Source organism: Zeus faber, assembly GCF_960531495.2.
Source record: "Zeus faber genome assembly, chromosome: 15".
NCBI lineage: Eukaryota > Metazoa > Chordata > Actinopteri > Zeiformes > Zeidae > Zeus > Zeus faber.
Window position 1 is genome coordinate 2692781 of NC_137194.1, and position 72089 is coordinate 2764869.

At 44.0% G+C, this 72089-nt stretch overlaps 2 protein-coding genes across 2 annotated transcripts in view; both read left to right on the top strand.

The window, feature by feature from the left end:
* Positions 1 to 6587, top strand: part of LOC307240650 (IQ motif and SEC7 domain-containing protein 1-like) — a gene marked incomplete at both ends in the record, with an annotated part of 30450 nt that extends 23863 nt beyond the window's left edge. The window contains 4 exons of the mRNA XM_080014489.1: positions 1838 to 1999; positions 2679 to 2864; positions 3922 to 3971; positions 5313 to 6587. Coding sequence (XP_079870615.1) covers positions 1838 to 1999; positions 2679 to 2864; positions 3922 to 3971; positions 5313 to 6587 — 1673 coding nt within the window. The remainder of the gene's footprint in view (positions 1 to 1837; positions 2000 to 2678; positions 2865 to 3921; positions 3972 to 5312) is intronic.
* A 7859-nt stretch (positions 6588 to 14446) lies between these two features.
* Positions 14447 to 23666, top strand: LOC307241680 (ER membrane protein complex subunit 3). The gene is made up of 9 exons (XM_080015876.1): positions 14447 to 14499; positions 18838 to 19009; positions 19436 to 19493; positions 19682 to 19775; positions 20169 to 20273; positions 20359 to 20440; positions 20681 to 20760; positions 21033 to 21115; positions 22837 to 23666. The coding sequence occupies exons 2-9, from the start codon at positions 18855 to 18857 to the stop codon at positions 22963 to 22965; spliced, it is 786 nt and encodes a 261-aa protein (XP_079872002.1). The 5' UTR covers positions 14447 to 14499; positions 18838 to 18854; the 3' UTR covers positions 22966 to 23666.
* Positions 23667 to 72089: the final 48423 nt, after the last annotated feature.

A 72089-nucleotide genomic window follows, 5' to 3' on the forward strand; every position in this document is an offset into this window, starting at 1 on the left:
CTCTGCGTCGCTGTCAGAGAACTGACTATCATCGCGCATGATGAAGTCCAGTACGTGCTGCTTACACTGACTTGGATCTATCGCACTGGTCAGATTAAGGTCTGAGATATGATTTAGATCTTCCTCCACCCGCTTCTCTTCATCCATAACAACACGGAGATTAAAGTTTTCACAGAAAAGTGAAACCGGATCCTCGTATTGTCTACGGAAGTGACGTCAGCATTACTTCTTCGGTGGTATACGTTGGTATACGCCCCCTCAACAATAACGTCTCCATATGTGTTAAAGAAGTAATATTTTAAGGGTGAACTCTATTAAAACACTTTCACATTGTGACTTGACATCACATGGAAAATGGAGGAATGATCTTCACCTGGACAATCACTTTAAAGCAAACCATCGATCGCCGTTTGCGCTGTTTCCCCATGTCATCCACGGTTAAACATTTATCTACCATTTATAAATCAAACTCGGTTTTCAAAATACGTTACGAAAAAACACAAAGGAACCTGAATCTGGAAAAATCTCATTTTCCTTTTTGAAAGGTTTTTTATACTTATTTGGCTGCTCCTGGCCATTTTAGAAATGCGTGACAATGCGGGTTTTTCTGCGGTGGGTCACATTTACTTTTCCACAGGGATCATTGAGATCAGACAAGAGCAAAACAAGAGCAAATTGCACCCAGCGGCAAAACTTTATGGGCGTGTTTGCTCTGTCATGTCATTAGTGAATGGGACGCTGAGACGGTACAGATTGGGGACGCAACTGATGAGCAATTCATGTTGCTATTAATGACCACAATCCATTCTTTGTTGAATTTGCGTCTCAGAGCGTTGCCACAGTAACGCTGAGTTCTGCTGCTGTAGTGAAACATACAAAATAAAGTAAATGCTTTGCTGAAATATTATATAATATAATGTGTCATGTAAAATACTATAATATTGTATTATATGATATTATATTAAATGATATATAATATCATGTAATATTTAATGTAAAATAATATATTATATTATGTAATATTAATATAATATATAATCATATACTGTATACTGTATAATATAATACATAATAGAAATTATAACATAGAATATTGCATTATACAATGTTAAATAATGAAACAATATAATATAATATATAACTGATATGCTATGATATATGATATAATGTAAAATAATAATAATTAATAAGTAAATTAATTAACAACTGAACTATTAGACATGTTATTGTCAGCAGCTGCTGTTGGGAGTCAAAACGGTTTTGGCAGAACGAGCTGACGGCAGATTGTCTCACATGACTCACACACACACACACACACACACACACACACACACACACACACACACACACACACACACACACACACACACACACACACACACACACACACACACACACACACACACACACACACACTCACATGAACAGACACCAGCAGTGGGTGAGAGAAAGGGTGGACGTATGTGGCTGTGTGTGTGTGTGTGTCATATAAATCCTCACGATTTCCTTTCATAATCTACTAATTATCTAACATTTGGTTTTAAACACTAATCGTGGATTATCGATTGTACACCAATAATCGTGATTATTGGTGTAAAAAAACAGTTTCTCCAGTTTGACACTAAAAGTTGAATCAGTTATTAATCACTCAAGATCATTACAGTGCTGAAATATAAATATCTATTATTATTATTATTATTATTATTATTATTATTATTATACAACAATGAACTCATGCTTCTGACCTCCCTCGTTCTGGTTCTGACCCGCCTTTTTATGGTTCTAACCTGCCTGGTTATGGTTCTGACCGGTCTGGTCCTGGTTCTGACCCACCCAGACTACCCCCACGGGATCCGCCTGACCTCATCTAACCCCGGAGGGGAGCGGAAGGTTCTGATCATCTTCACGGCTCCCAGCCAGCAGGACCGGACCCGTTTCACCTCGGACCTGAGGGAGAGCATCGCCGAGGTCCAGGAGATGGAGAAGTACCGTGTGGAGTGTGAGTCCTTGTCGCCATGGCAACCATTATGACAACCACCATAAAAACCACCTTGACAACTACCATAACAATCACCATAGAAACCACCATAAAAACCACCGTAGCAACCTCTCTGACAATAACCATTATAATTTCCATGACAACCACCATAACAACCACCATAATAACCACCCTGACAACTACCATAACAACCACCATAGCAACCGCCATAACAACCACCATAGCAACCTCCATGCCAACCACCATAATGACCTCCATGACAACCACCAGAACAACCACTTTAACAACCACCATAACAACCACCCTGACAACAATCATAACAACCACCACAGCAACCACCATAACAATCACCATGACAACCACCCTGACAACCATCATAACAACCACCATAGCAACCGCCATAACAACCATCCTGACAACCACCATGACAACCACCCTGACAACCACCATAGCAACCACCATAACAACCACCCTGACAACAATCATAATAACCACCACAGCAACCACCATAGCAACCACCATAACAACCGCCCTGACAACAATCATAACAACCACCACAGCAACCACCATAACAACCACCATAGCAACCGCCATAACAACCACCCTGACAACCACCATGACAACCACCACATACCGTTCGTTGGTTGGTTGCTCTATTTCCCTCCCTCCCTCTCTCCAGCCGAGTTAGAGAAGCAGAAGGGGGTGATGCGTCCCCCTGTCCTGCCGGCAGGGGGCGGTGTTGCAGTGAAGGGGGAGGCGGTGAACGGCATTGTGGGAAGACCGAGTCTGGACGACACATACGCTGCCGTGGACGGACTGAAGCGCACAGCGCTGAGCTCCTCCCTCAGAGACCTGTCCGACACAGGTACACACTCTGTACTACACACACACACACACACACACACACACAGGTACACACTCTGTACTACACACACACACACACACACACACACACACACACACAGGTACACACTCTGTACTACACACACACACACACACACACACACACACACACACACACACACACACACACACACACAGGTACACACTCTGTACTACACACACACACACACACACACACACACACACACACACACACACACACACACACACACAGGTACACACTCTGTACTACACACACACACACACACACACACACACACACACACACACACACAAAGGTACACACTCTGTACTACACACACACACACGCACACACACACGCACACACACACAGGTACACACTCTGTACTACACACACACACAGACACACACACACACACAAACAGATACCACTCTGTACTACACACTACAGACAAACACAAACACAGGTACACACTCTGAACTACACGCCACACACACTACACACACAGACACAGGTACACACTCTGTACTACACACTACACACAAACACAAACACAGGTACACACTCTGAACTACACGCCACACACACTACACACACAGACACAGGTACACACTGTATTACACACTACACACAGACACAGGTACACACTCTGTTTTACACACAAACACAAACACAGGTACACCCTCTGTACTACACACACACACACACACACAGGTATACACTGTACTACACACTACACACAGACACAGGTACACACTCTGTACTACATACTACACACACAAGAAAGACATTAATATACTGACGTCATAACACAGTAATAATGCATTATTAACGCATTATAATATAGTATTACTATGTAATTACACAGTAATCAAGAGTTGATAACATGGTTACTTTTACTTACTAACTACTTGTATTTCGATATGAATGCGAACAAAAGTATTTACAGGAACGATTTCCCGAATCCATTCAAAACCTGAGCAGTTTGAAAATGAAGTTTTCCATTTGTCGTTCTCTGTTCACTGCTGTGACCTTTGACGCCTGCCTCCCTCTGCAGGAAAGCGAGGTCGTAGGAACAGCGTGGGTTCACTGGACAGTACCATCGAGGTGGGTTTGGGGGAGTTGTGGAAGCATGTTCCGCCGTCACCTCTGAAAACACCTACAATAACACAACACAACAGCCACAGCATGCCCCAAAAAGCCCTGTGGAATACTGGATTCTGATTGGTCAATGCATAGCGTCATCAGCGCTCAGTTATTTATGAACGAGTGCTCATCTGTCAATAATGACCGTTGCCGCGGGAAAACGCTCCTCCTCCTGGTTCCACATCCCTCGTACTACTACTACTAGTAGTAGTAGTAGTAGTACTACTAGCTAGTGGCGCCGTCTGGTGGTGCTAAATAAAAACTACAACGGAAAACTGGAAGAGATGAACGAGGACGTCATGATGAAAATCCCCAACGTCCCATTCAGTGCCACATTTCACATTTCATTTAAATGTCCAGTTTATCATTAACAACAGTAAATTGGATTGACGTGTGTCGTTTGCAACTGTTAAACTGCTCATACTAGTCTTGAAATAACCTGTGATGAGCCAAGCAGGAAGCCTTAGGAAGAGCTGCATCGAAGTTTGGAGCTTGTCCTGAGACAGAACAGAGTCGTTTAGTGACGTTCGCTTGGAGTAGAAATGTCCGCGTGTCTGTGACATGACGCAGTCAAACCGCTCAATGAAGGTGCTTTAACCCCAGTTCAAGACAGGCCAGTCATGTCAGTTTTTACTCTGCACGTCAGTCGTTTTGGGTGTTACGGATGTTTTTCCAGGTCAAGAATGACGTTGACAAGTTACAATTCTTCTGTGCAAAACAATCGCCAAAATATGGGGACTTGGAGGAGGGGAGGAGCCACAAGCAAACATCTGCTGTCGTTCCACACTGCACCTAAATGACCAGAAGTTGTTGGCGCTCTGCAGGTGTTGGGGCTGGGATGTTTACTTTGGTAGTTTGGTAAAATCACCAACCTGAGATGGAAACGGGGGATGTGCTCTGGGATCCTCCACCCAGACACCAGCCGCAGAGACTCGGATGTTGCTTCATGTGCCTCCTCCCGCTGCAGCACGGTTGGGACTCCCAACCGCCGGTGTGAACACAGAATAACAGTTTGCTTGGCGGGCACCCGGGGACGCTAACACACGGGCTGCCGTTGCGCTGTGGCGCCTTCCGTCTGTCCCGTTGTCGTTGGACTGACTCTCTTTCTCTTTTCTTTTCACACCCTTTCTCTCACTCCCCCTCCCCTTCCACCCACCCAATAACCTTGAACCTCATCTTTCACTTCACGTTTTCCTCCCTCTCTCTCTCCACACCCTTTCTCTTCCTGTTACAAATTTTCCATCCCTTTCTCTCTCTCTCTCTCTGTCTCTCTCTCTCTCTCATCCCTTCCTCTGCTCTCAGGGTTCCATTATTAGCAGTCCCCGCTCCCACCAGCCGTGCCCCCATCCTGCCGGAGGTCTCCCCTACAGCTCCATGATGGACCCTCCATCTCCCGCAGCCTACCGGCCGCATCGCCCTCCTCAGAGCCCCGGTACAGGGGTGGGCGGTGGGCCGGGGCTCTGTCACAACCAGGCGGGAGGCTCCAGTGGCGTGAGCGGAGCTGGGGGAGTCGCAGGAGGTGGGGTGAACTTCCTGGGGAACTTCTTTGGCAGCCGGAGGGGGAAGGTTCCTGGTCCCCTGATGATGATGTCATCGACTCCGCCGGGCCCCCCCAGTCCCCTTATGATCGCGTCCCCGCCCCACTACCCCGCCCCCCCGCCGCCCGTCGCCACGCCCTCCTCCCCCTCGGCCAACCACGGACCAGCCGATTCAGCCGGAGGGGCTGGGCCGTCCAAGCTGCAGGCACTGCACGCTCAGTACTGCCACGGGAGCAGTGGAGGCGGGGTTACTGGGCAGCAGGCTCCGCCTCCGCCGTATCATCACCACCACCGCTACCAGCTCCAGAACCTTCCGCAGCATACCGGCCTCTCGCACAGGGTTTCCGTCTCACGGCGCCAAGGGCAGGGTACGGGATACGCTGCCTGTCTCAGCCAGCAGGGCGCAGGGCCACACGCTTCCTGTCACAGTCAGCAAGGGGCGGGGCCACACGCTTCCTGTCTCAGCCAGCAGGCAGCAGGGCCACACGCTTCCTGTCACAGCCAGCAGGGGGCGGGGCACAGCCAGCAGGGGGCGGGGCCACACGCTCGCTACAGCGGCCTGGGCTCTGGGTTCAGCACCCCCCCCCCTCTTTCGCCACATTCCCCCCTGGCCCCGCCTACACCGCACGCACTCTACCACACTCACAGTGGGGGCGGCGCTCGGCCGGTGGGCGGGGCCAAGCTGCCGCTGACCGTCTCGCACTCGCAGCCCCACCCCCTTGCCCACATGCACGCCCACACGCACTCCCACTCCCCGATAAGCCCCTCCCCCTCGCCCTCACCCTCGCCCCACTTCCTGTTCTCCGCGCCGCCCCCGCCACTGACCCCGTCGGCGCGACTCGTCACCCAGACCCCCCCCCCGCCGCAAGGCTTCGTCCCCCAGTATCCGCCGCTCTCCGCCATCCCCCCGCCCCCGCCGCACTCGCCCTTACCTCCCCCAGCCTCCTCCCCCCACCCGGGGCCCGGCGGCGGGGCCTCGGGGCAGGGAGGGGGCGGGCCCAAGTCCAAGCCCGTCAGCCGCATCAGCACGGTGGTGTGAGCAGGCAGGGGGTGGTGCGGCACCCCCACCCAGGGGGGGTGGTGCGGCGGAGCAGGAAAGGGGGGGTCGTGGTGAGGAGGGGGGGGTGGAACTCAGGGAGGAGGAACCTACTGAGTCTGTGCTACTTCCACATCCACTTCCCCCGCAGGTAGATGGACAACCGGACAGACGTACTGATGGAAGAATGACGGACCAATAATAAGAGAGACAGACAGACAGACAGACAGCCCTGAGAGACACTGAGGGAGCTGTTGGTTTCAGTACATCGACATGTTAAGCCTCCTGGCGTCACAACGTAGTTTCCTTCGCCCCTTCAACCCTTCAACCCTCCCTTCAACCCTTCCTTCAACCCTTCAACCCTCCCTTCAACCCTTCCTTCAACCATTCAACCCTCCCTTCAACCCTTCCTTCAACCCTTCAACCCTTCCTTCAACCCTTCAACCCTTCCTTCAACCATTCAACCCTCCCTTCAACCCTTCCTTCAACCCTTCAACCCTTCCTTCAACCCTTCAACCCTTCCTTCAACCATTCAACCCTCCCTTCAACCCTTCCTTCAACCCTTCAACCCTTCCTTCAACCCTCCCTTCAACCCTTCCTTCAACTCTTCCTTCAACCCTTCCTTCAACCCTTCAACCCTTCCTTCAACCCTCCCTTCAACCCTTCCTTCAACCCTTCGACCCTTCCTTCAACCCTTCAACCCTTCCTTTAAACCTTCGACCCTTCCTTCAACCCTTCAACCCTTCAACCCTCCCTTCAACCCTTCCTTCAACCATTCAACCCTCCCTTCAACCCTTCCTTCAACCATTCAACCCTTCCTTCAACCCTTCCTTCAACCCTTCAACCCTTCCTTCAAACCTTCAACCCTCCCTTCAACCCTTCCTTCAACCCTTCGACCCCTCCTTCGACCCTTCCTTCAACCCTTCAACCCTCCCTTCAACCCTCCCTTCGACCCTTCGACCCTCCCTTCGACCCTTCGACCCTCCCTTCAACCCTCCCTTCAACCCTTCGACCCTCCCTTCAACCCTTCCTTCAACCCTTCGACCCTTCCTTCAACTCTTCCTTCTAAGCTCCTTGGTTTATGGGATGGCGATGGAGCTAGCTGCTAGCAGGACGACAGGATGTCTCTACAGTTCCCCCATCTTGTTTGTATGAACTTGGCTCAAGGACCAGGCGTCGGTCCATGAGTGGACTTGGTTTATGGTTCAAGGTTCAAGGTTTAGGGACCAGATGCAAGGGGATCAGTGCCTGACGAGTCTCTACTTAACGATAGTTTTAGATGCTAATGCATCTAGCGTGTATGTACACTTTGTATGGTGTCCTTGAAGGGACAATCCGTGTTTTGTTCTGTTTAGAAGGATGTGACCTTTGAAATACATCAGGAATGCGGCCGTTATCTGACAGTATTGTTTTGATTTAAAGCTTTGATCCAACGTCACTTTGGCCGTGAGAGTTTGAAGGTTTCTCCTTTCTGTTTGGTTCCATGTTTTTGAACATTCATGTCACAACTTTAACAAAAATAATACAAGTTTATTTACTTCATATTTTTCCACGAGGTCAAACCGTTTACATCTTTTTACAAGTGTCACCGTCGGGTTGAAAAGCTCATTTCATGAATCTGGAAATGCTGTACGGCCACTTTGGGTCCAGAGAATGAAAACAGGGTATCGGGTGTTTGAATTGATGCTAAAATTTTACACTTTATTTGATAAAATATTGATGAGAAGGGACATTTATTTCATAATTTATAAAAACGTTGTGAGTCCCAGCCCCTCTACTTTACCTTAAATAACACTATTATAGCTGAAATATAAGCCTGTAGTTGTCACAATATATAATACATGTTGACGTTCCTACATGTTGTATATGAAATATTTGGCTGTGTGTTTGTACCCTTGGTGTTACTACTGGATGGTGCCAAACAAAGTGCATGCTGGGATATCTAGACCTCCTGGTCCACGCAGAGAGCGTGACGTTCTGGGGAGTATCGATTTTAGGTCTCTGTCAAACCTTTTGATCAAAACCACTCGCCAAACGATCCAAACCAGGCCACATTTGGCTGATTTTAACTTTGGATAAAGTGGCCTTTCTGTGGCGTATTTATCCCAGAATGCACCAGTCACTACCACCATTTTGTCTGACAACTATATGCTCATGATGGGACTTCAAAGTGATGGTTTGTTAACCAGAGGAGGAACTTACCAGCCAGTCAAACCATTGACGCCATATTAGTGTTTGGAGAAGACACAGATGGTCTTCAGAGTAATCTTTATAATTCTAATATCGCATCATATCCGATTTGGATGATCATCAACAACAATGGAAAGGGAATCCGCTCCAGACTTGAAGGTGGTGTGATGGGTCCAAATGAGCAGGAGAGAGTAAACGGGAGAACCCTGCGACAGGTTGCTTCTCAATGGAAGGTTCCTCTGCTGAGATCTTCTCTCAATTGACTTCTGCTTCCGTCTGGGATGCAGGACCCTCTGGAAACCTCTGGGATAGAACTCCTCCACCTCCCCCCTTGGTACTTCCTTCTCAGTGACCTCATCCTTCCAAGCCGCTACTAGATCTGGACCAGACTCCAGGGGCGGGATCGTACTCTCAGTACACCGTTTGCCAGCCGCATTCACTGCTCTACCAGCCCTGTGACCAACCTGTGGAGGTGTTTGGACACCTGACGCTCCAGATGTCCTGCAGCCAGAGGCCTCCTCCAACAGGTCCAAGCCGCTCCGTCCGAGCTGCTGAGAGTTTTCCAATCAGAGTTCAGCTCCGTGATGTGAAGGACGTAGCTGGAGATGCTACGTCACCTGTTCAGTAGATTCTCTGTTTGGCGGGTCTGGCCTCGGCCCAGGGTCTGCTCGGAAGCGGCCCCCGAGGCCTCCTGGCTGGTTTTTGTGGCTCCATGATCGAAAGTCGTCCCCCAAACGGATCCGCTGAGAACATCTGCTTGTCGGATGTTTCTTGGAGTTTTTCGGCAGGGTTGGAAAATCTGCGTTCAGGAAGTGAAATTCCACTCCAGGATTGAGAGTCACTTAGAGCCAACTACGGCTGCAGCAAAAACATGGAAACAGGATTTTTACTTTCTGAACCTGGAGTTTTCCACCTCCGGTTTCTCCGGACCTTCCTTGGGTTCCATGGAGACCTCGCCTGAGTTGCCATGGAGACCTTGTACTTTTTCCAGTGTGTTACTGATATTACTATCAATATTGTCGTGTGACGGCTTCTATTAACATTACTACGTACTTTACAGCCTGTTTTGTATTGTTACTTTGCAGTTTTCATTAATTTTTCTCTATGTTGCTCGAGTTTGAATTGATTTCTATTCTTTGGGATTCCGGGGGATTTTGCATCGGAAAAAAGTAACAAAGACGTAACACGTTTGGGAATTTTAAACAGTGTTTTAAAGACAGAAAAATGGGACTTTCTTTTACTAACGACGTGTTTCTAATATTTTTTGATATGACCGAATAATGACACGCACCTGCGCATGCATGCACGCATGAGCTGCACACTCCCAACAGAGACTTGTAAAGTTTATTTTGTTGATAAAGTTTTGTGGTTTTGCACACAAAAGGTGATTGAGGATGTTCAGTGCCTCGAGGACCCCGCCCCCCCAACACACACACATACACACACACACACACACACACATACACACACACGCACACACACGCACACACACGCACACACAGTCCTGCTGTGAACGTACGATATGTTATTTACGTATTTCCTTCCTCTCTGCCCAACTATGAAAATAGTGTTTGCACACATTATTTTAAATATCCTTACATTTCCTCAAACACACTCGTACACAAATTACACCCCCACCCACCCAAACCTAACCCTAACACACACGCACACATATACACACACACACAGACCCAAACACACACACACACACACAGACCCAAACACACACACACACACACACACACCTGACCCTGACCCATTGCCTTTTATCCCCAATCTAAACTACCTAAACACACTTCAAACAACAAAGAGCTCCTCAGAGTGGGCATGAGGAACCTTCCCCCCTCTAGAAGGTCTTCACAGGCTCCACCCGGCTCCGCCCGCATCCAGCAGCTCCGCCCTCGCTGTCCCGTATCAGTTTGCATGTGGTGTTATTGCAGTGTTATTACAGTATCTGCACTGAATGAAGCTGTACTATAGACATGAATGTACATAACCATCCTCCTGTGTGGACTCGGAGGGACCGGGGTCCGTGGATGGTTTGCATTTAGCAAACTGTCATGACACAGGGTTATATAAAGATGTGTATCTGTACATAATAACCCCTGGAGCCCGACCCGGGTCCTTCCTGAAGCTACAACAGTAATTTGGTGTTCCTGCTCCTCGGTGGCAGCGGAGTTCCTGTGAATACTGTAGAGAAAACCGACTGAACTAGTCTGTGTAAAACTGTACCGGTACCGTGTCAATACATGTCAAAAGAGACCACATTATTTTATCAATTATGTATGAAAATGATTTAGCTGTGTATATATATATTAAAAAATATATTACTTGTACTTTTTTTGCTTTTGAAAATGCAGAGATATGGAATAAGTGGAAAATATTCATTGCTCTTATGATATAAAAATCTGTTCATGTTATTGAAACGAAATGTCTTGTTTCTCTCTCTGATGTAGTAAGAAATATTACAATACATAATTATCATAATAATAATAATAATAAATATAGCTGCAGGCAGCAATACATGGGGTTCCCATGGAACGCAGCCCAGTCCGTGCTGTCGCTCCTCTTTACATCAGTGTTACTTCTAAAATGAATTACAACGCTTCAAGTTTTACAACCTTGCCGTGTGGGGGATGCACGTTCGGCTACTTCCAGTCAAATTAAGTCGGTTTTTCACTCATTCCTGCTCCCAATGGGGATGGATTTAGATTAAACTTGAACCACAAGTTGTCGGAGCAGTTCTGGTTTAAACGACACCTCAACCGTGTACGTAGCTGGAGCAGTTGTTCTGTTCCTGACAGTTATAGACCCAAAATCAGAATAAAATTAATAATAATTCGAACAATAACAATAAAAATATAGCTGCAGGCAGCAATGCAAGAACCCGGTTTAGTCATTGGGGTGTGGGGATGGGGGGGTTTGAGCAGCCGCACCTGTCCTGGGTCTAGGTAATTGGGCCCAGGATCAGGGTGGCTGTACACCTGTTGCTCGTTAGACCAATCAACGAGCAACAGCTAAAACCCCCATCCCCACTCACACACTCAGGAGAGGAGCCCTTGTCATGACTTGTGTCCATCTGCTCCGGACTTGTTACACCACGCCCACGCTCTACAATAAACAGGTGTGTTTTCGGGTGCATTGTCTTTGTCTGAGGCCCCTTGGGTGTGGCAGGTGGAACTGCTACAGTTGTGTTAGGTATGTATTACAGTTTTCTGTTTCTGTTCTGTGAAATGCACCACAAGTTACACTTTTCTGGAAGCAAGCAGGTCTACACGGCACAACTCGTTCCAACGTTCTTCAACTTCCGGTAAATTCTCAACAGTTTTTCATTAATTCCTGCGACAAATGTAGATCGTGTGAAAACTTGCACCAGAAGATGTCTGAAACGCCTTGGTTCCAACGAGACCTTCACCATCTCTGTGGGTTCCGTGATTGTCCTGTTCCAGACACTATCTATCTATCTATCTATCTATCTATCTATCTATCTATCTATCTATCTATCTATCTATCTATCTGTTTATCTATCTATCTATCTATCTATCTATCTATCTATCTATCTATCTATCTATCTATCTATCTGTTTATCGATCTGTCTGTGTGTCTGTCTATCAGTCTATCTGTCTGTCTGTCTGTCCATCTGTCCATCTGTCTATCTATCTGTCTGTGTGTGTGTCTGTCTGGAGGCTTACGAGGGGAAGCAAAGTGACGTCATTTCATTGGCCACGCCTTCCTGTGGATTACAATTCAGAGAGGTTACGTTTCCATGAAATCCCAAAAACGTTGACGTCTTTCTGTGACTAAATACAACTTCACGGCTTCTAGTTTTCCGACGCGTTCCTAGTAGATGAAGGCATCATTCATTCTCACAGTCGGGTGGAGACTCGGCTCCACGTGGTGATGACTTTCTGTGGATTCATGTTTTTAAGTAATGAGGACTAAAACGCTGCTTCTAACTCAGGGTTATATCTAAATGAAATGTCTTCATTTAGAAAAAGACCAAAGAGATTAAATATCAATCCAACATCCCACACACATCAACCAGGTCAGAAGGTACATGAACACACACACACACACACACACACACACACACACACACACATACACACACACACACACACACACACACACACACACACTAGTTTGTAATCTCTAATCTACAGGGTGACAGAGACTACACTGTACACTGCACCCGGTGCAAATGGACATTCAGAACCAGAACCTGCACATTTATCGTAAAAAATATGATGTCTTAAAGCGTCTGAATGTAAATTTCATTTATAGTAAATAATAAGATGATGTCATAAAGGGTCTCAATTTAAATCTCATCTCAATCCTTTTGCTTTGAACGTTGGCATCTCGGTGACGCAGAAACATTTGGCTTCTTTAAATCGAATGTCGTCAGTTTTTCACTCATTTTGCTCTATATGTGGATTGATTTGGATGAAAGTTGAACCACGAGATGTTTGCGGCGTCCCGGTTCTAACGAGACCCCAACTATGTTCGTGTCTTGTTCTGTTCTGACAGTTTAAGCTTGACAAATTCAGAGGAGATTAATTTATATTTCGTATGTATTGAAGTTTTCCAAGCCTCCGTAAATCAACACAAAAGAAAGGGACGGTTCCTTGAAAGGTTCTTAGAACTTCCTGCAGTGCGGAAACGTCTTCTGTGTCCGACTGCAGTTTTTGGAGTTTTGTAAAACGCAGCACGAGTTACAGTTTTCCAAGTTTCCCTTAAACGCAGCGTCGGCTCAAGATGTCTTGTTAATGTTTTGCAGGCCACAGGGCGCAGGTCGCTGGATGTCAATCAGTTGCAAGAGACAAAGCTTGGACTTATATAAATTTGGATGATGATGTCACAAACCGCCCCGCCCCTCAACCAAATTAAATCGTCTCAACGTTTTTATACTTACAGTAAATTTTACGACCGTTTTTCACTTATTTTTTCCCCAACTGCACATTGATATTGATCAAACTCAGGCAACAAGATGTCTGAAACGTCCCTGTTCCAACTAGACCTCAACCTTATATTATATTATATTTTATTATATTATATTATATTATATTATATTATATTATATTATATTATATTATACTATATTATTTAAAATTATATTATGTTATATTATTTTTCTTCCTTTTCCTCGGGCTACTCCCGTTAGGGGTCACCACAGCGGATCATCTGCCTCCAACACCTTGTGTTCTGCGCATCCTCCTCCCTGACACCACCCGCCTGCATGTCCTCCCTCAGCACCTCCATCAAGCGTCTCTTTGGCTTCCTCTTTTCCTCTTGCCTGGCAGCTCCACCCTCAGCCTCCTTCTCCCAATGTAACTCTCATCTTTCCTCCACACGTGTCGAAACCATCTCAGTCTGGCCTCTCACTTCTCCACCAAACTGTCCAACCTGAGCTGCTCCTCTAACGTCCTCCTTCTTCATCCTGTTCGTCCTTGTCCCTCCCAATGAAAACCTCCACATCCTCAACTCTGCCACCTCCACCTCATCCACCTGCCTTTTAGTCGGCGCCATTATATTATATTATATTGTATTTTATTTAATCGAATTATATTATATTAAATTATATTATATTATATTATATTGTATTATATTATATTATATTATATTATATTATATTATATTATATTATATTATATTATATTAAGCGGAAGCGGAAGTGCTTCCTGTGTCAGAGCGTGTTTGCTGTTGGTTCCTAAACTTTGTTCGTGTGGTAAGTTGTGTTTTATTCAACATGTTACGATGTAACTACGAACTACAGTCAGAACAACAGTCGGAACTGCTGTTCCTTTCCGTGTGACGGAGTTTGGAACGCTGTGTTAGCCTGGTTAGCATGCTAGTCTGGTTAGCCCGGAGCTCTGGTTTGCCTTGTGAGCCTGGTTAGCATGCTAGCCCGGTTAGCCCGGAGCCCTGGTTAAGCTGTTGAGCCATGTTAGCATGCTAGCCCGGTTAGCCTATGTGAGGGGTGACTCTCAGGCGGCTGCTCTCACAATGAATTCAAGTTGAAATGTGTCGTTAGTTTGAGTTGTTTGGAAGGCCCGTGGTGGGATTCAGGCGCCACGGCAGCTGGGAACAGTGCGGGACAGGGATAAGAATATAAATGGCGAAAAAAAATGCAGTATTTATTTTAATTAAATAATAATAATAATAATATATGTACGGTAAACATACTATATCCACAGAGTTAATATTGAGTAGTACTATGCATACTCGTAGTACTATGCATACTGGTAGTACTATGCATACTGGTCGTACTACGCATATTCGTAGTTCTATGCATACTGGTAGTTATGTGCATTTTAGTAGTAATAAGCATATTTGTAGTGCTATGCATACTGGTAGTACTGCTGTATGTATACTAATAGTGCTATGTATACTAGTAACTACTGTATGTAAGTAAGTAAACTACAGTAAATAATTACAGGTTGTAGCAGCATTATAGTAACACAGTATTACAGACAGTGGTACTGAGTACAGCAGCAGTAGTCTGATACTCAAGAGTGTAGTTAATGTAGTATAGTATACTATACATTATACCATACATTATAACTTATATATATATATAGTTATTATTGTTATTATTATTGTTATTATTATTATAGTTGTTGTTGTTATTATTAATATTGTTGTTGTTGGTATTATTATTGTTATTGTTATTATTTATATTATTGTTGTTGTTTACATTTACATTTACATTTAGTCATTTATCAGACGCTTTTTTCCAAAGCGACTTACAAGGGAGAATAACATTCAAGCTACATTGCGACAGAGACATTAGTGTAACAACAACATTAGTGTAACAATAAATACTGCTAGGTAGTGCTAAGTAATTGTAAGTTAGGACAGGAGGTACTCACTGAAGAGCTGGGTCTTCAAGTGCTTCTTAAAGACAGAGAGGGAGGTCCCTGCTCTGGTCGTTATTGGCAGCTCGTTCCACCAACATGGAACTACAAATGAGAATAACCTGGATTGCCGTGGCTGTATGGCCGGCAGAGCCAGGCCACGCTCATTTGATGAGCGCAGCATCGGGGGGGGCAACATGTGCTCTTACAAGGGCATTTAAGTAGGTGGGAGCATTCCCAGCAATCACTCTGTAGGCCAGCATGAGAGACTTGAACTTGATGCGGGCAGCTACAGGTAACCAAGCGGCTACAGGTAACCAAGCGGCTACAGATAACCAAGCGGCTACAGGTAACCAGTGGAGCTCGATGAGCAGCGGAGTGACATGTGCCCTCTTTGGCTGGTTGAACACCAGTCGCACCGCCGCATTCTGTATCATCTGCAGTGGCTTCACCGCACAGGCCTCAAGCCTGTTAAGAGGGCGTTGCAGTAGTCGAGACGGGACATCACCAAGGTTTGTACCAGCAGTTGAGTGGCATATTGGGTCAGGTACGGCCTGACTTTTCGGATGTTGAATAGTGCGAAGCGGCAGGACGGGGAGACGGCGGCAACATGGTCCGAGAATGTCAGTTGGTCATCAATAATGACACCTAGATTCCTTGCAGCCTTGGTAGGAACAAGAGATAGAGAGTCAATTTTAATATCAATGTTGTGATAAATACCTTGTTTGGCCGGGAGGACCAGCAGTTCTGTTTTCGCCATGTTTAGTTGAAGATGATAATCCTTCATCCATGTGGATATGTCAGCGAGACAATCCGAGATCCACGTCGAGACAGTGGGGTCGTCGGGCGGGAAGGACAGATAGAGATGAGTATCATCCGCATAGCAGTGATATGAAAAGCCATGCGAGCGGATGATGGGGCCCAGTGAGGTGGTGTATATGGCAAAGAGGAGGGGTCCCAGCACCGAGCCTTGGGGCACCCCTGTGGTGAGGTTGTGAGGCACAGACCTTGCCATATCACCCTGAACGAGCGCCCAGTGAGGTAAGATTCGAACCAGGAAAGTGCACTGCCAGATATGCCCACACTTGAGAGTATGGGCAGGAGTATGCTGTGATTGACAGTGTCAAAAGCAGCTGATAAGTCAAGCAGAATGAGAACCGAGGATTTGGCAGCAGCTCCAGCAGTTTTTACGGCCTCTGTCACAGACAACAGGGCTGTTTTGGTGGAGTGACCACTTTTGAAGCCAGATTGAAGTGTATCGAGAAGGTTGTTTCTTGACAGGTATTCTGTAACCTGTCTAGAGACCGCCCTCTCTAAGGTTTTGGAAAGGAATGGGAGGAGAGAGACCGGCCGATAGTTTTCTACTTGATTGGGATCGAGTGAGGGTTTTTTGAGCAGTGGTGCGACCCGAGCCACTTTGAAAGGAGAGGGGAAAGTGCCGAAAGTTAGGGAAGAATTAATCATATGTGTGATTGCCGGGGTGATAGTCGGTGATATGGCTTGAAGGAGGTTAGATGGGATCGGATCTAGCGGACAGGTAGTAGGACGGCTACATGTAAGTAGTTTTGATACCTCACTTTCAGCGAGGGGGGTGAAACCAGGGAACGATGAGCCTAGGGCTGGAGAAGACAGGTTGTGAGTAAGTTGCTTAGTGAATTGGCTGCTGATGGCTGCCACTTTGTTAGTAAAAAAGGAGGCAAGGCAGTCAGCAGTGAGGTTAGTAGCTGGGGGAGGTGGCGGAGGGTAAAGCAGAGACTTGAAGGTGGCAAATAACTTACGTGTGTCTGTGGCACCGTTGATCCTATCGTTGAAGAAGGCCTTCTTAGCAGTAGTGATGCTGGAGAAGGAGGAGGACAGCAGTGTCTGGTAGCTTGCAAGATCTTCAATTGTTTTGGATTTGTGCCATTTCCTCTCGCTGCTCTGAGGTCATTGCGCGTTGTCCGGAGGGTGTCAGTCAGCCATGGGTGCGACTGGGTTGATTGAGCAGGTCTGGTGGATAGTGGACACAGGCTCCAGACATGAGCTCAAGGTGGAGGAGAGAGAATCAGTGGCATCATTAACCTGCAGAGAGGAGAAAGTGCCGTGGGGCGGAAGAGAAGAGGAGAGCACAGAGGAGAAGTGGGTGGGAGACAGGCTGCGGAGATTGCTGCGGATAGTAACCATGGGTGGGGAGGTGGGGGGTTGTTTTGGTAGCTGGACATTGAAGTGGATGAAGAAGTGGTCTGAGAGATGAAGACGGGTGACCCTTGGGTTGTCCGTGGTGCAGGTCCGAGCAAGAATGAGATCAAGCTCTTTGCCAGCCTTGTGAGTCGGTGGAGTCGGGACCTGTCTTAGGTCGAATGAGCGAACCAAAGACAGGAAGTCAACCGAGCTCGCACCGTCCAAGTGGATGTTCATGTCTCCGAGGACGAGCATGGGACACTCATGCTCAGGAATTGATGACAGCGGGGTGTCAAGCTCATGTAGGAAGTCACCTAGTTGTCCTGGTGGACGGTAGATGACGACCACATAGCCTTTCACCGGAGCAGTCACCAAGACGGCGTTATATTCAAAGGAGGCAAAGTTGTTTAAAGGCAGCAGTGTGTTAAATTTCCATGTGTTGGAAATTAGCAGGCCAGTCCCACCACCACGGCCAGATGGTCTGGATGTGTGGGAGAATGTGTAGTTTGTGGAAAGTGCAGCCGGGGTTGCGCTATCTTCCGGTTTAATCCATGTCTCAGTGAGAGCAAGGAGCTCCAAGGAGAGGTGGTTGGCATGACCAGAAATGAAGTCTGCCTTGTTAACTGCAGATCGACAATTCCACAAGCAAACAGAGAAGGAGGTCTTTGCAGAAGATGTTTGCTGCAGGGACCTGAGGTTACCCGGATTGCATCGGCATATGGTATAACGAGGCTTTTTGGGTGACCTTGAAGTTGTAGAGATGCGGTAGTAGCGCATTTTGTATGGAGTGAGAAAAAGAAGGCAGGTTTGCCTTGTTCGGTGGACGTGCAGAGGTAGACGTGCGTCTTTACACAGAGCGACTACAAATGGGCCAACGCTTGAAGCTACGCTTCAAGGGCAGGACCATAAATAGGTGATAGAATACAGCTGCTCATGTGATTAGGGTTGCACCTGGCTAAGAGCACGCCCACATAAGAGACGTGTTGGTATTATTATTGTTATTATTTAATTTTTTTTGTTCTTATTATTGCTCTCTCTCCCTTCCTCAGCGTCTGACTTCTCTGTCATGGCGGGTCCTGAGCTCCTCCTGGATTCCAGCATCCGGATGTGGGTGGTGCTTCCCATCGTCTTCATCACCTTCTTCGTAGGAATCATCCGTCACTACGTCACGCAGCTGCTGCACAGCGACAAGAAGCTGCAGCTGGAGCAGGTGTCCGACAGGTGAGCCCCCCCGCTGTACAGCTCTTCCACCCGTTACTCCGTTATAAATTAAGTGGATTGGAAAGTGGATATTTTTTCTGAAATGCAGTAAAGTTTCTGAAGGTCATTGTACTTAAGTACATTCAGTAAATACACACACACACTTTACAAGTACTTTCCACCGCTGGACCGAATGTATTTATTTTTCACACTTTCTGACTTTTCAAAACACTGATTCCACTTCATGAAGCTGTTTTTAATCTTTTCTTCTCACTTCTTTCCTGTTGAATTTCTCATCCAGTTGCAATCTGCAGTTCTAAGATTTCTTTTATACAACCCCAGGACAAACAGCATTTCACTGCCGGTTTCCTGTGTGTTCTGACTGACTGACTGTTTCACCATCTGACCTGGGATGGTTGTCGTGGTAACAGTGTCTCTGCTCTCCAGTCAGGTTCTACTGAGGAGCAGAATCCTGAGAGAGAACGGAAAATACATCCCACGACAGGTGAGACAACTGTCTGTCTTATCTGCCTGACCGTTTACCTGTCTGACTGTTTGTCTGTTTACCTGTCTGCGTGTTTACATATTTGTTTTACTGTCTGGCTGTTTACCTGTCTGACTGTCTGTCTGGCTGTTTACCTGTTTGTCTGGCTGTTTACCTCTGTCTGACTGTTTGTCTGGCTGTTTCCTCAGTCCTTTGCGATGAGGAAACAGTATTTCAACGACACAGAAACTGGATTCTTCAAGAAGGTGAAGAGGAAGGTGGTTCCAAAGAACCCCATGACAGGTGTGTGTGTGTGTGTGTGTGTGTGTGTGTGTGTGTGTGTGTGTGTGTGTGTGTGTGTGTGTGTGTGTGTGTGTGTGTGTGTGTGTGTGTGTGTGTGTGTGTGTGTGTGTGTGTGTGAAATAAAACATGAAATAAAACAAAACATGAATTGGGAACCTCTGGAATGTAAAACAGTGTAAAATGAAGCTTTTTGATTCATATTTGAATGTTTGGTAAAAAGTACGTTGTAAAGCAGCACTGCATTCTGGGTGATGGTCCCCCTCTATGGTGTGTGTGTGTGTGTGTGTGTGTGTGTGTGTGTGTGTGTGTGTGTGTGTGTGTGTGTGTGTGTGTGTGTGTGTGTGTGTGTGTGTGTGTGTGTGTGTGTGTGTGTGTGTGTGTGTGTGTGTGCAGACACCAGCATGCTGACTGACATGATGAAGGGGAACCTGACCAATGTTCTACCGATGATTCTGATTGGAGGATGGATCAACTGGGCCTTCTCCGGATTCGTCATCAGTATGTCATTAAACTGCAGAATCAGTCTGTAGTGTGTGTACAGTCTGTAGTGTGTGTACGGTCAGTAGTAATGCCCTCTCTCCAGCTAAGGTTCCCTTCCCGCTCACACTGAGGTTTAAACCGATGCTGCAGAGAGGAATCGAGCTGCTTTCACTGGACGCTTCCTGGTAACACATACACATTCACACACACACACTTTCCCAGTAACATTTGTTATTTTCATCCACAGTTTACAGCTGCTTTAGCTAATTCATCGCAGCTGTGGCGGACCCTGCCACCAACCATGGAAACCGCATATAGAGCAGCACACGCACAATGCCAACACACTGAATGTCTGTTTCTTATAAAGTACCAGATAAACAAAGGACGACATGTGACGGATTACCACTTTAATGTGTGTTGACCAGGGTGAGCTCGGCCTCCTGGTACTTCCTCAACGTGTTTGGACTGAGGAGCATGTACACTCTGATCCTGGGACAGGACAACGGTCAGTAGCACCTGCAGCACCGCTGGACGGGTTGATTGGTTGATTGGCTGGTTGATTGATTGGCTGGCTGGCTGGCTGGCTGGCTGGTTCACTTTGGATGATACGATTGAATTCTATTGTTTCGATTTCTGATTGATTTGAAAAGCTGTTGATTTTCAATGTGGTACTGAAGTCAGCAACAACTTCCCTCTGAAAGGAAACCACCACAGTCGCTCATGAGTTGAAGTTCACTTTTACAACTCCATCAGTTTATTATTTCTATTTGTTTTCAGCCGCCGACCAGTCGCGTGTCATGCAGGACCAGATGACGGGCGCTGCCATGGCGATGCCCCCCGACCCCAACAAGGCCTTCAAGGTCAGAGGTCATATAGGACAAACACCTCCCACTGTTCAGACTGTTCCTAGAACCAGAACATTTCTAGTAGACACGTCTCTTCCAATAGGAATATTATACAGTTGAATGTATAGTCATGGTCTAAGGTTTTGAAGGTGATGACTAAATGATGAATAAATACAATAATAAATATATTTGCAGGCAGCAATACACGGGGTCCTTTCAGTCGTGTTAGGTATGTATTACAGTTTTCCGAGGTTCCGTGTTTTACCAATTACCATCGCTCCTGGATGATTCAGTGCGGACACAAAAGAAAAGGTTGCTTCCTCCAAAGGTTCTTAGAACTTCCTGTGGTGTGAAAACATCTCCTTTGAACATTTTTAGTTTTCAGGGTTTTGTGAAACGCAGCACGAGTTACAGTTTTTCCAGTTTCCTTAGAACGCAGCGCCGGCTCAAGCTGTCTGTCTGCGCGGGTTGTCTGCGAACGCTTTGCAGTCCGCAGGGCGCAAGTCGCCGGAGGGGGATGAGTTCCGAGAGACGAAGCTTGGACTTATAGAACTGGGGATGATGATGATGATGTCACAAAGCGCCCCGCCCCTCAAACTTGTCAGGTTGCACCAACGTTCTTCTACTTCCAATAAAGTAACCTTCACGGTTCTGCTGTTGTTGCGTTCAAGATACTTTTAGCTCGAAAAATAAATTCGATTAAATAAAAAATAAACGCTGAGCAATAACAATAATGTAATTGTCACAAAAATATTTGGCCTGTCAATCAATTGAAATATTGAATTGCAATGAATCAGACATTTTTCATATGTTCAAAATGTAGCTTCAAAGGATATATTTCAATATTCTTATCAACATGGCAGTGGACAAACGTTTGCTTTTTGTATGTTAATTGAAAATAAATGAACCCAAAGCAATGATAACTATTGTCCAGAAACCCAAGGTGCTGTGTTTAGCATAAAATAATTTGCTCAAATCATAACAAGGAAAACGCAAGTCCGGTATCTTTTTTTTGTCCTTATTTTTCACTTTTAACTTTTTCTCCAACACACATTGTGTGGATCTCTTTCCATCCTATGGAAATCGTTCTTATCTGCAAGACGGTGCCAAACCTCATTTATTCAAGGGAACAGCAGCTCTCACTGCCCGGGGCCCAAACGTTCACCCCGTGGCGGAGGAGCGTCCCAGTGCGCTCCCACCGTATGAATCAATAAATCCATGTAAGCGTCTGGAGTGTTGCCGTGTTACCGTGGAGCAGTAAACGACGCTGCCTGTAGATCTTGTGGATCCTCACCTGGGCAGCTAGCTCCTCCGTCTTGTTGGCCAGCGAGCGCACGTTCCCCATCGCTACCGACAGAAGCTTGGGTGTGTAACTCCACCGTTTTGCCGTTAGCTTAGCCTTAGCTTAGCGTCAGCTGTGCAGCCATGGAGGGGGAGTCGCCCTCTTCATTCACATCGGGTGGTGCAACCCAGGACATCTGCAGTCGGGAGGTGGAGCTGCTGGCGGTCGGCGCAGGTAGTTGTTGCATTGTTGTTTGTTTACATCCCTCCACGGGCGCGTGCAGAGACGCCGTGGGACGTCATCCACTCCACTGTCGCTAGGCTACAAACACAACACGTGTCGGTGCCATCTTCACTACAGGTGGAGCAAACGTTCAAAATAACACAGCTTGCTTTGACATTTGATATATTAGTAATATATATACTGTGTGTGTGTGTGTGTGTCCTCCCTCCAGAGTGAGTGGGAGGCCCTGGAGATCGTGGAACACAAGTGGGCGCTGGAGAACGTGGAGGAGGAGCTGATGTCCAGAGACCTGAACTTGGGAGCGGCCTTCAGCCAGGAGCTCCGCTCGGCCATGTTCTAGAAGACAGGAGAAGCCCGACCCAGAGGACTCGAGAACCTGAGGGCTCTGGAACGCCCAAGGTCCCGACCATCGTAGAACCTTCCAACTTCTAGAACCTCTCACATCCACAGACCATCAGACATGAATCCGGAACACTGCCGACCCAAAAAGGTTCTGGACCTTCCCGGATCCAGGAAACTCCAGAACCATCCTGTTCTAGAAATCCCGGTTCCAAAAGCCGTAGAGCTTCTAAAACCTCAGGATCCAGAAGAACGTAGAACCTGAAGGATCTACAGACCCTGCCCCCTCAGATCCAGAAGGAGCCTGGACACTCGTGGTTCCGACAGCAGAGTTCCATGCTGTTCAAGGACAGGAGCTGGAGGTTCTGGAGGTTCTGAGGCGCTGCCTTCTGCTCCTTTTGTTTGGTCTAGAACAAATTGTCCCGTTCTACGGTGCTCATTATTCAGATCCTTTCACCCGTGATTGATTTGATTTGTTTGTTTGATTTGTTTGGTTGATTTAGTCTTGTTGTTCACTTTAGTGTGTTGTGCGTTCTCACTGGAACCCTCTGATGGTTCTAAGCCTCCAGGAACCGACTGAAAAACATGAGCAGAGCTGCAGGGTCGTCACTTCCTGTTGTTCATTTCCTGTAAAAAATAATATATTTATTGTTGGAAACATCGGCCGAGAGATTAAATCTATAAAGTGTCAAATGATTTAGATCCTGCTGCTTGATCAATCGTTTCAGCCACAACCTCACATACACTGTTTACACCTCATATACAGTTTACACCATTTCTACACCTCATGTACACCATTTACACCATGTTTACACCTCATGCACACTGTTGACACCATGTTAAAACCTCATATACACTGTTTACACCATGTTTACACCTCATGTACAATATTTACACCATGTGTACACCTCATATACACTGTTTACACCATGTTTACACCTCATGTACAATATTTACACCATGTTTACACCTCATATACACTGTTTACACCATGTGTACACCCAATGTACAATATTTACACCATGTTTACACCTCATACACTGTTTACACCTCATATACACTGTTCACACCATGTTTACACCTAATGTACACTGTTTACACCTTGTTTACACCTCAAAATATGAAAAATATTTAACATGTAAAATATATAACTATATAATATATATAACAATGTGAAAGTATATAACAATATGAAAAATATTTCATAGTATGAAAAATATATAACAATATAAATGATATTGAAAAATGTGAAAAATATATAACAATGTAATAATCATAACTGGGATTTCACTGCGCCTTTCGCGAACCCAAGGACACATTACAACGGAAAAACAAACAAGGCAGCGTAGATAATGAAACAAGACGGGGTAGAAAATCGAAAAAAGATAACAGAAAAAGAAAGCAAAAAAGTGTCGGTGGCAGTAAGGCCTCGTTGAAGAGGCAGGTTTTTAGCAGGTTCTTGAAGGTGGCAGGATGGAGCGTTCCAGAGGGTGGGGGCTGCCACACTGAAGGCCCTGTCCCCGAAAGTTCGAAGCCTCGTGCGGGGGGTGGAGAGCAGAGCCGTGTCCGAGGTTTAAAGTAGGGTTTTATAGGAGATACGGTATTTGACAGGGAGCCAGTGGAGAGGGTGGGGGTGATGTGCTGCCAGGGCTTGGTGCGGGTGAGAACTCTGGCAGCAGAGTTTTGAACGTACTGGAGCCTGGACAGGACTCCATTGCAGTGGTCCAGACGGGAGGTGATGAAAGCGAATGTTTCAGCCACGGACTCTGACAGTGATGGGCAGAGTCTGGAGATGTTCTTGAGGTGGAAGAAGGCAGATTTCGTTATGGATTTGATGTGAGTGGAATGAAAGGCATGAATCAAAGATAAAACCTAGGTTGCGTACTTCGGGGGATGGGAAGATGGAGCAGCCATCAACAACCAAGTCGAGATCTCCAACCTTCCTGAGCAGCGCCTTGGGAGCCACAACCATGAGTTCAGTTTTGTTATTGTTGAGTTTGAGCAGGTTTGAAGACATCCAGACTTTGATGTCGTGGAGGCAGTTCAGAAGAGACTGAGGGGAGAGGCGGGAGGATGGTTTTGTGCTGAAGTAAAGCTGGGTGTCATCTGCGTAGGTATGGAAGCACAGACCGTGGTGGCGTATGATCTGACCAAGGGGGAGCATGTAAATGGTGAAGAGGAGGGGCCCAAGCACGGAGCCTTGAGGCACGATTTGGTCAACTGGGCCAGGGGAGGAGCAGGAGTCTCCGATAGAGACAAACTGCTTCCTGTTGGTGAGGTAGGATTGGAATCAGGAGAGTGCTGTACCGGAGAGGCCAAGGTAGCCAGATAGACAGTGGAGCAGGATATACAGTGGGGCAAAAAAGTATTTAGTCAGCCACCAATTGTGCAAGTTCTCCCACTTAAAAAGATGAGAGGGGCCTGTAATTTTCATCATAGGTATACCTCAACAATGAGAGACAGAATGGGGGGAAAGAATCCAGGAAATCACATTGTAGGATTTTTAATGAATTAATTGGTAAATTCATCGGTTAAATAAGTATTTGGTCACCTACAAACAAGAAAGATTTCTGGCTTTCACAGACCTGTAACTTTTTCTTGAAGAGGCTCCTCTGTCCTCCACTCGTTACCTGTATTAATGGCACCTGTTTGAACTCGTTATCAGTATAAAAGACACCTGTCCACAACCTCAAACAGTCACACTCCAAACTCCACTATGGCCAAGACCAAGGAGCTGTCAAAGGACACTAGAAAAAAAATTATAGACCTGCACCAGGCTGGGAAGACTGAATCTGCATAGGTAAGCAGCTTGTTGTGAAGAAATCAACTGTAGGAGCAATTATTAGAAAATGGAAGACATACAAGACCACTGATAAACTCCCTCGATCTGGGGCTCCACGCAAGATCTCACCCCGTGGGGTCAAAATGATCACAAGAACGGTGAGCAAACATCCCAGAACCACACGGGGGGACCTAGTGAATGACCTGCAGAGAGCTGGGACCAAAGTAACAAAGGCTACCATCAGTAACACACTACGCCGCCAGGGACTCAAATCCTGCAGTGCCAGACGTGTCCCCCTGCTTAAGCCACTACATGTCCAGGCCCGTCTGAAGTTTGCTAGAGAGCATTTGGATGATCCAGAAGAGGATTGGGAGAATGTCATATGTTCAGATGAAACCAAAATATAACTTTTTGGTGAGAACTCAACTTGTCGTGTTTGGAGGAGAAAGAAAGCTGAGTTGCATCCAAAGAACACCATACCTACTGTGAAGCATGGGGGTGGAAACATCATGCTTTGGGGCTGTTTTTCTGCCAAGGGACCAGGACGACTGATCCGTGTAAAGGAAAGAATGAATGGGGCCATGTATCGTGAGATTTTGAGTGAAAACCTCCTTCCATCAGCAAGGGCATTGAAGATGAAACGTGGCTGGGTCTTTCAGCATGACAATGATCCCAAACACACCGCCTGGGCAACGAAGGAGTGGCTTCGTAACAAGCATTTCAAGGTCCTGGAGTGGCCTAGCCAGTCTCCAGATCTCAACCCCATAGAAAATCTTTGGAGGGAGTTGAAAGTCCGTGTTGCCCAGCGACAGCCCCAAAACATCACCGCTCTAGAGGAGATCTGCATGGAGGAATGGGCCAAAATACCAGCAACAGTGTGTGAAAACCTTGTGAAGACTTACAGAAAACGTTTGACCTCTGTCATTGCAAACAAAGGGTATATAACAAAGTATTGAGATGAACTTTTGTTATTGACCAAATACTTATTTCCACCATAATTCGCAAATAAATTCTTTAAAAATCAGACAATGTGATTTTTTGGATTTTTTTTTTCTCATTTTGTCTCTCATAGTTGAGGTGAACCTATGATGAAAATAACAGGCCTCTCTCATCTTTTTAAGTGGGAGAACTTGCGCAATTGGTGGCTGACTAAATACTTTTTTGCCCCACTGTATGTGGGAGACTGTCAAAGGCAGCTGAGAGGTCAAGGTGGATGAGGATACTGATGTAGCCTGCATCAGCAGCAATGAGGAGGTCGTTAGTGATTTTAATGAGGGCGATCTGTGCTGTGGTGGGTTCTGAATCTGGATTGAAGGGGTTCGTGAAGCTCATGTTTATGTGCTCATGTGCTGTTGGAGTTGGGCAGCAGCTGCTCGTTCCAGGATTTTGCTTAGGAACGGAAGGTTGGAGATCGGGAAGTAGTGATTGAGGTTGTTCGGGTCGAGACCAGGCGTCTTTATGATTGGTGTGATTGAGGCCATTATGAAGCTGGTGGGAACCGTGCCGGATTACAAGGAGGCGTTAATGATGCCACCAAGACAGGGGAGAGGGAGGGAAGGCATGCCTTGACCAGGGCTGTGGGCATGGGGTCCAGAGAGCAGGTGGATGCCTTGGCCTTGGTGACCAGCATAATAATTTGTGGTGCATCCACAGGGGAGAAGGAGGAAAGACAGCACTGGGGTGGGCGGGCAGCTGGGGCAACACCCTGTGATTGGGGTGTGTGGGAGGGCAGGCGATTGGAGATGCTGGTATATGGTGTCCACTTTGGCATGAAAAACTCCTTGAACATGGAGCAGCGGTCAGAGGGGTCGGGGGATTGAGTGGGATCAGGGGGGCGGAGCAGCCGGTTCATGGTGGAGAAAAGCATTCCGGGGTGGCTTTGCTGATTGCCAATAAGGGTTGAGTAGTATTGGATCTTCGTTCTGGAGAGAGCTTCTTTGTAGGAGATCACATGCTGTTTTAAGGCGTCAAGGTGGACAGTGAAGCCTGACAGCCGCTGACCTTCATGGTGGAGAGTTCAGAGGTGTACCGGGGGCAGGGCAAGTGAAGGAGACAGTCCGGGTTTGAGCATTTACATTACATTTACATTTAGTCATTTAGCAGACGCTTTTATCCAAAGCGACTTACAAGGGAGAATAACATTCAAGCTACATTGCGACAGAGACATTAGTGTAACAACAACATTAGTGTAACAATAAATACTGCAAGGTGGTGCTAAGTAATTTTAGGTTAGGACAGGAGGTACTCACTGAAGAGCTGGGTCTTCAAGTGCTTCTTAAAGACAGAGAGGGAGGTCCCTGCTCTGGTCATTTTTGGCAGCTCGTTCCACCAACGTGGAACTACAAATGAGAATAACCTGGATTGCCGTGGCTGTATGGCCGGCAGAGCCAGGCGACGCTCATTTGACGAGCGCAGCATCCGGGTGGCAACATGTGCTCTTACAAGAGCATTTAAGTAGGTGGGAGCATTTCCAGCAATCAGTCTGTAGGCCAGCATAAGAGACTTGAACTTGATGCGGGCGGCTACAGGTAACCAGTGGAGCTCGATGAGCAGCGGAGTGACATGTGCCCTCTTTGGCTGGTTGAACACCAGTTGCGCCGCCGCATTCTGTATCATCTGTAGTGCCTTCACCGCACAGGCCGGCAAGCCTGTTAAGAGGGCGTTGCAGTAGTCGAGACGGGACATCACCAAGGTTTGTACCAGCAGTTGAGTGGCATATTGGGTCAGGTACGGCCTGACTTTTCGGATGTTGAATAGTGCGAAGCGGCAGGACGGGGAGACGGCGGCAACATGGTCCGAGAATGTCAGTTGGTCATCAATAATGACACCAAGATTCCTTGCAGCCTTGGTAGGAACAAGAGATAGAGAGTCAATTTTAATATAAATGTTGTGATAAATACCTTGTTTGGCCGGGAAGACCAGCAGTTCCGTTTTCGCCAGATTTAGTTGAAGATGATAATCCTTCATCCATGTGGATATGTCAGCGAGACAATCCGAGATCCGCGTCGAGACAGTGGGGTCGTCGGGTGGGAAGGACAGATAGAGTTGAGCATCATCCGCATAGCAGTGATATGAAAAGCCATGTGAGCTGATGTGAGCAGGGAAAGAGAACTGAGGCTAAGGGAGAGGGCAGACTTGTAGTGGGCAACCAGGCTAGGGCCAGGTGGGTCGCAAGGGTATTGATCAGGGCTGGTGTACTCAATGACTTGAGGTTCCTGAACATGATGGTGCGTTTAACGGATTGCTTGGACAGGGGGACAGGAACAGTGAACAGGACAGCATGGTGGACAGAAACAACCAGATCAGTGCACTGAAGATGGGAAGGAGAGGTGCCAGTAGTGCACACCAGATCAAGTGTTGGCCTTGGGCGTGGGTGGGACCTTGAACGTGCTGTGTGAGGTTAAAACAGTCCAACTGGAAGGTGAGGCAGGCGAGTTGGGAGGGACGAGCCTGTCAACACAGACCAGCGGCTGCAGAACAGAATGCACACATGATTTGCTGTGATGACGTTGCCTCCACTGATTCGACATTATGGAAGGAATAGTTTGATCTAAGGAAACAGACTTAGAGCGAGCAGCCCTGTGGACATAGCGAGGGCGGCGCAGAAGTCCGATGGATTTTATGTTGGCGAGGCAGTTTGGAGTGGAGTGACAGGGGAGATTCATGAGTTCCAATGCAGAGTATTTGAAGAGCACCATCTCCGCAACAGGTGAGCGCCTATCTCAGCTAGCAATACTAGCGGCGGTAGCGGCGCTGGCTAGCATGAAGGGCTAGCGGCGAGATGACATTCTGGGAGCTGACAAAGTGGCAAGCCTCTCATCCAGTTTCAGCAGAAAAACAGTAGAATTAGTAGCCTCAGGTAGTTGCAGCATTGTGCCGAAAGAGAAGTAGCGATGGCCAGAAAGTCCGGGGAGCGGCGCAAGCTAGCAGGGAGGGCTAGCAGCGAGACGACAGGGCTGGGAGCTGACAAGCTGGCAAGCCACAGATCCAGTTTCAGCGGGGAAAACAGTAAAATGAATAGTCTCAGGTAGTTACAGAAGTAGCGATGAAGAAGAAAAAGAGGCTTCTGGCTGACGTAAAACAGGTATCTTTATTGTTCACTTGCTTATATTAATGCCATTTCAATGGCATGATTTTACTTGTCCATCGTTTTAATGTCAGTCAAATTCAAACTGAAATTTACCACATGTATAACAGGGCATCACCCAGAATGCTTTGCACACCTAGACTACCATAATCAAAACCAGCCATTGAAACATTTAGGGCATTTGTTTTCCATCCTCACATTTTTCAACATCGGTGTGATATGGTATGACCGTGTTCCATCATATTGTTCTATCAATTTGAATGCTATAAAAGATGTTTTTCCCAAACATCAGAGTAGACATGAATGGCTGATGCTCCATATTTCATTTTGTGCAGAGGCAATATCATAGTCCATGAAGTCCTATCCTATTTACCAGACGTGCTTAAACCAGCTAAGCCATAGTACTGGTTGATGTGGACGAAATGCTTTAGCAATTGTTAAAGACAAAAGGGATCACTTTCAATTATCAGCTCCTTTGATATAGTAGCCTTGCTTTAACAGGGTTCATTTGGGAGACAGTTTGTATTTTCTTTTAATGGGGCCAAGCAGATGCCTCTAACATGCTCTTTTGTTTGGTGCAGCAAGCAGTGAGCAATTCTCATCAAACTTAGGTCGGGTTAGCTGCACTCTGCTGAAGTTGCCTGTAAGGAACATTGATCTCTTTGACTCACAATTGAGAATTCTGTGAGCTCCAGAGGAAGGCATGGATTTGTGGTAAGCAGGGCCCAGTATGTGACAACAAATAGCTGGGCAGTTGGCCCTGTTGTTAAAGGACATGGACGCCCAATGTGGGGCTTGAACCCACGACCCTGAGATTAAAAGTCTCATGCTCTACCATCTGAGCTAACCGGGCAGCTGACTGTGCAATTTTGGCCATCAGAAATTGAAAGCAACCAAAAAAAGAAGGCCTTCTGACTAACATAAAACAGATATCTTTATTGTTCACTTGCTTATATTAATGCCATTTTAATGGCATGATTTTTACTTGTTTTTATATTGTTCTATAAATTTGAATGCTATAAAAAATGTTTACCCCAAAGAGAAATGAGGAGAGCACAATGTGCAGGTCAGACAAACATCAGAGTAGACATGAACGGCCACATAATTCATTTTTTGCACAGGCAAATCCTAGTGAGACAAGTGAGAAATCTGTGAGCTTCAGAGGAAGGCATGGATTTGTGTTGAGCAGGGGCCACTGGGTGACAGCAAGTAGCTGGGCAGTTGGCCCTGCTGGTAAAGGAGATGGACGCCCAATGTGGGGCTCGAACCCACGACCCTGAGATTAAGAGTCTCATGCTCTACCGACTGAGCTAACCGGGCAGGTAGCTGTCTATTTTTGGCCATCCAAAATTGAAAGCAACCAAAGAAATAAAGGCTTCTGACTGACGTAAAACAGATATCTTTATTGTTCACTTGCTTATATTAATGCCATTTTAATGGCATGATTTTTACTTGTACATAGTTTTAATTTGATAACATGGCACGGGATGCAGAGTAAGCAGTCAAGTTCAAACTGAAATTTACCACATGTATAACAGGGCATCACCCAGAATGCTTTGCACACCTTGACTACCATAATCGTAACCAACCATTGAAACATTTTGCAAATTTGTTTTCCATCCTCACATTAATCTACATCGGTGTGATATGGTGTGACCGTGTTCCATCATATTGTTCTATAAATTTGAATGCTATAAAAGATGTTTTTCCCAAACAGAAATGAGGAGAGCACAATCTGTAGGTCAGCCAAACATCAGAGTAGACATGAGCGGCCTCATAATTCATTTTTGCACAGCCAAATCCATGCCTCACAATTGAGAATTCTGTGAGCTCCAGAGGTAGGCATGGATTTGTGTTGAGCAGGGGCCAGTATGTGACAAGAAGTCGCTGGGCAGTTGGCCCTGCTGGTAAAGGAGATGGACGCCCAATGTGGGGCTTGGCCCGTTGTGTCAGCCAAACATCAGAGAAGACATGAACGGCTGACAACATAGTACTGGTTGATGTGGATGAATTGTTAAAGACAATTACGACCACTTTCAATTATCAGCTCGTTTGAAATAGTAGCCTTGCTTTAACCTGCTTATTTTGGGAGACACAGTTTGTATTTTTTTTTAATGAGGCCAAGCAAATGTCTCTAAGGTGTTGTTTTGTTTGGTGAAGCAGGCAATGAGCTTATCAAGGAAATAATTGCCATTTTCTCATCAAACTTGGGGAGGGTTAGCTGCACTCTGCTGAAATTGCCTGAAAGGAACATTGATCTCTTTGCCTCACAATGGAGAATTCTGTGAGCTCCAGAGGAAGGCATGGATTTGTGTTGAGCAGGGGCCACTGGGTGACAGCAAGTAGCTGGGCAATTGGCCCTGCTGGTAAAGAGGATGGACGCCCTATGTGGGGCTCGAACCCACGACCCTGAGATTAAGAGTCTCATGCTCTACCGACTGAGCTAACCAGGCAGGTATCTGTCTATTTTTGGGCATCCAAAATTGAAAGCAACCAAAGAAATAGAGGCTTCTGGCTGACGTAAAACAGGTATCTTTATTGTTCACTTGCTTATATTAATGCCATTTCAATGGCATGATTTTACTTGTCCATCGTTTTAATGTCAGTCAAATTCAAACTGAAATTTACCACATGTATAACAGGGCATCACCCAGAATGCTTTGCACACCTAGACTACCATAATCAAAACCAGCCATTGAAACATTTAGGGCATTTGTTTTCCATCCTCACATTTTTCAACATCGGTGTGATATGGTATGACCGTGTTCCATCATATTGTTCTATCAATTTGAATGCTATAAAAGATGTTTTTCCCAAACATCAGAGTAGACATGAATGGCTGATGCTCCATATTTCATTTTGTGCAGAGGCAATATCATAGTCCATGAAGTCCTATCCTATTTACCAGACGTGCTTAAACCAGCTAAGCCATAGTACTGGTTGATGTGGACGAAATGCTTTAGCAATTGTTAAAGACAAAAGGGATCACTTTCAATTATCAGCTCCTTTGATATAGTAGCCTTGCTTTAACAGGGTTCATTTGGGAGACAGTTTGTATTTTCTTTTAATGGGGCCAAGCAGATGCCTCTAACATGCTCTTTTGTTTGGTGCAGCAAGCAGTGAGCAATTCTCATCAAACTTAGGTCGGGTTAGCTGCACTCTGCTGAAGTTGCCTGTAAGGAACATTGATCTCTTTGACTCACAATTGAGAATTCTGTGAGCTCCAGAGGAAGGCATGGATTTGTGGTAAGCAGGGCCCAGTATGTGACAACAAATAGCTGGGCAGTTGGCCCTGTTGTTAAAGGACATGGACGCCCAATGTGGGGCTTGAACCCACGACCCTGAGATTAAAAGTCTCATGCTCTACCATCTGAGCTAACCGGGCAGCTGACTGTGCAATTTTGGCCATCAGAAATTGAAAGCAACCAAAAAAAGAAGGCCTTCTGACTAACATAAAACAGATATCTTTATTGTTCACTTGCTTATATTAATGCCATTTTAATGGCATGATTTTTACTTGTTTTTATATTGTTCTATAAATTTGAATGCTATAAAAAATGTTTACCCCAAAGAGAAATGAGGAGAGCACAATGTGCAGGTCAGACAAACATCAGAGTAGACATGAACGGCCACATAATTCATTTTTTGCACAGGCAAATCCTAGTGAGACAAGTGAGAAATCTGTGAGCTTCAGAGGAAGGCATGGATTTGTGTTGAGCAGGGGCCACTGGGTGACAGCAAGTAGCTGGGCAGTTGGCCCTGCTGGTAAAGGAGATGGACGCCCAATGTGGGGCTCGAACCCACGACCCTGAGATTAAGAGTCTCATGCTCTACCGACTGAGCTAACCGGGCAGGTAGCTGTCTATTTTTGGCCATCCAAAATTGAAAGCAACCAAAGAAATAAAGGCTTCTGACTGACGTAAAACAGATATCTTTATTGTTCACTTGCTTATATTAATGCCATTTTAATGGCATGATTTTTACTTGTACATAGTTTTAATTTGATAACATGGCACGGGATGCAGAGTAAGCAGTCAAGTTCAAACTGAAATTTACCACATGTATAACAGGGCATCACCCAGAATGCTTTGCACACCTTGACTACCATAATCGTAACCAACCATTGAAACATTTTGCAAATTTGTTTTCCATCCTCACATTAATCTACATCGGTGTGATATGGTGTGACCGTGTTCCATCATATTGTTCTATAAATTTGAATGCTATAAAAGATGTTTTTCCCAAACAGAAATGAGGAGAGCACAATCTGTAGGTCAGCCAAACATCAGAGTAGACATGAGCGGCCTCATAATTCATTTTTGCACAGCCAAATCCATGCCTCACAATTGAGAATTCTGTGAGCTCCAGAGGTAGGCATGGATTTGTGTTGAGCAGGGGCCAGTATGTGACAAGAAGTCGCTGGGCAGTTGGCCCTGCTGGTAAAGGAGATGGACGCCCAATGTGGGGCTTGGCCCGTTGTGTCAGCCAAACATCAGAGAAGACATGAACGGCTGACAACATAGTACTGGTTGATGTGGATGAATTGTTAAAGACAATTACGACCACTTTCAATTATCAGCTCGTTTGAAATAGTAGCCTTGCTTTAACCTGCTTATTTTGGGAGACACAGTTTGTATTTTTTTTTAATGAGGCCAAGCAAATGTCTCTAAGGTGTTGTTTTGTTTGGTGAAGCAGGCAATGAGCTTATCAAGGAAATAATTGCCATTTTCTCATCAAACTTGGGGAGGGTTAGCTGCACTCTGCTGAAATTGCCTGAAAGGAACATTGATCTCTTTGCCTCACAATGGAGAATTCTGTGAGCTCCAGAGGAAGGCATGGATTTGTGTTGAGCAGGGGCCACTGGGTGACAGCAAGTAGCTGGGCAATTGGCCCTGCTGGTAAAGAGGATGGACGCCCTATGTGGGGCTCGAACCCACGACCCTGAGATTAAGAGTCTCATGCTCTACCGACTGAGCTAACCAGGCAGGTATCTGTCTATTTTTGGGCATCCAAAATTGAAAGCAACCAAAGAAATAGAGGCTTCTGGCTGACGTAAAACAGGTATCTTTATTGTTCACTTGCTTATATTAATGCCATTTCAATGGCATGATTTTACTTGTCCATCGTTTTAATGTCAGTCAAATTCAAACTGAAATTTACCACATGTATAACAGGGCATCACCCAGAATGCTTTGCACACCTAGACTACCATAATCAAAACCAGCCATTGAAACATTTAGGGCATTTGTTTTCCATCCTCACATTTTTCAACATCGGTGTGATATGGTATGACCGTGTTCCATCATATTGTTCTATCAATTTGAATGCTATAAAAGATGTTTTTCCCAAACATCAGAGTAGACATGAATGGCTGATGCTCCATATTTCATTTTGTGCAGAGGCAATATCATAGTCCATGAAGTCCTATCCTATTTACCAGACGTGCTTAAACCAGCTAAGCCATAGTACTGGTTGATGTGGACGAAATGCTTTAGCAATTGTTAAAGACAAAAGGGATCACTTTCAATTATCAGCTCCTTTGATATAGTAGCCTTGCTTTAACAGGGTTCATTTGGGAGACAGTTTGTATTTTCTTTTAATGGGGCCAAGCAGATGCCTCTAACATGCTCTTTTGTTTGGTGCAGCAAGCAGTGAGCAATTCTCATCAAACTTAGGTCGGGTTAGCTGCACTCTGCTGAAGTTGCCTGTAAGGAACATTGATCTCTTTGACTCACAATTGAGAATTCTGTGAGCTCCAGAGGAAGGCATGGATTTGTGGTAAGCAGGGCCCAGTATGTGACAACAAATAGCTGGGCAGTTGGCCCTGTTGTTAAAGGACATGGACGCCCAATGTGGGGCTTGAACCCACGACCCTGAGATTAAAAGTCTCATGCTCTACCATCTGAGCTAACCGGGCAGCTGACTGTGCAATTTTGGCCATCAGAAATTGAAAGCAACCAAAAAAAGAAGGCCTTCTGACTGACATAAAACAGATATCTTTATTGTTCACTTGCTTATATTAATGCCATTTTAATGGCATGATTTTTACTTGTTTTTATATTGTTCTATAAATTTGAATGCTATAAAAAATGTTTACCCCAAAGAGAAATGAGGAGAGCACAATGTGCAGGTCAGACAAACATCAGAGTAGACATGAACGGCCACATAATTCATTTTTTGCACAGGCAAATCCTAGTGAGACAAGTGAGAAATCTGTGAGCTTCAGAGGAAGGCATGGATTTGTGTTGAGCAGGGGCCACTGGGTGACAGCAAGTAGCTGGGCAGTTGGCCCTGCTGGTAAAGGAGATGGACGCCCAATGTGGGGCTCGAACCCACGACCCTGAGATTAAGAGTCTCATGCTCTACCGACTGAGCTAACCGGGCAGGTAGCTGTCTATTTTTGGCCATCCAAAATTGAAAGCAACCAAAGAAATAAAGGCTTCTGACTGACGTAAAACAGATATCTTTATTGTTCACTTGCTTATATTAATGCCATTTTAATGGCATGATTTTTACTTGTACATAGTTTTAATTTGATAACATGGCACGGGATGCAGAGTAAGCAGTCAAGTTCAAACTGAAATTTACCACATGTATAACAGGGCATCACCCAGAATGCTTTGCACACCTTGACTACCATAATCGTAACCAACCATTGAAACATTTTGCAAATTTGTTTTCCATCCTCACATTAATCTACATCGGTGTGATATGGTGTGACCGTGTTCCATCATATTGTTCTATAAATTTGAATGCTATAAAAGATGTTTTTCCCAAACAGAAATGAGGAGAGCACAATCTGTAGGTCAGCCAAACATCAGAGTAGACATGAGCGGCCTCATAATTCATTTTTGCACAGGCAAATCCATGCCTCACAATTGAGAATTCTGTGAGCTCCAGAGGTAGGCATGGATTTGTGTTGAGCAGGGGCCAGTATGTGACAAGAAGTCGCTGGGCAGTTGGCCCTGCTGGTAAAGGAGATGGACGCCCAATGTGGGGCTTGGCCCGTTGTGTCAGCCAAACATCAGAGAAGACATGAACGGCTGACAACATAGTACTGGTTGATGTGGATGAATTGTTAAAGACAATTACCAGCTCGTTTGAAATAGTAGCCTTGCTTTAACCTGCTTATTTTGGGAGACACAGTTTGTATTTTTTTTTAATGAGGCCAAGCAAATGTCTCTAAGGTGTTCTTTTGTTTGGTGAAGCAGGCAATGAGCTTATCAAGGAAATAATTGCCATTTTCTCATCAAACTTGGGGAGGGTTAGCTGCACTCTGCTGAAATTGCCTGAAAGGAACATTGATCTCTTTGCTTCACAATGGAGAATTCTGTGAGCTCCAGAGGAAGGCTTGGATTTGTGTTGAGCAGGGGCCACTGGGTGACAGCAAGTAGCTGGGCAATTGGCCCTGCTGGTAAAGAGGATGGACGCCCAATGTGGGGCTCGAACCCACGACCCTGAGATTAAGAGTCTCATGCTCTACCGACTGAGCTAACCAGGCAGGTATCTGTCTATTTTTGGGCATCCAAAATTGAAAGCAACCAAAGAAATAGAGGCTTCTGGCTGACGTAAACCAGGTATCTTTATTGTTCACTTGCTTATATTAATGCCATTTCAATGGCATGATTTTACTTGTCCATCGTTTTAATGTCAGTCAAATTCAAACTGAAATTTACCACATGTATAACAGGGCATCACCCAGAATGCTTTGCACACCTAGACTACCATAATCAAAACCAGCCATTGAAACATTTAGGGCATTTGTTTTCCATCCTCACATTTTTCAACATCGGTGTGATATGGTATGACCGTGTTCCATCATATTGTTCTATCAATTTGAATGCTATACAAAATGTTTTTCCCAAACATCAGAGTAGACATGAATGGCTGATGTTCCATATTTCATTTTGTGCAGAGGCAATATCATAGTGCATGAAGTCCTATCCTATTTACCAGACGTGCTTAAACCAGCTAAGCCATAGTACTGGTTGATGTGGACGAAATGCTTTAGCAATTGTTAAAGACAAAAGGGATCACTTTCAATTATCAGCTCCTTTGATATAGTAGCCTTGCTTTAACAGGGTTCATTTGGGAGACAGTTTGTATTTTCTTTTAATGGGGCCAAGCAGATGCCTCTAACATGCTCTTTTGTTTGGTGCAGCAAGCAGTGAGCAATTCTCATCAAACTTAGGTCGGGTTAGCTGCACTCTGCTGAAGTTGCCTGTAAGGAACATTGATCTCTTTGACTCACAATTGAGAATTCTGTGAGCTCCAGAGGAAGGCATGGATTTGTGTTAAGCAGGGCCCAGTATGTGACAAGCTGGGCAGTTGGCCCTGTTGTTAAAGGACATGGACGCCCAATGTGGGGCTTGAACCCACGACCCTGAGATTAAAAGTCTCATGCTCTACCATCTGAGCTAACCGGGCAGCTGACTGTGCCATTTTGGCCATCAGAAATTGAAAGCAACCAAAAAAAGAAGGCCTTCTGACTGACATAAAACAGATATCTTTATTGTTCACTTGCTTATATTAATGCCATTTTAATGGCATGATTTTTACTTGTTTTTATATTGTTCTATAAATTTGAATGCTATAAAAAATGTTTACCCCAAAGAGAAATGAGGAGAGCACAATGTGCAGGTCAGACAAACATCAGAGTAGACATGAACGGCCACATAATTCATTTTTTGCACAGGCAAATCCTAGTGAGACAAGTGAGAAATCTGTGAGCTTCAGAGGAAGGCATGGATTTGTGTTGGGCAGGGGCCACTGGGTGACAGCAAGTAGCTGGGCAGTTGGCCCTGCTGGTAAAGGAGATGGACGCCCAATGTGGGGCTCGAACCCACGACCCTGAGATTAAGAGTCTCATGCTCTACCGACTGAGCTAACCGGGCAGGTAGCTGTCTATTTTTGGCCATCCAAAATTGAAAGCAACCAAAGAAATAAAGGCTTCTGACTGACGTAAAACAGATATCTTTATTGTTCACTTGCTTATATTAATGCCATTTTAATGGCATGATTTTTACTTGTACATAGTTTTAATTTGATAACATGGCACGGGATGCAGAGTAAGCAGTCAAGTTCAAACTGAAATTTACCACATGTATAACAGGGCATCACCCAGAATGCTTTGCACACCTTGACTACCATAATCGTAACCAACCATTGAAACATTTTGCAAATTTGTTTTCCATCCTCACATTAATCTACATCGGTGTGATATGGTGTGACCGTGTTCCATCATATTGTTCTATAAATTTGAATGCTATAAAAGATGTTTTTCCCAAACAGAAATGAGGAGAGCACAATCTGTAGGTCAGCCAAACATCAGAGTAGACATGAGCGGCCTCATAATTCATTTTTGCACAGCCAAATCCATGCCTCACAATTGAGAATTCTGTGAGCTCCAGAGGTAGGCATGGATTTGTGTTGAGCAGGGGCCAGTATGTGACAAGAAGTCGCTGGGCAGTTGGCCCTGCTGGTAAAGGAGATGGACGCCCAATGTGGGGCTTGGCCCGTTGTGTCAGCCAAACATCAGAGAAGACATGAACGGCTGACAACATAGTACTGGTTGATGTGGATGAATTGTTAAAGACAATTACGACCACTTTCAATTATCAGCTCGTTTGAAATAGTAGCCTTGCTTTAACCTGCTTATTTTGGGAGACACAGTTTGTATTTTTTTTTAATGAGGCCAAGCAAATGTCTCTAAGGTGTTCTTTTGTTTGGTGAAGCAGGCAATGAGCTTATCAAGGAAATAATTGCCATTTTCTCATCAAACTTGGGGAGGGTTAGCTGCACTCTGCTGAAATTGCCTGAAAGGAACATTGATCTCTTTGCCTCACAATGGAGAATTCTGTGAGCTCCAGAGGAAGGCATGGATTTGTGTTGAGCAGGGGCCACTGGGGGACAGCAAGTAGCTGGGCAATTGGCCCTGCTGGTAAAGAGGATGGACGCCCTATGTGGGGCTCGAACCCACGACCCTGAGATTAAGAGTCTCATGCTCTACCGACTGAGCTAACCAGGCAGGTATCTGTCTATTTTTGGGCATCCAAAATTGAAAGCAACCAAAGAAATAGAGGCTTCTGGCTGACGTAAAACAGGTATCTTTATTGTTCACTTGCTTATATTAATGCCATTTCAATGGCATGATTTTACTTGTCCATCGTTTTAATGTCAGTCAAATTCAAACTGAAATTTACCACATGTATAACAGGGCATCACCCAGAATGCTTTGCACACCTAGACTACCATAATCAAAACCAGCCATTGAAACATTTAGGGCATTTGTTTTCCATCCTCACATTTTTCAACATCGGTGTGATATGGTATGACCGTGTTCCATCATATTGTTCTATCAATTTGAATGCTATAAAAGATGTTTTTCCCAAACATCAGAGTAGACATGAATGGCTGATGCTCCATATTTCATTTTGTGCAGAGGCAATATCATAGTCCATGAAGTCCTATCCTATTTACCAGACGTGCTTAAACCAGCTAAGCCATAGTACTGGTTGATGTGGACGAAATGCTTTAGCAATTGTTAAAGACAAAAGGGATCACTTTCAATTATCAGCTCCTTTGATATAGTAGCCTTGCTTTAACAGGGTTCATTTGGGAGACAGTTTGTATTTTCTTTTAATGGGGCCAAGCAGATGCCTCTAACATGCTCTTTTGTTTGGTGCAGCAAGCAGTGAGCAATTCTCATCAAACTTAGGTCGGGTTAGCTGCACTCTGCTGAAGTTGCCTGTAAGGAACATTGATCTCTTTGACTCACAATTGAGAATTCTGTGAGCTCCAGAGGAAGGCATGGATTTGTGGTAAGCAGGGCCCAGTATGTGACAACAAATAGCTGGGCAGTTGGCCCTGTTGTTAAAGGACATGGACGCCCAATGTGGGGCTTGAACCCACGACCCTGAGATTAAAAGTCTCATGCTCTACCATCTGAGCTAACCGGGCAGCTGACTGTGCAATTTTGGCCATCAGAAATTGAAAGCAACCAAAAAAAGAAGGCCTTCTGACTAACATAAAACAGATATCTTTATTGTTCACTTGCTTATATTAATGCCATTTTAATGGCATGATTTTTACTTGTTTTTATATTGTTCTATAAATTTGAATGCTATAAAAAATGTTTACCCCAAAGAGAAATGAGGAGAGCACAATGTGCAGGTCAGACAAACATCAGAGTAGACATGAACGGCCACATAATTCATTTTTTGCACAGGCAAATCCTAGTGAGACAAGTGAGAAATCTGTGAGCTTCAGAGGAAGGCATGGATTTGTGTTGAGCAGGGGCCACTGGGTGACAGCAAGTAGCTGGGCAGTTGGCCCTGCTGGTAAAGGAGATGGACGCCCAATGTGGGGCTCGAACCCACGACCCTGAGATTAAGAGTCTCATGCTCTACCGACTGAGCTAACCGGGCAGGTAGCTGTCTATTTTTGGCCATCCAAAATTGAAAGCAACCAAAGAAATAAAGGCTTCTGACTGACGTAAAACAGATATCTTTATTGTTCACTTGCTTATATTAATGCCATTTTAATGGCATGATTTTTACTTGTACATAGTTTTAATTTGATAACATGGCACGGGATGCAGAGTAAGCAGTCAAGTTCAAACTGAAATTTACCACATGTATAACAGGGCATCACCCAGAATGCTTTGCACACCTTGACTACCATAATCGTAACCAACCATTGAAACATTTTGCAAATTTGTTTTCCATCCTCACATTAATCTACATCGGTGTGATATGGTGTGACCGTGTTCCATCATATTGTTCTATAAATTTGAATGCTATAAAAGATGTTTTTCCCAAACAGAAATGAGGAGAGCACAATCTGTAGGTCAGCCAAACATCAGAGTAGACATGAGCGGCCTCATAATTCATTTTTGCACAGCCAAATCCATGCCTCACAATTGAGAATTCTGTGAGCTCCAGAGGTAGGCATGGATTTGTGTTGAGCAGGGGCCAGTATGTGACAAGAAGTCGCTGGGCAGTTGGCCCTGCTGGTAAAGGAGATGGACGCCCAATGTGGGGCTTGGCCCGTTGTGTCAGCCAAACATCAGAGAAGACATGAACGGCTGACAACATAGTACTGGTTGATGTGGATGAATTGTTAAAGACAATTACGACCACTTTTAATTATCAGCTCGTTTGAAATAGTAGCCTTGCTTTAACCTGCTTATTTTGGGAGACACAGTTTGTATTTTTTTTTAATGAGGCCAAGCAAATGTCTCTAAGGTGTTCTTTTGTTTGGTGAAGCAGGCAATGAGCTTATCAAGGAAATAATTGCCATTTTCTCATCAAACTTGGGGAGGGTTAGCTGCACTCTGCTGAAATTGCCTGAAAGGAACATTGATCTCTTTGCCTCACAATGGAGAATTCTGTGAGCTCCAGAGGAAGGCATGGATTTGTGTTGAGCAGGGGCCACTGGGTGACAGCAAGTAGCTGGGCAATTGGCCCTGCTGGTAAAGAGGATGGACGCCCTATGTGGGGCTCGAACCCACGACCCTGAGATTAAGAGTCTCATGCTCTACCGACTGAGCTAACCAGGCAGGTATCTGTCTATTTTTGGGCATCCAAAATTGAAAGCAACCAAAGAAATAGAGGCTTCTGGCTGACGTAAAACAGGTATCTTTATTGTTCACTTGCTTATATTAATGCCATTTCAATGGCATGATTTTACTTGTCCATCGTTTTAATGTCAGTCAAATTCAAACTGAAATTTACCACATGTATAACAGGGCATCACCCAGAATGCTTTGCACACCTTGACTACCATAATCAAAACCAGCCATTGAAACATTTAGGGCATTTGTTTTCCATCCTCACATTTTTCAACATCGGTGTGATATGGTATGACCGTGTTCCATCATATTGTTCTATCAATTTGAATGCTATAAAAGATGTTTTTCCCAAACATCAGAGTAGACATGAATGGCTGATGCTCCATATTTCATTTTGTGCAGAGGCAATATCATAGTCCATGAAGTCCTATCCTATTTACCAGACGTGCTTAAACCAGCTAAGCCATAGTACTGGTTGATGTGGACGAAATGCTTTAGCAATTGTTAAAGACAAAAGGGATCACTTTCAATTATCAGCTCCTTTGATATAGTAGCCTTGCTTTAACAGGGTTCATTTGGGAGACAGTTTGTATTTTCTTTTAATGGGGCCAAGCAGATGCCTCTAACATGCTCTTTTGTTTGGTGCAGCAAGCAATTCTCATCAAACTTAGGTCGGGTTAGCTGCACTCTGCTGAAGTTGCCTGTAAGGAACATTGATCTCTTTGACTCACAATTGAGAATTCTGTGAGCTCCAGAGGAAGGCATGGATTTGTGGTAAGCAGGGCCCAGTATGTGACAACAAATAGCTGGGCAGTTGGCCCTGTTGTTAAAGGACATGGACGCCCAATGTGGGGCTTGAACCCACGACCCTGAGATTAAAAGTCTCATGCTCTACCATCTGAGCTAACCGGGCAGCTGACTGTGCAATTTTGGCCATCAGAAATTGAAAGCAACCAAAAAAAGAAGGCCTTCTGACTAACATAAAACAGATATCTTTATTGTTCACTTGCTTATATTAATGCCATTTTAATGGCATGATTTTTACTTGTTTTTATATTGTTCTATAAATTTGAATGCTATAAAAAATGTTTACCCCAAAGAGAAATGAGGAGAGCACAATGTGCAGGTCAGACAAACATCAGAGTAGACATGAACGGCCACATAATTCATTTTTTGCACAGGCAAATCCTAGTGAGACAAGTGAGAAATCTGTGAGCTTCAGAGGAAGGCATGGATTTGTGTTGAGCAGGGGCCACTGGGTGACAGCAAGTAGCTGGGCAGTTGGCCCTGCTGGTAAAGGAGATGGACGCCCAATGTGGGGCTCGAACCCACGACCCTGAGATTAAGAGTCTCATGCTCTACCGACTGAGCTAACCGGGCAGGTAGCTGTCTATTTTTGGCCATCCAAAATTGAAAGCAACCAAAGAAATAAAGGCTTCTGACTGACGTAAAACAGATATCTTTATTGTTCACTTGCTTATATTAATGCCATTTTAATGGCATGATTTTTACTTGTACATAGTTTTAATTTGATAACATGGCACGGGATGCAGAGTAAGCAGTCAAGTTCAAACTGAAATTTACCACATGTATAACAGGGCATCACCCAGAATGCTTTGCACACCTTGACTACCATAATCGTAACCAACCATTGAAACATTTTGCAAATTTGTTTTCCATCCTCACATTAATCTACATCGGTGTGATATGGTGTGACCATGTTCCATCATATTGTTCTATAAATTTGAATGCTATAAAAGATGTTTTTCCCAAACAGAAATGAGGAGAGCACAATCTGTAGGTCAGCCAAACATCAGAGTAGACATGAGCGGCCTCATAATTCATTTTTGCACAGCCAAATCCATGCCTCACAATTGAGAATTCTGTGAGCTCCAGAGGTAGGCATGGATTTGTGTTGAGCAGGGGCCAGTATGTGACAAGAAGTCGCTGGGCAGTTGGCCCTGCTGGTAAAGGAGATGGACGCCCAATGTGGGGCTTGGCCCGTTGTGTCAGCCAAACATCAGAGAAGACATGAACGGCTGACAACATAGTACTGGTTGATGTGGATGAATTGTTAAAGACAATTACGACCACTTTCAATTACCAGCTCGTTTGAAATAGTAGCCTTGCTTTAACCTGCTTATTTTGGGAGACACAGTTTGTATTTTTTTTTAATGAGGCCAAGCAAATGTCTCTAAGGTGTTCTTTTGTTTGGTGAAGCAGGCAATGAGCTTATCAAGGAAATAATTGCCATTTTCTCATCAAACTTGGGGAGGGTTAGCTGCACTCTGCTGAAATTGCCTGAAAGGAACATTGATCTCTTTGCTTCACAATGGAGAATTCTGTGAGCTCCAGAGGAAGGCTTGGATTTGTGTTGAGCAGGGGCCACTGGGTGACAGCAAGTAGCTGGGCAATTGGCCCTGCTGGTAAAGAGGATGGACGCCCAATGTGGGGCTCGAACCCACGACCCTGAGATTAAGAGTCTCATGCTCTACCGACTGAGCTAACCAGGCAGGTATCTGTCTATTTTTGGGCATCCAAAATTGAAAGCAACCAAAGAAATAGAGGCTTCTGGCTGACGTAAACCAGGTATCTTTATTGTTCACTTGCTTATATTAATGCCATTTCAATGGCATGATTTTACTTGTCCATCGTTTTAATGTCAGTCAAATTCAAACTGAAATTTACCACATGTATAACAGGGCATCACCCAGAATGCTTTGCACACCTAGACTACCATAATCAAAACCAGCCATTGAAACATTTAGGGCATTTGTTTTCCATCCTCACATTTTTCAACATCGGTGTGATATGGTATGACCGTGTTCCATCATATTGTTCTATCAATTTGAATGCTATACAAAATGTTTTTCCCAAACATCAGAGTAGACATGAATGGCTGATGTTCCATATTTCATTTTGTGCAGAGGCAATATCATAGTGCATGAAGTCCTATCCTATTTACCAGACGTGCTTAAACCAGCTAAGCCATAGTACTGGTTGATGTGGACGAAATGCTTTAGCAATTGTTAAAGACAAAAGGGATCACTTTCAATTATCAGCTCCTTTGATATAGTAGCCTTGCTTTAACAGGGTTCATTTGGGAGACAGTTTGTATTTTCTTTTAATGGGGCCAAGCAGATGCCTCTAACATGCTCTTTTGTTTGGTGCAGCAAGCAGTGAGCAATTCTCATCAAACTTAGGTCGGGTTAGCTGCACTCTGCTGAAGTTGCCTGTAAGGAACATTGATCTCTTTGACTCACAATTGAGAATTCTGTGAGCTCCAGAGGAAGGCATGGATTTGTGTTAAGCAGGGCCCAGTATGTGACAAGCTGGGCAGTTGGCCCTGTTGTTAAAGGACATGGACGCCCAATGTGGGGCTTGAACCCACGACCCTGAGATTAAAAGTCTCATGCTCTACCATCTGAGCTAACCGGGCAGCTGACTGTGCCATTTTGGCCATCAGAAATTGAAAGCAACCAAAAAAAGAAGGCCTTCTGACTGACATAAAACAGATATCTTTATTGTTCACTTGCTTATATTAATGCCATTTTAATGGCATGATTTTTACTTGTTTTTATATTGTTCTATAAATTTGAATGCTATAAAAAATGTTTACCCCAAAGAGAAATGAGGAGAGCACAATGTGCAGGTCAGACAAACATCAGAGTAGACATGAACGGCCACATAATTCATTTTTTGCACAGGCAAATCCTAGTGAGACAAGTGAGAAATCTGTGAGCTTCAGAGGAAGGCATGGATTTGTGTTGGGCAGGGGCCACTGGGTGACAGCAAGTAGCTGGGCAGTTGGCCCTGCTGGTAAAGGAGATGGAAGCCCAATGTGGGGCTCGAACCCACGACCCTGAGATTAAGAGTCTCATGCTCTACCGACTGAGCTAACCGGGCAGGTAGCTGTCTATTTTTGGCCATCCAAAATTGAAAGCAACCAAAGAAATAAAGGCTTCTGACTGACGTAAAACAGATATCTTTATTGTTCACTTGCTTATATTAATGCCATTTTAATGGCATGATTTTTACTTGTACATAGTTTTAATTTGATAACATGGCACGGGATGCAGAGTAAGCAGTCAAGTTCAAACTGAAATTTACCACATGTATAACAGGGCATCACCCAGAATGCTTTGCACACCTTGACTACCATAATCGTAACCAACCATTGAAACATTTTGCAAATTTGTTTTCCATCCTCACATTAATCTACATCGGTGTGATATGGTGTGACCGTGTTCCATCATATTGTTCTATAAATTTGAATGCTATAAAAGATGTTTTTCCCAAACAGAAATGAGGAGAGCACAATCTGTAGGTCAGCCAAACATCAGAGTAGACATGAGCGGCCTCATAATTCATTTTTGCACAGCCAAATCCATGCCTCACAATTGAGAATTCTGTGAGCTCCAGAGGTAGGCATGGATTTGTGTTGAGCAGGGGCCAGTATGTGACAAGAAGTCGCTGGGCAGTTGGCCCTGCTGGTAAAGGAGATGGACGCCCAATGTGGGGCTTGGCCCGTTGTGTCAGCCAAACATCAGAGAAGACATGAACGGCTGACAACATAGTACTGGTTGATGTGGATGAATTGTTAAAGACAATTACGACCACTTTTAATTATCAGCTCGTTTGAAATAGTAGCCTTGCTTTAACCTGCTTATTTTGGGAGACACAGTTTGTATTTTTTTTTAATGAGGCCAAGCAAATGTCTCTAAGGTGTTCTTTTGTTTGGTGAAGCAGGCAATGAGCTTATCAAGGAAATAATTGCCATTTTCTCATCAAACTTGGGGAGGGTTAGCTGCACTCTGCTGAAATTGCCTGAAAGGAACATTGATCTCTTTGCCTCACAATGGAGAATTCTGTGAGCTCCAGAGGAAGGCATGGATTTGTGTTGAGCAGGGGCCACTGGGGGACAGCAAGTAGCTGGGCAATTGGCCCTGCTGGTAAAGAGGATGGACGCCCTATGTGGGGCTCGAACCCACGACCCTGAGATTAAGAGTCTCATGCTCTACCGACTGAGCTAACCAGGCAGGTATCTGTCTATTTTTGGGCATCCAAAATTGAAAGCAACCAAAGAAATAGAGGCTTCTGGCTGACGTAAAACAGGTATCTTTATTGTTCACTTGCTTATATTAATGCCATTTCAATGGCATGATTTTACTTGTCCATCGTTTTAATGTCAGTCAAATTCAAACTGAAATTTACCACATGTATAACAGGGCATCACCCAGAATGCTTTGCACACCTAGACTACCATAATCAAAACCAGCCATTGAAACATTTAGGGCATTTGTTTTCCATCCTCACATTTTTCAACATCGGTGTGATATGGTATGACCGTGTTCCATCATATTGTTCTATCAATTTGAATGCTATAAAAGATGTTTTTCCCAAACATCAGAGTAGACATGAATGGCTGATGCTCCATATTTCATTTTGTGCAGAGGCAATATCATAGTCCATGAAGTCCTATCCTATTTACCAGACGTGCTTAAACCAGCTAAGCCATAGTACTGGTTGATGTGGACGAAATGCTTTAGCAATTGTTAAAGACAAAAGGGATCACTTTCAATTATCAGCTCCTTTGATATAGTAGCCTTGCTTTAACAGGGTTCATTTGGGAGACAGTTTGTATTTTCTTTTAATGGGGCCAAGCAGATGCCTCTAACATGCTCTTTTGTTTGGTGCAGCAAGCAGTGAGCAATTCTCATCAAACTTAGGTCGGGTTAGCTGCACTCTGCTGAAGTTGCCTGTAAGGAACATTGATCTCTTTGACTCACAATTGAGAATTCTGTGAGCTCCAGAGGAAGGCATGGATTTGTGGTAAGCAGGGCCCAGTATGTGACAACAAATAGCTGGGCAGTTGGCCCTGTTGTTAAAGGACATGGACGCCCAATGTGGGGCTTGAACCCACGACCCTGAGATTAAAAGTCTCATGCTCTACCATCTGAGCTAACCGGGCAGCTGACTGTGCAATTTTGGCCATCAGAAATTGAAAGCAACCAAAAAAAGAAGGCCTTCTGACTAACATAAAACAGATATCTTTATTGTTCACTTGCTTATATTAATGCCATTTTAATGGCATGATTTTTACTTGTTTTTATATTGTTCTATAAATTTGAATGCTATAAAAAATGTTTACCCCAAAGAGAAATGAGGAGAGCACAATGTGCAGGTCAGACAAACATCAGAGTAGACATGAACGGCCACATAATTCATTTTTTGCACAGGCAAATCCTAGTGAGACAAGTGAGAAATCTGTGAGCTTCAGAGGAAGGCATGGATTTGTGTTGAGCAGGGGCCACTGGGTGACAGCAAGTAGCTGGGCAGTTGGCCCTGCTGGTAAAGGAGATGGACGCCCAATGTGGGGCTCGAACCCACGACCCTGAGATTAAGAGTCTCATGCTCTACCGACTGAGCTAACCGGGCAGGTAGCTGTCTATTTTTGGCCATCCAAAATTGAAAGCAACCAAAGAAATAAAGGCTTCTGACTGACGTAAAACAGATATCTTTATTGTTCACTTGCTTATATTAATGCCATTTTAATGGCATGATTTTTACTTGTACATAGTTTTAATTTGATAACATGGCACGGGATGCAGAGTAAGCAGTCAAGTTCAAACTGAAATTTACCACATGTATAACAGGGCATCACCCAGAATGCTTTGCACACCTTGACTACCATAATCGTAACCAACCATTGAAACATTTTGCAAATTTGTTTTCCATCCTCACATTAATCTACATCGGTGTGATATGGTGTGACCGTGTTCCATCATATTGTTCTATAAATTTGAATGCTATAAAAGATGTTTTTCCCAAACAGAAATGAGGAGAGCACAATCTGTAGGTCAGCCAAACATCAGAGTAGACATGAGCGGCCTCATAATTCATTTTTGCACAGCCAAATCCATGCCTCACAATTGAGAATTCTGTGAGCTCCAGAGGTAGGCATGGATTTGTGTTGAGCAGGGGCCAGTATGTGACAAGAAGTCGCTGGGCAGTTGGCCCTGCTGGTAAAGGAGATGGACGCCCAATGTGGGGCTTGGCCCGTTGTGTCAGCCAAACATCAGAGAAGACATGAACGGCTGACAACATAGTACTGGTTGATGTGGATGAATTGTTAAAGACAATTACGACCACTTTTAATTATCAGCTCGTTTGAAATAGTAGCCTTGCTTTAACCTGCTTATTTTGGGAGACACAGTTTGTATTTTTTTTTAATGAGGCCAAGCAAATGTCTCTAAGGTGTTCTTTTGTTTGGTGAAGCAGGCAATGAGCTTATCAAGGAAATAATTGCCATTTTCTCATCAAACTTGGGGAGGGTTAGCTGCACTCTGCTGAAATTGCCTGAAAGGAACATTGATCTCTTTGCCTCACAATGGAGAATTCTGTGAGCTCCAGAGGAAGGCATGGATTTGTGTTGAGCAGGGGCCACTGGGTGACAGCAAGTAGCTGGGCAATTGGCCCTGCTGGTAAAGAGGATGGACGCCCTATGTGGGGCTCGAACCCACGACCCTGAGATTAAGAGTCTCATGCTCTACCGACTGAGCTAACCAGGCAGGTATCTGTCTATTTTTGGGCATCCAAAATTGAAAGCAACCAAAGAAATAGAGGCTTCTGGCTGACGTAAAACAGGTATCTTTATTGTTCACTTGCTTATATTAATGCCATTTCAATGGCATGATTTTACTTGTCCATCGTTTTAATGTCAGTCAAATTCAAACTGAAATTTACCACATGTATAACAGGGCATCACCCAGAATGCTTTGCACACCTTGACTACCATAATCAAAACCAGCCATTGAAACATTTAGGGCATTTGTTTTCCATCCTCACATTTTTCAACATCGGTGTGATATGGTATGACCGTGTTCCATCATATTGTTCTATCAATTTGAATGCTATAAAAGATGTTTTTCCCAAACATCAGAGTAGACATGAATGGCTGATGCTCCATATTTCATTTTGTGCAGAGGCAATATCATAGTCCATGAAGTCCTATCCTATTTACCAGACGTGCTTAAACCAGCTAAGCCATAGTACTGGTTGATGTGGACGAAATGCTTTAGCAATTGTTAAAGACAAAAGGGATCACTTTCAATTATCAGCTCCTTTGATATAGTAGCCTTGCTTTAACAGGGTTCATTTGGGAGACAGTTTGTATTTTCTTTTAATGGGGCCAAGCAGATGCCTCTAACATGCTCTTTTGTTTGGTGCAGCAAGCAATTCTCATCAAACTTAGGTCGGGTTAGCTGCACTCTGCTGAAGTTGCCTGTAAGGAACATTGATCTCTTTGACTCACAATTGAGAATTCTGTGAGCTCCAGAGGAAGGCATGGATTTGTGGTAAGCAGGGCCCAGTATGTGACAACAAATAGCTGGGCAGTTGGCCCTGTTGTTAAAGGACATGGACGCCCAATGTGGGGCTTGAACCCACGACCCTGAGATTAAAAGTCTCATGCTCTACCATCTGAGCTAACCGGGCAGCTGACTGTGCAATTTTGGCCATCAGAAATTGAAAGCAACCAAAAAAAGAAGGCCTTCTGACTAACATAAAACAGATATCTTTATTGTTCACTTGCTTATATTAATGCCATTTTAATGGCATGATTTTTACTTGTTTTTATATTGTTCTATAAATTTGAATGCTATAAAAAATGTTTACCCCAAAGAGAAATGAGGAGAGCACAATGTGCAGGTCAGACAAACATCAGAGTAGACATGAACGGCCACATAATTCATTTTTTGCACAGGCAAATCCTAGTGAGACAAGTGAGAAATCTGTGAGCTTCAGAGGAAGGCATGGATTTGTGTTGAGCAGGGGCCACTGGGTGACAGCAAGTAGCTGGGCAGTTGGCCCTGCTGGTAAAGGAGATGGACGCCCAATGTGGGGCTCGAACCCACGACCCTGAGATTAAGAGTCTCATGCTCTACCGACTGAGCTAACCGGGCAGGTAGCTGTCTATTTTTGGCCATCCAAAATTGAAAGCAACCAAAGAAATAAAGGCTTCTGACTGACGTAAAACAGATATCTTTATTGTTCACTTGCTTATATTAATGCCATTTTAATGGCATGATTTTTACTTGTACATAGTTTTAATTTGATAACATGGCACGGGATGCAGAGTAAGCAGTCAAGTTCAAACTGAAATTTACCACATGTATAACAGGGCATCACCCAGAATGCTTTGCACACCTTGACTACCATAATCGTAACCAACCATTGAAACATTTTGCAAATTTGTTTTCCATCCTCACATTAATCTACATCGGTGTGATATGGTGTGACCATGTTCCATCATATTGTTCTATAAATTTGAATGCTATAAAAGATGTTTTTCCCAAACAGAAATGAGGAGAGCACAATCTGTAGGTCAGCCAAACATCAGAGTAGACATGAGCGGCCTCATAATTCATTTTTGCACAGCCAAATCCATGCCTCACAATTGAGAATTCTGTGAGCTCCAGAGGTAGGCATGGATTTGTGTTGAGCAGGGGCCAGTATGTGACAAGAAGTCGCTGGGCAGTTGGCCCTGCTGGTAAAGGAGATGGACGCCCAATGTGGGGCTTGGCCCGTTGTGTCAGCCAAACATCAGAGAAGACATGAACGGCTGACAACATAGTACTGGTTGATGTGGATGAATTGTTAAAGACAATTACGACCACTTTCAATTATCAGCTCGTTTGAAATAGTAGCCTTGCTTTAACCTGCTTATTTTGGGAGACACAGTTTGTATTTTTTTTTAATGAGGCCAAGCAAATGTCTCTAAGGTGTTCTTTTGTTTGGTGAAGCAGGCAATGAGCTTATCAAGGAAATAATTGTCATTTTCTCATCAAACTTGGGGAGGGTTAGCTGCACTCTGCTGAAATTGCCTGAAAGGAACATTGATCTCTTTGCCTCACAATGGAGAATTCTGTGAGCTCCAGAGGAAGGCATGGATTTGTGTTGAGCAGGGGCCACTGGGTGACAGCAAGTAGCTGGGCAATTGGCCCTGCTGGTAAAGAGGATGGACGCCCTATGTGGGGCTCGAACCCACGACCCTGAGATTAAGAGTCTCATGCTCTACCGACTGAGCTAACCAGGTAGGTATCTGTCTATTTTTGGGCATCCAAAATTGAAAGCAACCAAAGAAATAGAGGCTTCTGGCTGACGTAAAACAGGTATCTTTATTGTTCACTTGCTTATATTAATGCCATTTCAATGGCATGATTTTACTTGTCCATCGTTTTAATGTCAGTCAAATTCAAACTGAAATTTACCACATGTATAACAGGGCATCACCCAGAATGCTTTGCACACCTAGACTACCATAATCAAAACCAGCCATTGAAACATTTAGGGCATTTGTTTTCCATCCTCACATTTTTCAACATCGGTGTGATATGGTATGACCGTGTTCCATCATATTGTTCTATCAATTTGAATGCTATAAAAGATGTTTTTCCCAAACATCAGAGTAGACATGAATGGCTGATGCTCCATATTTCATTTTGTGCAGAGGCAATATCATAGTCCATGAAGTCCTATCCTATTTACCAGACGTGCTTAAACCAGCTTAGCCATAGTACTGGTTGATGTGGACGAAATGCTTTAGCAATTGTTAAAGACAAAAGGGATCACTTTCAATTATCAGCTCCTTTGATATAGTAGCCTTGCTTTAACAGGGTTCATTTGGGAGACAGTTTGTATTTTCTTTTAATGGGGCAAAGCAGATGCCTCTAACATGCTCTTTTGTTTGGTGCAGCAAGCAGTGAGCAATTCTCATCAAACTTAGGTCGGGTTAGCTGCACTCTGCTGAAGTTGCCTGTAAGGAACATTGATCTCTTTGACTCACAATTGAGAATTCTGTGAGCTCCAGAGGAAGGCATGGATTTGTGGTAAGCAGGGCCCAGTATGTGACAACAAATAGCTGGGCAGTTGGCCCTGTTGTTAAAGGACATGGACGCCCAATGTGGGGCTTGAACCCACGACCCTGAGATTAAAAGTCTCATGCTCTACCATCTGAGCTAACCGGGCAGCTGACTGTGCAATTTTGGCCATCAGAAATTGAAAGCAACCAAAAAAAGAAGGCCTTCTGACTAACATAAAACAGATATCTTTATTGTTCACTTGCTTATATTAATGCCATTTTAATGGCATGATTTTTACTTGTTTTTATATTGTTCTATAAATTTGAATGCTATAAAAAATGTTTACCCCAAAGAGAAATGAGGAGAGCACAATGTGCAGGTCAGACAAACATCAGAGTAGACATGAACGGCCACATAATTCATTTTTTGCACAGGCAAATCCTAGTGAGACAAGTGAGAAATCTGTGAGATTCAGAGGAAGGCATGGATTTGTGTTGAGCAGGGGCCACTGGGTGACAGCAAGTAGCTGGGCAGTTGGCCCTGCTGGTAAAGGAGATGGACGCCCAATGTGGGGCTCGAACCCACGACCCTGAGATTAAGAGTCTCATGCTCTACCGACTGAGCTAACCGGGCAGGTAGCTGTCTATTTTTGGCCATCCAAAATTGAAAGCAACCAAAGAAATAAAGGCTTCTGACTGACGTAAAACAGATATCTTTATTGTTCACTTGCTTATATTAATGCCATTTTAATGGCATGATTTTTACTTGTACATAGTTTTAATTTGATAACATGGCACGGGATGCAGAGTAAGCAGTCAAGTTCAAACTGAAATTTACCACATGTATAACAGGGCATCACCCAGAATGCTTTGCACACCTTGACTACCATAATCGTAACCAACCATTGAAACATTATGCACATTTGTTTTCCATCCTCACATTAATCTACATCGGTGTGATATGGTGTGACCGTGTTCCATCATATTGTTCTATAAATTTGAATGCTATAAAAGATGTTTTTCCCAAACAGAAATGAGGAGAGCACAATCTGTAGGTCAGCCAAACATCAGAGTAGGCATGAGCGGCCTCATAATTCATTTTTGCACAGCCAAATCCATGCCTCACAATTGAGAATTCTGTGAGCTCCAGAGGTAGGCATGGATTTGTGTTGAGCAGGGGCCAGTATGTGGTAAAGGAGATGGACGCCCAATGTGGGGCTTGGCCCGTTGTGTCAGCCAAACATCAGAGAAGACATGAACGGGTGACAACATAGTACTGGTTGATGTGGATGAATTGTTAAAGACAATTACAACCACTTTCAATTATCAGCTCGTTTGAAATAGTAGCCTTGCTTTAACCTGCTTATTTTGGGAGACACAGTTTGTATTTTTTTTTAATGAGGCCAAGCAAATGTCTCTAAGGTGTTCTTTTGTTTGGTGAAGCAGGCAATGAGCTTATCAAGGAAATAATTGCCATTTTCTCATCAAACTTGGGGAGGGTTAGCTGCACTCTGCTGAAATTGCCTGAAAGGAACATTGATCTCTTTGCCTCACAATGGAGAATTCTGTGAGCTCCAGAGGAAGGCTTGGATTTGTGTTGAGCAGGGGCCACTGGGTGACAGCAAGTAGCTGGGCAATTGGCCCTGCTGGTAAAGAGGATGGACGCCCAATGTGGGGCTTGAACCCACGACCCTGAGATTAAGAGTCTCATGCTCTACCGACTGAGCTAACCAGGCAGGTATCTGTCTATTTTTGGGCATCCAAAATTGAAAGCAACCAAAGAAATAGAGGCTTCTGGCTGACGTAAAACAGGTATCTTTATTGTTCACTTGCTTATATTAATGCCATTTCAATGGCATGATTTTACTTGTCCATCGTTTTAATGTCAGTCAAATTCAAACTGAAATTTACCACATGTATAACAGGGCATCACCCAGAATGCTTTGCACACCTAGACTACCATAATCAAAACCAGCCATTGAAACATTTAGGGCATTTGTTTTCCATCCTCACATTTTTCAACATCGGTGTGATATGGTATGACCGTGTTCCATCATATTGTTCTATCAATTTGAATGCTATACAAAATGTTTTTCCCAAACATCAGAGTAGACATGAATGGCTGATGCTCCATATTTCATTTTGTGCAGAGGCAATATCATAGTGCATGAAGTCCTATCCTATTTACCAGACGTGCTTAAACCAGCTAAGCCATAGTACTGGTTGATGTGGACGAAATGCTTTAGCAATTGTTAAAGACAAAAGGGATCACTTTCAATTATCAGCTCCTTTGATATAGTAGCCTTGCTTTAACAGGGTTCATTTGGGAGACAGTTTGTATTTTCTTTTAATGGGGCCAAGCAGATGCCTCTAACATGCTCTTTTGTTTGGTGCAGCAAGCAGTGAGCAATTGTCATCAAACTTAGGTCGGGTTAGCTGCACTCTGCTGAAGTTGCCTGTAAGGAACATTGATCTCTTTGACTCACAATTGAGAATTCTGTGAGCTCCAGAGGAAGGCATGGATTTGTGTTAAGCAGGGCCCAGTATGTGACAACAAATAGCTGGGCAGTTGGCCCTGTTGTTAAAGGACATGGACGCCCAATGTGGGGCTTGAACCCACGACCCTGAGATTAAAAGTCTCATGCTCTACCATCTGAGCTAACCGGGCAGCTGACTGTGCAATTTTAGCCATCAGAAATTGAAAGCAACCAAAAAAAGAAGGCCTTCTGACTGACATAAAACAGATATCTTTATTGTTCACTTGCTTATATTAATGCCATTTTAATGGCATGATTTTTACTTGTTTTTATATTGTTCTATAAATTTGAATGCTATAAAAAATGTTTACCCCAAAGAGAAATGAGGAGAGCACAATATGCAGGTCAGACAAACATCAGAGTAGACATGAACGGCCACATAATTCATTTTTTGCACAGGCAAATCCTAGTGAGACAAGTGAGAAATCTGTGAGCTCCAGAGGAAGGCATGGATTTGTGTTGAGCAGGGGCCACTGGGTGACAGCAAGTAGCTGGGCAGTTGGCCCTGCTGGTAAAGGAGATGGACGCCCAATGTGGGGCTCGAACCCACGACCCTGAGATTAAGAGTCTCATGCTCTACCGACTGAGCTAACCGGGCAGGTAGCTGTCTATTTTTGGCCATCCAAAATTGAAAGCAACCAAAGAAATAAAGGCTTCTGACTGACGTAAAACAGATATCTTTATTGTTCACTTGCTTATATTAATGCCATTTTAATGGCATGATTTTTACTTGTACATAGTTTTAATTTGATAACATGGCACGGGATGCAGAGTAAGCAGTCAAGTTCAAACTGAAATTTACCACATGTATAACAGGGCATCACCCAGAATGCTTTGCACACCTTGACTACCATAATCGTAACCAACCATTGAAACATTTTGCACATTTGTTTTCCATCCTCACATTAATCTACATCGGTGTGATATGGTGTGACCGTGTTCCATCATATTGTTCTATAAATTTGAATGCTATAGAAGATGTTTTGCCCAAACAGAAATGAGGAGAGCACAATCTGTAGGTCAGCCAAACATCAGAGTAGACATGAGCGGCCTCATAATTCATTTTTGCACAGGCAAATCCATGCCTCACAATTGAGAATTCTGTGAGCTCCAGAGGTAGGCATGGATTTGTGTTGAGCAGGGGCCAGTATGTGACAAGAAGTCGCTGGGCAGTTGGCCCTGCTGGTAAAGGAGATGGACGCCCAATGTGGGGCTTGGCCCGTTGTGTCAGCCAAACATCAGAGAAGACATGAACGGCTGACAACATAGTACTGGTTGATGTGGATGAATTGTTAAAGACAATTACCAGCTCGTTTGAAATAGTAGCCTTGCTTTAACCTGCTTATTTTGGGAGACACAGTTTGTATTTTTTTTTAATGAGGCCAAGCAAATGTCTCTAAGGTGTTCTTTTGTTTGGTGAAGCAGGCAATGAGCTTATCAAGGAAATAATTGCCATTTTCTCATCAAACTTGGGGAGGGTTAGCTGCACTCTGCTGAAATTGCCTGAAAGGAACATTGATCTCTTTGCTTCACAATGGAGAATTCTGTGAGCTCCAGAGGAAGGCTTGGATTTGTGTTGAGCAGGGGCCACTGGGTGACAGCAAGTAGCTGGGCAATTGGCCCTGCTGGTAAAGAGGATGGACGCCCAATGTGGGGCTCGAACCCACGACCCTGAGATTAAGAGTCTCATGCTCTTCCGACTGAGCTAACCAGGCAGGTAGCTGTCTATTTTTGGGCATCCAAAATTGAAAGCAACCAAAGAAATAGAGGCTTCTGGCTGACGTAAACCAGGTATCTTTATTGTTCACTTGCTTATATTAATGCCATTTCAATGGCATGATTTTACTTGTCCATCGTTTTAATGTCAGTCAAATTCAAACTGAAATTTACCACATGTATAACAGGGCATCACCCAGAATGCTTTGCACACCTAGACTACCATAATCAAAACCAGCCATTGAAACATTTAGGGCATTTGTTTTCCATCCTCACATTTTTCAACATCGGTGTGATATGGTATGACCGTGTTCCATCATATTGTTCTATCAATTTGAATGCTATACAAAATGTTTTTCCCAAACATCAGAGTAGACATGAATGGCTGATGTTCCATATTTCATTTTGTGCAGAGGCAATATCATAGTGCATGAAGTCCTATCCTATTTACCAGACGTGCTTAAACCAGCTAAGCCATAGTACTGGTTGATGTGGACGAAATGCTTTAGCAATTGTTAAAGACAAAAGGGATCACTTTCAATTATCAGCTCCTTTGATATAGTAGCCTTGCTTTAACAGGGTTCATTTGGGAGACAGTTTGTATTTTCTTTTAATGGGGCCAAGCAGATGCCTCTAACATGCTCTTTTGTTTGGTGCAGCAAGCAGTGAGCAATTCTCATCAAACTTAGGTCGGGTTAGCTGCACTCTGCTGAAGTTGCCTGTAAGGAACATTGATCTCTTTGACTCACAATTGAGAATTCTGTGAGCTCCAGAGGAAGGCATGGATTTGTGTTAAGCAGGGCCCAGTATGTGACAAGCTGGGCAGTTGGCCCTGTTGTTAAAGGACATGGACGCCCAATGTGGGGCTTGAACCCACGACCCTGAGATTAAAAGTCTCATGCTCTACCATCTGAGCTAACCGGGCAGCTGACTGTGCCATTTTGGCCATCAGAAATTGAAAGCAACCAAAAAAAGAAGGCCTTCTGACTGACATAAAACAGATATCTTTATTGTTCACTTGCTTATATTAATGCCATTTTAATGGCATGATTTTTACTTGTTTTTATATTGTTCTATAAATTTGAATGCTATAAAAAATGTTTACCCCAAAGAGAAATGAGGAGAGCACAATGTGCAGGTCAGACAAACATCAGAGTAGACATGAACGGCCACATAATTCATTTTTTGCACAGGCAAATCCTAGTGAGACAAGTGAGAAATCTGTGAGCTTCAGAGGAAGGCATGGATTTGTGTTGGGCAGGGGCCACTGGGTGACAGCAAGTAGCTGGGCAGTTGGCCCTGCTGGTAAAGGAGATGGACGCCCAATGTGGGGCTCGAACCCACGACCCTGAGATTAAGAGTCTCATGCTCTACCGACTGAGCTAACCGGGCAGGTAGCTGTCTATTTTTGGCCATCCAAAATTGAAAGCAACCAAAGAAATAAAGGCTTCTGACTGACGTAAAACAGATATCTTTATTGTTCACTTGCTTATATTAATGCCATTTTAATGGCATGATTTTTACTTGTTTTTATATTGTTCTATAAATTTGAATGCTATAAAAAATGTTTACCCCAAAGAGAAATGAGGAGAGCACAATATGCAGGTCAGACAAACATCAGAGTAGACATGAACGGCCACATAATTCATTTTTTGCACAGGCAAATCCTAGTGAGACAAGTGAGAAATCTGTGAGCTCCAGAGGAAGGCATGGATTTGTGTTGAGCAGGGGCCACTGGGTGACAGCAAGTAGCTGGGCAGTTGGCCCTGCTGGTAAAGGAGATGGACGCCCAATGTGGGGCTCGAACCCACGACCCTGAGATTAAGAGTCTCATGCTCTACCGACTGAGCTAACCGGGCAGGTAGCTGTCTATTTTTGGCCATCCAAAATTGAAAGCAACCAAAGAAATAAAGGCTTCTGACTGACGTAAAACAGATATCTTTATTGTTCACTTGCTTATATTAATGCCATTTTAATGGCATGATTTTTACTTGTACATAGTTTTAATTTGATAACATGGCACGGGATGCAGAGTAAGCAGTCAAGTTCAAACTGAAATTTACCACATGTATAACAGGGCATCACCCAGAATGCTTTGCACACCTTGACTACCATAATCGTAACCAACCATTGAAACATTATGCACATTTGTTTTCCATCCTCACATTAATCTACATCGGTGTGATATGGTGTGACCGTGTTCCATCATATTGTTCTATAAATTTGAATGCTATAAAAGATGTTTTTCCCAAACAGAAATGAGGAGAGCACAATCTGTAGGTCAGCCAAACATCAGAGTAGGCATGAGCGGCCTCATAATTCATTTTTGCACAGCCAAATCCATGCCTCACAATTGAGAATTCTGTGAGCTCCAGAGGTAGGCATGGATTTGTGTTGAGCAGGGGCCAGTATGTGGTAAAGGAGATGGACGCCCAATGTGGGGCTTGGCCCGTTGTGTCAGCCAAACATCAGAGAAGACATGAACGGGTGACAACATAGTACTGGTTGATGTGGATGAATTGTTAAAGACAATTACAACCACTTTCAATTATCAGCTCGTTTGAAATAGTAGCCTTGCTTTAACCTGCTTATTTTGGGAGACACAGTTTGTATTTTTTTTTAATGAGGCCAAGCAAATGTCTCTAAGGTGTTCTTTTGTTTGGTGAAGCAGGCAATGAGCTTATCAAGGAAATAATTGCCATTTTCTCATCAAACTTGGGGAGGGTTAGCTGCACTCTGCTGAAATTGCCTGAAAGGAACATTGATCTCTTTGCCTCACAATGGAGAATTCTGTGAGCTCCAGAGGAAGGCTTGGATTTGTGTTGAGCAGGGGCCACTGGGTGACAGCAAGTAGCTGGGCAATTGGCCCTGCTGGTAAAGAGGATGGACGCCCAATGTGGGGCTTGAACCCACGACCCTGAGATTAAGAGTCTCATGCTCTACCGACTGAGCTAACCAGGCAGGTATCTGTCTATTTTTGGGCATCCAAAATTGAAAGCAACCAAAGAAATAGAGGCTTCTGGCTGACGTAAAACAGGTATCTTTATTGTTCACTTGCTTATATTAATGCCATTTCAATGGCATGATTTTACTTGTCCATCGTTTTAATGTCAGTCAAATTCAAACTGAAATTTACCACATGTATAACAGGGCATCACCCAGAATGCTTTGCACACCTAGACTACCATAATCAAAACCAGCCATTGAAACATTTAGGGCATTTGTTTTCCATCCTCACATTTTTCAACATCGGTGTGATATGGTATGACCGTGTTCCATCATATTGTTCTATCAATTTGAATGCTATACAAAATGTTTTTCCCAAACATCAGAGTAGACATGAATGGCTGATGCTCCATATTTCATTTTGTGCAGAGGCAATATCATAGTGCATGAAGTCCTATCCTATTTACCAGACGTGCTTAAACCAGCTAAGCCATAGTACTGGTTGATGTGGACGAAATGCTTTAGCAATTGTTAAAGACAAAAGGGATCACTTTCAATTATCAGCTCCTTTGATATAGTAGCCTTGCTTTAACAGGGTTCATTTGGGAGACAGTTTGTATTTTCTTTTAATGGGGCCAAGCAGATGCCTCTAACATGCTCTTTTGTTTGGTGCAGCAAGCAGTGAGCAATTGTCATCAAACTTAGGTCGGGTTAGCTGCACTCTGCTGAAGTTGCCTGTAAGGAACATTGATCTCTTTGACTCACAATTGAGAATTCTGTGAGCTCCAGAGGAAGGCATGGATTTGTGTTAAGCAGGGCCCAGTATGTGACAACAAATAGCTGGGCAGTTGGCCCTGTTGTTAAAGGACATGGACGCCCAATGTGGGGCTTGAACCCACGACCCTGAGATTAAAAGTCTCATGCTCTACCATCTGAGCTAACCGGGCAGCTGACTGTGCAATTTTAGCCATCAGAAATTGAAAGCAACCAAAAAAAGAAGGCCTTCTGACTGACATAAAACAGATATCTTTATTGTTCACTTGCTTATATTAATGCCATTTTAATGGCATGATTTTTACTTGTTTTTATATTGTTCTATAAATTTGAATGCTATAAAAAATGTTTACCCCAAAGAGAAATGAGGAGAGCACAATATGCAGGTCAGACAAACATCAGAGTAGACATGAACGGCCACATAATTCATTTTTTGCACAGGCAAATCCTAGTGAGACAAGTGAGAAATCTGTGAGCTCCAGAGGAAGGCATGGATTTGTGTTGAGCAGGGGCCACTGGGTGACAGCAAGTAGCTGGGCAGTTGGCCCTGCTGGTAAAGGAGATGGACGCCCAATGTGGGGCTCGAACCCACGACCCTGAGATTAAGAGTCTCATGCTCTACCGACTGAGCTAACCGGGCAGGTAGCTGTCTATTTTTGGCCATCCAAAATTGAAAGCAACCAAAGAAATAAAGGCTTCTGACTGACGTAAAACAGATATCTTTATTGTTCACTTGCTTATATTAATGCCATTTTAATGGCATGATTTTTACTTGTACATAGTTTTAATTTGATAACATGGCACGGGATGCAGAGTAAGCAGTCAAGTTCAAACTGAAATTTACCACATGTATAACAGGGCATCACCCAGAATGCTTTGCACACCTTGACTACCATAATCGTAACCAACCATTGAAACATTTTGCACATTTGTTTTCCATCCTCACATTAATCTACATCGGTGTGATATGGTGTGACCGTGTTCCATCATATTGTTCTATAAATTTGAATGCTATAGAAGATGTTTTGCCCAAACAGAAATGAGGAGAGCACAATCTGTAGGTCAGCCAAACATCAGAGTAGACATGAGCGGCCTCATAATTCATTTTTGCACAGGCAAATCCATGCCTCACAATTGAGAATTCTGTGAGCTCCAGAGGTAGGCATGGATTTGTGTTGAGCAGGGGCCAGTATGTGACAAGAAGTCGCTGGGCAGTTGGCCCTGCTGGTAAAGGAGATGGACGCCCAATGTGGGGCTTGGCCCGTTGTGTCAGCCAAACATCAGAGAAGACATGAACGGCTGACAACATAGTACTGGTTGATGTGGATGAATTGTTAAAGACAATTACCAGCTCGTTTGAAATAGTAGCCTTGCTTTAACCTGCTTATTTTGGGAGACACAGTTTGTATTTTTTTTTAATGAGGCCAAGCAAATGTCTCTAAGGTGTTCTTTTGTTTGGTGAAGCAGGCAATGAGCTTATCAAGGAAATAATTGCCATTTTCTCATCAAACTTGGGGAGGGTTAGCTGCACTCTGCTGAAATTGCCTGAAAGGAACATTGATCTCTTTGCTTCACAATGGAGAATTCTGTGAGCTCCAGAGGAAGGCTTGGATTTGTGTTGAGCAGGGGCCACTGGGTGACAGCAAGTAGCTGGGCAATTGGCCCTGCTGGTAAAGAGGATGGACGCCCAATGTGGGGCTCGAACCCACGACCCTGAGATTAAGAGTCTCATGCTCTTCCGACTGAGCTAACCAGGCAGGTAGCTGTCTATTTTTGGGCATCCAAAATTGAAAGCAACCAAAGAAATAGAGGCTTCTGGCTGACGTAAACCAGGTATCTTTATTGTTCACTTGCTTATATTAATGCCATTTCAATGGCATGATTTTACTTGTCCATCGTTTTAATGTCAGTCAAATTCAAACTGAAATTTACCACATGTATAACAGGGCATCACCCAGAATGCTTTGCACACCTAGACTACCATAATCAAAACCAGCCATTGAAACATTTAGGGCATTTGTTTTCCATCCTCACATTTTTCAACATCGGTGTGATATGGTATGACCGTGTTCCATCATATTGTTCTATCAATTTGAATGCTATACAAAATGTTTTTCCCAAACATCAGAGTAGACATGAATGGCTGATGTTCCATATTTCATTTTGTGCAGAGGCAATATCATAGTGCATGAAGTCCTATCCTATTTACCAGACGTGCTTAAACCAGCTAAGCCATAGTACTGGTTGATGTGGACGAAATGCTTTAGCAATTGTTAAAGACAAAAGGGATCACTTTCAATTATCAGCTCCTTTGATATAGTAGCCTTGCTTTAACAGGGTTCATTTGGGAGACAGTTTGTATTTTCTTTTAATGGGGCCAAGCAGATGCCTCTAACATGCTCTTTTGTTTGGTGCAGCAAGCAGTGAGCAATTCTCATCAAACTTAGGTCGGGTTAGCTGCACTCTGCTGAAGTTGCCTGTAAGGAACATTGATCTCTTTGACTCACAATTGAGAATTCTGTGAGCTCCAGAGGAAGGCATGGATTTGTGTTAAGCAGGGCCCAGTATGTGACAAGCTGGGCAGTTGGCCCTGTTGTTAAAGGACATGGACGCCCAATGTGGGGCTTGAACCCACGACCCTGAGATTAAAAGTCTCATGCTCTACCATCTGAGCTAACCGGGCAGCTGACTGTGCAATTTTGGCCATCAGAAATTGAAAGCAACCAAAAAAAGAAGGCCTTCTGACTGACATAAAACAGATATCTTTATTGTTCACTTGCTTATATTAATGCCATTTTAATGGCATGATTTTTACTTGTTTTTATATTGTTCTATAAATTTGAATGCTATAAAAAATGTTTACCCCAAAGAGAAATGAGGAGAGCACAATATGCAGGTCAGACAAACATCAGAGTAGACATGAACGGCCACATAATTCATTTTTTGCACAGGCAAATCCTAGTGAGACAAGTGAGAAATCTGTGAGCTCCAGAGGAAGGCATGGATTTGTGTTGAGCAGGGGCCACTGGGTGACAGCAAGTAGCTGGGCAGTTGGCCCTGCTGGTAAAGGAGATGGACGCCCAATGTGGGGCTCGAACCCACGACCCTGAGATTAAGAGTCTCATGCTCTACCGACTGAGCTAACCGGGCAGGTAGCTGTCTATTTTTGGCCATCCAAAATTGAAAGCAACCAAAGAAATAAAGGCTTCTGACTGACGTAAAACAGATATCTTTATTGTTCACTTGCTTATATTAATGCCATTTTAATGGCATGATTTTTACTTGTACATAGTTTTAATTTGAAAACATGGCACGGGATGCAGAGTAAGCAGTCAAGTTCAAACTGAAATTTACCACATGTATAACAGGGCATCACCCAGAATGCTTTTCACACCTTGACTACCATAATCGTAACCAACCATTGAAACATTTTGCACATTTGTTTTCCATCCTCACATTAATCTACATCGGTGTGATATGGTGTGACCGTGTTCCATCATATTGTTCTATAAATTTGAATGCTATAAAAGATGTTTTTCCCAAACAGAAATGAGGAGAGCACAATCTGTAGGTCAGCCAAACATCAGAGTAGACATGAGCGGCCTCATAATTCATTTTTGCACAGGCAAATCCATGCCTCACAATTGAGAATTCTGTGAGCTCCAGAGGTAGGCATGGATTTGTGTTGAGCAGGGGCCAGTATGTGACAAGAGGTCGCTGGGCAGTTGGCCCTGCTGGTCAAGGAGATGGACGCCCAATGTGGGGCTTGGCCCGTTGTGTCAGCCAAACATCAGAGAAGACATGAACGGCTGACAACATAGTACTGGTTGATGTGGATGAATTGTTAAAGACAATTACCAGCTCGTTTGAAATAGTAGCCTTGCTTTAACCTGCTTATTTTGGGAGACACAGTTTGTATTTTTTTTTAATGAGGCCAAGCAAATGTCTCTAAGGTGTTCTTTTGTTTGGTGAAGCAGGCAATGAGCTTATCAAGGAAATAATTGCCATTTTCTCATCAAACTTGGGGAGGGTTAGCTGCACTCTGCTGAAATTGCCTGAAAGGAACATTGATCTCTTTGCTTCACAATGGAGAATTCTGTGAGCTCCAGAGGAAGGCTTGGATTTGTGTTGAGCAGGGGCCACTGGGTGACAGCAAGTAGCTGGGCAATTGGCCCTGCTGGTAAAGAGGATGGACGCCCAATGTGGGGCTCGAACCCACGACCCTGAGATTAAGAGTCTCATGCTCTTCCGACTGAGCTAACCAGGCAGGTATCTGTCTATTTTTGGGCATCCAAAATTGAAAGCAACCAAAGAAATAGAGGCTTCTGGCTGACGTAAACCAGGTATCTTTATTGTTCACTTGCTTATATTAATGCCATTTCAATGGCATGATTTTACTTGTCCATCGTTTTAATGTCAGTCAAATTCAAACTGAAATTTACCACATGTATAACAGGGCATCACCCAGAATGCTTTGCACACCTAGACTACCATAATCAAAACCAGCCATTGAAACATTTAGGGCATTTGTTTTCCATCCTCACATTTTTCAACATCGGTGTGATATGGTATGACCGTGTTCCATCATATTGTTCTATCAATTTGAATGCTATACAAAATGTTTTTCCCAAACATCAGAGTAGACATGAATGGCTGATGTTCCATATTTCATTTTGTGCAGAGGCAATATCATAGTGCATGAAGTCCTATCCTATTTACCAGACGTGCTTAAACCAGCTAAGCCATAGTACTGGTTGATGTGGACGAAATGCTTTAGCAATTGTTAAAGACAAAAGGGATCACTTTCAATTATCAGCTCCTTTGATATAGTAGCCTTGCTTTAACAGGGTTCATTTGGGAGACAGTTTGTATTTTCTTTTAATGGGGCCAAGCAGATGCCTCTAACATGCTCTTTTGTTTGGTGCAGCAAGCAGTGAGCAATTCTCATCAAACTTAGGTCGGGTTAGCTGCACTCTGCTGAAGTTGCCTGTAAGGAACATTGATCTCTTTGACTCACAATTGAGAATTCTGTGAGCTCCAGAGGAAGGCATGGATTTGTGTTAAGCAGGGCCCAGTATGTGACAAGCTGGGCAGTTGGCCCTGTTGTTAAAGGACATGGACGCCCAATGTGGGGCTTGAACCCACGACCCTGAGATTAAAAGTCTCATGCTCTACCATCTGAGCTAACCGGGCAGCTGACTGTGCAATTTTGGCCATCAGAAATTGAAAGCAACCAAAAAAAGAAGGCCTTCTGACTGACATAAAACAGATATCTTTATTGTTCACTTGCTTATATTAATGCCATTTTAATGGCATGATTTTTACTTGTTTTTATATTGTTCTATAAATTTGAATGCTATAAAAAATGTTTACCCCAAAGAGAAATGAGGAGAGCACAATATGCAGGTCAGACAAACATCAGAGTAGACATGAACGGCCACATAATTCATTTTTTGCACAGGCAAATCCTAGTGAGACAAGTGAGAAATCTGTGAGCTCCAGAGGAAGGCATGGATTTGTGTTGAGCAGGGGCCACTGGGTGACAGCAAGTAGCTGGGCAGTTGGCCCTGCTGGTAAAGGAGATGGACGCCCAATGTGGGGCTCGAACCCACGACCCTGAGATTAAGAGTCTCATGCTCTACCGACTGAGCTAACCGGGCAGGTAGCTGTCTATTTTTGGCCATCCAAAATTGAAAGCAACCAAAGAAATAAAGGCTTCTGACTGACGTAAAACAGATATCTTTATTGTTCACTTGCTTATATTAATGCCATTTTAATGGCATGATTTTTACTTGTACATAGTTTTAATTTGAAAACATGGCACGGGATGCAGAGTAAGCAGTCAAGTTCAAACTGAAATTTACCACATGTATAACAGGGCATCACCCAGAATGCTTTTCACACCTTGACTACCATAATCGTAACCAACCATTGAAACATTTTGCACATTTGTTTTCCATCCTCACATTAATCTACATCGGTGTGATATGGTGTGACCGTGTTCCATCATATTGTTCTATAAATTTGAATGCTATAAAAGATGTTTTTCCCAAACAGAAATGAGGAGAGCACAATCTGTAGGTCAGCCAAACATCAGAGTAGACATGAGCGGCCTCATAATTCATTTTTGCACAGGCAAATCCATGCCTCACAATTGAGAATTCTGTGAGCTCCAGAGGTAGGCATGGATTTGTGTTGAGCAGGGGCCAGTATGTGACAAGAGGTCGCTGGGCAGTTGGCCCTGCTGGTCAAGGAGATGGACGCCCAATGTGGGGCTTGGCCCGTTGTGTCAGCCAAACATCAGAGAAGACATGAACGGCTGACAACATAGTACTGGTTGATGTGGATGAATTGTTAAAGACAATTACGACCACTTTCAATTATCAGCTCGTTTGAAATAGTAGCCTTGCTTTAACCTGCTTATTTTGGGAGACACAGTTTGTATTTTTTTTTAATGAGGCCAAGCAAATGTCTCTAAGGTGTTCTTTTGTTTGGTGAAGCAGGCAATGAGCTTATCAAGGAAATAATTGCCATTTTCTCATCAAACTTAGGTCGGGTTAGCTGGACTCTGCTGAAGTTGCCTGTAAGGAACATTGATCTCTTTGACTCACAATTGAGAATTCTGTGAGCTCCAGAGGAAGGCATGGATTTGTGTTAAGCAGGGCCCAGTATGTGACAACAAATAGCTGGGCAGTTGGCCCTGCTGGTAAAGGACATGGACGCCCAATGTGGGGCTTGAACCCACGACCCTGAGATTAAAAGTCTCATGCTCTACCATCTGAGCTAACCGGGCAGCTGACTGTGCAATTTTGGCCATCAGAAATTGAAAGCAACCAAAAAAAGAAGGCCTTCTGACTGACATAAAACAGATATCTTTATTGTTCACTTGCTTATATTAATGCCATTTTAATGGCATGATTTTTACTTGTTTTTATATTGTTCTATAAATTTGAATGCTATAAAAAATGTTTACCCCAAAGAGAAATGAGGAGAGCACAATATGCAGGTCAGACAAACATCAGAGTAGACATGAACGGCCACATAATTCATTTTTTGCACAGGCAAATCCTAGTGAGACATCTGTGAGCTCCAGAGGAAGGCATGGATTTGTGTTGAGCAGGGGCCGGTGTATGACAGCAAGTAGCTGGGCAATTGGCCCTGCTGGTAAAGAAGATGGACGCCCAATGTGGGGCTCGAACCCACGACCCTGAGATTAAGAGTCTCATGCTCTACCGACTGAGCTAACCAGGCAGGTATCTGTCTATTTTTGGGCATCCAAAATTGAAAGCAACCAAAGAAATAGAGGCTTCTGGCTGACGTAAAACAGGTATCTTTATTGTTCACTTGCTTATATTAATGCCATTTCAATGGCATGATTTTACTTGTCCATCGTTTTAATTTCAGTCAAATTCAAACTGAAATTTACCACATGTATAACAGGGCATCACCCAGAATGCTTTGCACACCTAGACTACCATAATCAAAACCAGCCATTGAAACATTTAGGGCATTTGTTTTCCATCCTCACATTTTTCAACATCGGTGTGATATGGTATGACCGTGTTCCATCATATTGTTCTATCAATTTGAATGCAATAAAAAATGTTTTTCCCAAACATCAGAGTAGACATGAATGGCTGATGCTCCATATTTCATTTTGTGCAGAGGCAATATCATAGTCCATGAAGTCCTATCCTATTTACCAGACGTGCTTAAACCAGCTAAGCCATAGTACTGGTTGATGTGGACGAAATGCTTTAGCAATTGTTAAAGACAAAAGGGATAACTATCAATTATCAGCTCCTTTGATCTAGTAGCCTTGCTTTAACAGGGTTCATTTGGGAGACAGTTTGTATTTTCTTCTAATGGGGCCAAGCAGATGCCTCTAACATGCTCTTTTGTTTGGTGCAGCAAGCAGTGAGCAATTCTCATCAAAATTAGGTCGGGTTAGCTGCACTCTGCTGAAGTTGCCTGTAAGGAACATTGATCTCTTTGACTCACAATTGAGAATTCTGTGAGCTCCAGAGGAAGGCATGGATTTGTGTTAAGCAGGGCCCAGTATGTGACAACAAATAGCTGGGCAGTTGGCCCTGTTGTTAAAGGACATGGACGCCCAATGTGGGGCTTGAACCCACGACCCTGAGATTAAAAGTCTCATGCTCTACCATCTGAGCTAACCGGGCAGCTGACTGTGCAATTTTGGCCATCAGAAATTGAAAGCAACCAAAAAAAGAAGGCCTTCTGACTGACATAAAACAGATATCTTTATTGTTCACTTGCTTATATTAATGCCATTTTAATGGCATGATTTTTACTTGTTTTTATATTGTTCTATAAATTTGAATGCTATAAAAAATGTTTACCCCAAAGAGAAATGAGGAGAGCACAATATGCAGGTCAGACAAACATCAGAGTAGACATGAACGGCCACATAATTCATTTTTTGCACAGGCAAATCCTAGTGAGACAAGTGAGAAATCTGTGAGCTCCAGAGGTAGGCATGGATTTGTGTTGAGCAGGGGCCAGTATGTGACAAGAAGTCGCTGGGCAGTTGGCCCTGCTGGTAAAGGAGATGGACGCCCAATGTGGGGCTTGGCCCGTTGTGTCAGCCAAACATCAGAGAAGACATGAACGGCTGACAACATAGTACTGGTTGATGTGGATGAATTGTTAAAGACAATTACGACCACTTTCAATTATCAGCTCGTTTGAAATAGTAGCCTTGCTTTAACCTGCTTATTTTGGGAGACACAGTTTGTATTTTTTTTTAATGAGGCCAAGCAAATGTCTCTAAGGTGTTCTTTTGTTTGGTGAAGCAGGCAATGAGCTTATCAAGGAAATAATTGCCATTTTCTCATCAAACTTGGGGAGGGTTAGCTGCACTCTGCTGAAATTGCCTGAAAGGAACATTGATCTCTTTGCCTCACAATGGAGAATTCTGTGAGCTCCAGAGGAAGGCATGGATTTGTGTTGAGCAGGGGCCAGTGTATGACAGCAAGTAGCTGGGCAATTGGCCCTGCTGGTAAAGAAGATGGACGCCCAATGTGGAGCTCGAACCCACGACCCTGAGATTAAGAGTCTCATGCTCTACCGACTGAGCTAACCAGGCAGGTATCTGTCTATTTTTGGGCATCCAAAATTGAAAGCAACCAAAGAAATAGAGGCTTCTGGCTGACGTAAAACAGGTATCTTTATTGTTCACTTGCTTATATTAATGCCATTTCAATGGCATGATTTTACTTGTCCATCGTTTTAATGTCAGTCAAATTCAAACTGAAATTTACCACATGTATAACAGGGCATCACCCAGAATGCTTTGCACACCTAGACTACCATAATCAAAACCAGCCATTGAAACATTTAGGGCATTTGTTTTCCATCCTCACATTTTTCAACATCGGTGTGATATGGTATGACCGTGTTCCATCATATTGTTCTATCAATTTGAATGCTATACAAAATGTTTTTCCCAAACATCAGAGTAGACATGAATGGCTGATGCTCCATATTTCATTTTGTGCAGAGGCAATATCATAGTGCATGAAGTCCTATCCTATTTACCAGACGTGCTTAAACCAGCTAAGCCATAGTACTGGTTGATGTGGACGAAATGCTTTAGCAATTGTTAAAGACAAAAGGGATCACTTTCAATTATCAGCTCCTTTGATATAGTAGCCTTGCTTTAACAGGGTTCATTTGGGAGACAGTTTGTATTTTCTTTTAATGGGGCCAAGCAGATGCCTCTAACATGCTCTTTTGTTTGGTGCAGCAAGCAGTGAGCAATTCTCATCAAACTTAGGTCGGGTTAGCTGCACTCTGCTGAAGTTGCCTGTAAGGAACATTGATCTCTTTGACTCACAATTGAGAATTCTGTGAGCTCCAGAGGAAGGCATGGATTTGTGTTAAGCAGGGCCCAGTATGTGACAACAAATAGCTGGGCAGTTGGCCCTGTTGTTAAAGGACATGGACGCCCAATGTGGGGCTTGAACCCACGACCCTGAGATTAAAAGTCTCATGCTCTACCATCTGAGCTAACCGGGCAGCTGACTGTGCCATTTTGGCCATCAGAAATTGAAAGCAACCAAAAAAAGAAGGCCTTCTGACTGACATAAAACAGATATCTTTATTGTTCACTTGCTTATATTAATGCCATTTTAATGGCATGATTTTTACTTGTTTTTATATTGTTCTATAAATTTGAATGCTATAAAAGATGTTTACCCCAAAGAGAAATGAGGAGAGCACAATATGCAGGTCAGACAAACATCAGAGTAGACATGAACGGCCACATAATTCATTTTTTGCACAGGCAAATCCTAGTGAGACAAGTGAGAAATCTGTGAGCTCCAGAGGAAGGCATGGATTTGTGTTGAGCAGGGGCCACTGGGTGACAGCAAATAGCTGGGCAGTTGGCCCTGCTGGTAAAGGAGATGGACGCCCAATGTGGGGGTCGAACCCACGACCCTGAGATTAAGAGTCTCATGCTCTACCGACTGAGCTAACCGGGCAGGTAGCTCTCTATTTTTGGGCATCCAAAATTGAAAGCAACCAAAGAAATAAAGGCTTCTGACTGACGTAAAACAGATATTTTTATTGTTCACTTGCTTATATTAATGCCATTTTAATGGCATGATTTTTACTTGTACATAGTTTTAATTTGATAACATGGCACGGGATGTAGAGTAAGCAGTCAAGTTCAAACTGAAATTTACCACATGTATAACAGGGCATCACCCAGAATGCTTTGCACACCTTGACTACCATAATCGTAACCAACCATTGAAACATTTTGCACATTTGTTTTCCATCCTCACATTAATCTACATCGGTGTGATATGGTGTGACCGTGTT

What these genes read in the sequence shown, in the direction of transcription:
- LOC307241680 (XM_080015876.1), top strand. Translation starts at nt 18,855, where the DNA reads ATGGCGGGTCCTGAGCTCCTCCTGGATTCCAGCATCCGGATGTGGGTG. An exon ending in TCCAAAGAACCCCATGACAG is followed by an intron (nt 19,776 to 20,168) that starts GTGTGTGTGTGT and finishes GTGTGTGTGCAG; the next exon opens with ACACCAGCATGCTGACTGAC. An exon ending in GATCCTGGGACAGGACAACG is followed by an intron (nt 20,761 to 21,032) that starts GTCAGTAGCACC and finishes ATTTGTTTTCAG; the next exon opens with CCGCCGACCAGTCGCGTGTC.